Raw genomic sequence first — 69,144 nt, 5'->3', positions numbered from 1 at the left:
GGGCTCTCTCCTTTCCTTCACCAAGCACCTCTCTTCCAACATGTCCAGTGCCTCTGTGGGAGCTGGCACCAGCACATCTGCTAGCAAGACGAAGGCTGGATTGTACCATGCTTGCCTGCACAGGCTAGCTAAATATTGCTAGCAGCAGCGGGGAGGAGAAGGCAGCATGAACCTTATCAGCCATGGTCCTTATCAGCCATGGTCCTTATCGGCCGCCACAAGCCCCGGTCCCCGTGGGGCGCATGCTGCAGGTACTGGTGTGTGCCCAGCTCCACCCAGTTTCCTCCCCATCACTTGTGGCACATGGACAAGGTCACGCTAGCACAGATGTGTCAGCACAAGCCACCGTCAGACCTCTGTATCACTGCTTGGACACAGTCTGAGTGACGGACAGAGCCGACGATGAGCTGCAGGAATTCTCCATCCAGCTCCCTCTGTACTTCAAAGGGCAGATGGGGAACGTGGGCTCAGTGGAGCTGCTAGCACTCAGAGAACCCTCAGATCAGAGAGTTGTCTTCAGATGAGGTGTCCCAGTTCCAGGATTTTCAGGGACTCGCATGTCAGCGTGTCCCCTCATCGGGGACAAAAGACCCTGGGAAGTGTGTCTCCACGCTGAGAGAGATGTGGACAGAATCACTCCTGGTTTGGGTGTGTTCAGTTAAAGTGCAGATCACGGGTTTGGACCTTCCAAGGCTTTGACTGGAATCCGATTCCCTTCTGTATCTTACTAGATATGTGGTTTTTTCCCAGTGTATTTTAAGCACTCTCATTTATCCCTGGCAGATCAAAGCACATGCACACCAGGGAGTCATGCCTTGCTGGGATGGTGACCCTGGTGTCCACCCACCACGGCCATCCTGGCTGAGGAGCCCAGGCCATGCACTGACACACCAACCCCTTACCAGGGCCAGCAAAGGGGAACCTCCCTGCACCCCTGGGATGGCTCCCCACCACTGGCAGCGGGGATCAGCTGGTGGCACTGCCGAGGCAGCCAGCACCCTTCGTCCTGTCTGGCACCGAGAGCCTTGGCCATGCTGCGGCTGGGCTGGTGGGCAGCAGAAAGCTCTCTGGAGTCTACAGCCGTGCTTCAAGCTCTTCATGCAGGAATAATTCATTGCTGGGCAGGTTAGCCCACAATTTCAGAGAGTTCATGGGCTTCTTGTTGACATCAAGCTTGCACGGAGTAGGATTTTCAAGTAACCCTTACTGCAGCCACTGTGGCCAGTGATCCAGCCTCCATCACCTCCCAGCAGGCAGGGAAATACATCCCAGCATGAAACAACAAAAACTCTGCCTAAACATCCAGAGCAGAGGAGTAATGACTCCCCAGCACATGCACCAGCGAGCACTGACACTTGCACCAGGTCATGGACAAGGTGGGTAGTGGGCAAGGGGCGGATGGCAGAAGTCAGTCTCTTTCACTCAAAAGATGGGGAAGATTTGATACGGTCTCTGCACTGCAAGCATGTGTTCTTCTCTTTTTCTCTGGGCACAGATTATCCATAACAATGTTGTGCTGTTTGCCGCTTGTTTTCCACTTCAAAACCCTGCAGGATGGCCCAGCATGGGAAGGAGGCATTGGTGTGCTCCTCACCACTTTTGGCTCTTCTTTCTGAGCTTCTGCATCCCAAAACCATGGCCATGCCCATCTTCCAGCCCAACCCCCTCTCAGCTTCTTCAGCACAACGCAGCTCCACAGGGACGCTGTGACACCAACAAAACATGTCTGGCTGAGACCTCCAGCTGCACGGTTTCTCACAGGCTTTTACCTTCTTGGAACAACAAAATTTATCACTTGTGGCAGACTGGGTGTCTAAGTGAGTTCAGGGACTGCAGCTCCTTCTTGGAGCATCCGGCACAGGCTGACCCCAGGGAGCTCCTTTCTTTATATCACTTGGCAAATGTTTTTGGAGACGGAGTTCTTGATTTCCATTCCTTTATACCTCACATACGTGCTTGGCTCAGCCTTGGGGTAACAATCCAAAAAGCAGGAGGTTGCTTTTTGGACAGTCAAGTGCATGCAGGCCCCCAACACGCACATTTTGCTGTAATGAACAAGACAGAGGAGGAGCAGGTGATGCCTCGGTAAGTCTGGCACAAGACAGCAGTGATGGTATGTCTACGGGCTCTGCAATCCCTGCCTGGTGTGCCAGAGCAGGGGCTGCATGAGCTGTGTTTGCAGGGCAGCGTGGTCTTCCTTGAGTGAAGGCTAAGGAAATAAAGTAGAGAAGAGCATCCCAAGATTCTCATTTTCTGCTTTTCCAGCCTTTGTCCAGCTTTGAGCAAAATGGTTCTTGCAAACATCTGAGCCTCCGTGGTTGAACCTGAGAAATTTGATGTCTAGGCAGACAGAAATCTGGTGGCTTGGATCCAGCCGTCTGGACGTGGGAAAGCTTGGAAGTCCCACGAGAAAAGGGAGCTTTCTTGGCAAAGATTCACAATAAATCTTTACGGCAGAGTGGAGGGGTGAAAATACAAAGTGTCCATCAAGCTGCTCATGTTCTGTAGGCAGAAGCCAGGAAGCCCCAAGATGTGCAGGTACAGCAAGAGATTTTAAAAGTGAGCAAAAATATTTGAGGCTCCTTTCAGCTTCAATGCCATAAACAGGCAGATGTCGCAGAAATCCTGTGTAGTCCTGTCCTGCTCACCTGGAAGGGCAGGACCAGCTCTGATGCAGGGCTGGTCACTGGCAACCCTCTAAGCCCTCTGGTAGATGTGATCAGCGTGATAGTGCAGATGGAGAAATATGTATGGAAGGTGGTTTTCCCAGTGTCACTCAGGAGACAAAAAGCTTCAGGATTACACCCCCATCTCACCCGTTAGGTGCTCGCTCTGTTTCAGCACTGCTGGCCTCCCTGGGGAGCCCCAGGAGAGCTGAGCCACTGGTGTTGCTCAGCCTTGTGAAGAGATGTTAATACAGCCAGAGCCTGTATGGGCAAGCCTTTCCTGCCCAAAGCCCCTCCATCTCCTCCGGATACCCTGAAGAGCTCCTGTGCTATGTCTTTCCTGCTGCACCACCTTCCTGCCCTCACCAGAGTCTACTTTCAAAGCCAGACAGGCTTTGAGTGATCACCACCCACCTGAGCTGCATCCTCCTCCCTGCTGGCCATGCCCCAGACAGACCCTGGGGGCAAATAACACCTTCAGGAGACCCCATCCCAACATCCCGAGGAATGATAAATCACTGCAAACATTCCCCTCTTCCTTCAGAGCTGGGAAGGAAAAGCAGCATCTCTTTTAGCCCCATCATTATTTAATCTGAGCCAAACAAACAAACACCAGCAACATTTTTCTGCCGCAAAAACATTTTGCAGTTGGAGACAGTGAACCATGCACTGGTGGGGATGGTTGCAGGGTGTTTGCTGGTGCCACAGTGAGGGCCCAGGCACGTGAGCAGCAGGGCCACCCCTGAGAAGAGGAGCAATAGGAACAAGACCTCCCTGTGCAGCCCTGAGAAACCTGCCTGTGAAGCAGTGCCAGGTGCTCAGTTTCTATCGTAATTTTGGTCTTGGAAAAAAAGGGGGTGGACTGAATACACAGGGGCTACAGTCAAGCTGCGGCACACACCCGTCCAAGCAAGAAAATTACACAGTAAGGCTGCCAGGGTGTCCTGACTTCACTTTGCCAGGTCTGGGCTTTTGGGGCTGTGATCTGCTAGCCCCCGAATAGCAGCTGATCCAGCCCTTTGCCAGAGCTGCAGCATTCCCCAAATGTTACACAGGTAGCACTTACTGTGTCGGATGCCAAGGAAAGAAATGATCTCAGCTTTCCCCAGATGACGTCTTTCATGCAGGCTGGTTTTGCCCCATGGGATGGGGAACTCCCACCAGGACCCCTGGGTGGGACCGATGGGTTTCCCACCACTGAGCCTGAAAGGTGCCCATATGGAGAGCAGGCGATAAGCACAGTAAAAAAAACCCCCACCATCATCGTATTTCCAGAGCTGTTGTCCCCCACCATCACATATTTCCATGTGCATGGGCAGACCTGGGTGTGAGCTGCACCCGCATGGGCAAGCTGTGGGTGTGCAGTGGGGATGGGGGTGGTGGGCACAGCGCTGCTGCGGGGCAGGGGGTCCCAGTACCCAGCCTGGGTGCGGCTGGCAAGGAGGTCACAGCTGATGTTTGGCTCCCAGTTTTGGGTCTATCTCAGTCTCAGCTGACTCGTGGTGCGATGAGCCCCTCTTTCCATTGACCTGTTAGATTCTTCTCACGTTGGCAGAGTGCAGCAAGACCATCACACACCCGCAGCACTGGGCTAAAAATTAAATTGTTAGCAAACAGCAAATTAACTATCTTCCGAATTGTGCTGAGAGGACCTTCCGTGTTGTTTGTTAAGTGGATTTCTAAACTTAGCCCAGTTACTGTAAAAAATACCTTTGCGAGAAACTACCATCTGCAGCGCTCAACTTCAGAGACATTTATTTCTAGATCCGGTGGAAAAATTTCTCACCTTTCAAAGGCTCCAATTATATCTTGGTGCTGGCTGGAACCATTGGCCTCCACAGCTTCCTCGCAGGCAGGCGCGGGCTGCTGGTGGGGACCACAGCTCTGACGGTGCTGCCGGGGATGGGGGGAGAGGTGGGGGGGGGGGCTGACACCTACCTATTGACCAAGGAGAACATGTAGGATCCCATTAGCCTTGATGGACACCTTAGTTAATACCCCAAAACAAGTGGTTTTTACTTTGTGCCACAAAAGCATTGGTCCTGCTGCCTTTTCAGCCACGGTTGCTGTTAGTACTAAAGGCTCCCAGGATCAGGCTCCTGGCAGGACCTGGCCAGTTGCACCAGTAAAAGGAGCAAATCGCAGCTCGCAGCACTGGGGCAGTGCCCAGATGGCCTCTGGAGAGTGGGTCAGTAGCCAGGCTGTGGGCAAGGCTGCTCTGTGCCACCTCGCCGAGCCCAGCCTGGGTTGTTGGACCCACATGTGCAGGCTCCTGCCTGTGCCCCTGACTGCCGGCTCCCCACAGCATCACTATATATAAAATGGGAAAGGGTTTTTTTTCACCTTTATTTTTAGTTTTTCTCATGTCCTAGCAAATATGCAAGTGGAAATGGTGGGTTATGAGAGGACATTGCACCTGAAGTAGAGGCAAGCACTAGGCATCGTATGAAAGGCTCCAGGACCATGGGCTCTACTACAAAGAACGCAACCGCCTGTCCCTGTCAACGGACGAGCCTGCCTCTGGCACAGGAACAATCCCGTGGATGGATTTTACAGCAACATCTGTGGATTGAAAACAGTCCTACAAATCAGAGAGGTGTCCAATGTCTTTGAGATTGGAAAGAGCAGGAGGGAGTAGTGAAGCCTCTCACATTTGTTAATAGAAATGCTCTAAACCCCAGAGTTTGGGCTAGGCTTTAAAAGCCGCTGTGTCAGCATGCTGTTGCAGGCAGGCCATGGAGCCTTGAGTAGCTGAGATAAAGGATGGAGAAGACTTGGCCCTCTCCAACCCATCCTGCTGATCTCTCTGCTGCGGTCCCTGCTCCCATGGCTGCACATTCAGGGTCACACAAGTGGTGCCCCTGGCATCAGCTGTGTCCCACAGCTGGCTCGAGTGCTCCTCCCTCCCCTCCTCCCTGTAATCACAGCCCCGGCAGAGGTGAAATATTCTTCTGCGAGGGGCTGGTAGCATGCAGTCTCAGTTGTGCTGCTGCTGCCAGCTGGCCATGAACAGCAGAAACGCTGCCTGGGAGACACGATCGCCGCCCAAGTAGGTTAGGAGGCAGTCTCCGAGAGGAGGATTCGGCATGGGCCTGGGGGCAGGAAAAAATCTGGTAGAAATCAATAACTGAGCCCTTCATAAACAGTTCTGCAAGCTCTGGTGAATGCACATGGGCTATCTGGCTTCAGGTTTGCTCCAAAGGTTCCCGTAAAGCCCAGAGCACTGCAATTTGTGGCACAGCTTCCAGCTGTTGGAGGAGATGCAAGCCTCCAGCCAGAGGGTTTGCTCTGCTCTCCCACCCTCTGGCTGGTGTGTCTCCCGTGCTCCCACTGCCCAAATCCCCAGTGCGTGTAGCTATAGGTGCAATCTATACCACTACATGGTTTGTCTTGTGCCCAGTGCATCACCGAGCCCATCCTGTTAGTGCATGCAACAGGAGCAAGGGACCTCCCTGGTAGACCTGAAAACCAAATTAGCAAGACCCTCTCATTTACTGGTGATCTTAGGAGCCCATGCTCAATTTTGCCTCCTTACTGGTGTGACTGTAGTGCACTGGCATGGGCAAAGTACGTTCTTGGGTGTGGAGGTGGCCTGGTGGATGCAGCAAGAGAAAGTGAGGTGAACGAGCATTGCACCTTGGCTTTCTGCTCCGTCCCAGATTTTAACAGTGAACGACAGGAAAAGTTCAGGTGATCAAAATTCACAATTTTAACTACTTCTCATTAAAATTGTGAAATTTTCTTTGAGAAACTTGCCCTGTTCCTGCGATGTCTGAGATATCAGGGAGAAGGGGGTTGATACCTGTCAAACTTCTTTAATTTTGATGAAGAAAGGCTGAATTCTTTGGAAAAGCCCATCCTAATGTGGTGTCCCTGCGTTCTGGCCAAGAAGGGTACAGTTCTACTGGCAGCCAGGTATTCATTCCCCCATTCCTGCAGCCTGGGAAGTCACCTCTTCAGTGTTACATTGACTTTTCTGCACCTCTTCCTCCAAGGCTCAGCTTGGTTCAGAAAGGGATTCAACATTTACAAGGAGCTGGTCCTCATTAGCAAGAAGAAAGACTCTGAAGTCCTCAGACTTCAGGACTGATCTCAGCTGGGTTACAGCCCAATGGGGTGTTACACTCCAGGGAGATCACAAATAAATGTAGAGGAGTTCCGCCTGGGTTTTCCCATGTCACAAGATGCAGAGATTAAATCTTCTGACCTCTAAGTCAGAAGGAAGATCTCCTTTCATGATGCATGAAGAGGAACCAAGCTTTGGATGTGTTGGACCTCTACAGGGCTCTAGAAATGCAAAAAGCCACCAAAAGACCCATTTTCCTTCCCTGCCAAGGTGGGCACCAGGGTAGCTGGAGCTGGTGGTGGCGTTTGGGACAGGACTGGGGGAAATGAACAGCTTTCAGCAAAGCTGGAAAATGAGCCTTTCTGCCAGTTCATAAGAGGGGAATATTTTACTAGAGCAACAAAGTCTGTGCATTACCCAGGAAAATAATTTTGCTCTAACAGGGCTTTGGGTTTGTTTTATTTTACCCCAGTAAAGAGAAGGCTGCTGCTATGGAAAGTCACATCAACCTCCTCCAGGCATAGGGATGCTTAGAGACCACAGCAGATCCCGCCCTTCAGCAAAGGGCAAGCCTGCTCAGTCCTATTTGAGCTCATGTCACCATCTGCCACCTTGTTACATGGGTGATGGGTGACACCTGAAGCCAATAGATGGGAGAAACGTGACAGAGAATTCCTGCAAGCCCTGTTATGGCTTATTCTGGAGCGAGCTACTATGTCTGTTGGTCTTAAAAGCATCGGTAGGTGTCTCTGCCAAGAGAGTGCTGTGAACCTAGTGATTTATCTCTTTTTTTACCCCTGATGCTCATTAAACTGAGAATTTGCCGGTGCTGCTGCTGTATCCAGCTGAATGTGTGTGCTTCTTGGCTCCCAGCAAGGTCCTCGCTGCAGATACCGTGTCCTTTGGCAGCCGGGCCAGTCTGGGCTGCAGGATATTACGCCTGGCAGGGACACAAACCCCTTCCAGTTCCTGGAATTTGGATTGTCTCGTGGAGTGCTGATTAAGCAGTGCTTTCAATGTGCACCCAAGACAAAACCCTCGCCTTGTCTCCGCACAGAGGTTCGGTGGAGCTCAGCTGCTGCGTGGCAGCGGGAGCTGCAGTGGGTTTGCTCTCCCTGAGCCCCAAGGAAACAAAAACTCAAAAAAAAATCTTGAATGCAGAGTTTTACAGTTCATGGTGCTGGACGAGCATTTGCTGCTCAGGCCTCTGTCTTCTGTGAAATAATAAATCATTAAAAAACCTCTCCCCATAACACAGTCCCAGTGCCCTCCCTACCTTGGTGTGCACTTGGTGGCAGCTGCTCCTCCCAGTCTGCCCAGACCACGTCTCCACTCTGCCCAGTTAAGATTGCTGCTGCGTGTCCCCATCTGCCTTTCTAATCCACTGGGAATGAAATGGCCTTTACCAGCCGTTACTAATGAGAGATTTGATAGCTGGGGTTGAGTGGACGGAGGCAGCCCCAGTGTGTGCCGTCCCAGTGTGATATGAAGGGCTGTCCTGATGCCGGCTCCTGGAGCCGGCACTCATCTCTGCATATGTGAACATAAAATAGGGGTGTCGGTAGGATTGGCAAACTGGGGATGGTGCTTTGCCCGCCACCTGCGGAGAGGTGGCTGGTGTTTTGGGGTGGTTTGGTGCTAGGAAGGTGAAGCTGAGCTGGTTAGACCCCCTGCATTAGGTAGCCTGGAAAGCCAGTGGGCTCTGGGAGCCATCCTGACACCCCAGCGTGCCCAGCGCCGGCATCCATGGCACGGCACGGCTCAGCCCTCAGCAGCTTGCCCAGCCCTGCCGGTGCACCGGGTGCTGCTGCTCTTGGCACTGAGAGCTCCCTTCCTGCAGTGCCGCAGCAGGGCTGGGGATGCCTCAGCAGTGGTTTCCCTGTCTCCTCGCTGGCACAATCATCGTCCCACCAGCTGGGTGGGGAGTAGATGGAAATATCCCTCCGGCACATGTCTCCAGCCACTCCCTGGGACCCGCAGCATCTTGAGTTGCTTTATGAGAGAGCAGATGCCAGGAAAAACATACATGGGGGACTATTTCAGCAGTCTCACAGCAGGGTGAGGCTGTATTGCTATAGCACATCAGCTCAGCACCTGGGTGTTATTCCTGCTCCACACTTGGGTCTGCTCTTCCCTGAGCTCCTGGTCGGCTTCTGTTGCACTGTGGGTCTCTGGGGTGGCTGGGTGCAGCTGGCTGTGCTCTGGGATGTGCCATCAGTCCGAGCATGGGGCGGGAGTTGCGCGTCTGGGATCCTCAATTCTTGCCCCAGTCAAAGCAGTGAGGATGAGAAGCAGCGATGGGTTGCTGCTGTGGGACTGCCTTCTCCTCCCCACACTGTCCCGGCAGCCTCCCTGTCTTCCTGCCTGAGACCAGCTTTTCTCCGGGCAAACTCTGGTCTCAGCTCCATGTCTCTGTCTCCATGCCTCCCACCAGCTCAGGAGAGGGAGTTTGGGCTTGGTGCTCCCCTTCATGCAAGCAAAGAGCCAAATCCTGGCTCCAAACCTGCCTGTGCCCTGGTGAACCCAGGCCTGGCGAGTTGCAGGGAGAGCATCTTGCCTACCTGGGGCACCATGGCATGGAGGGATGATGGCAGCAAGCCCCACTGCTGCTCACATGTGGCCACTCAACACAGTGGCTCTGAACACAGTGGAAGGAACAGATGTGATGGGCATTGCAAGCAGCCCCTCCAGCCTGCCAGACTCACATTTTTGTGACCTGCAATGATTCAGCTTGCCCCAGGCTTCATGAGTGCTTGAGATGTTGTAGGGAAACACACTTGATGCTGCAGGATTGTCCATGGCTTTCAGAGTTCTGCAGCCATTTCCCCTCCCTGGGGACAGACACCTGGACAGCAGTCGGGCTGCCCAGCAGAGCACAGCCCACAGAGGAAGGACTGTTTTCCCCTGAGATGCCCCTGGTGGGCATCACCAGCCCAGGTCACTGGTGGGGACACGGGCAGAGCCCCCGCTGGCTGCAGCAAGCCCTAGTCCTTGGGGAACCCAGGGGCAGCAGTGCCCAGCCTGGCAAGTGGCTTCACTTCTAACGGAGAGAGCTGCTGGCCCAGCGACATGCGTGGTCACCAGGTGACGCGGTCACCCTCCCAGCCACCCCCAGAATGGGACATCTCCGCCATCTGCTCAGCTCGCACCAAAGCGGGGTGACCCCAGGTCTCCCGGTGAGTGCCAGCCCTGCCACTGCCTTGCCAGGGCAAAACCCCCTCTGCATCCCTCGCCGACCTGGATTCTCTTCCCTGCTATCCACAGCTCCCAGCAAGACCCCATCTGGGGGGTGAAGAACAGGGGAGAGACAACTCTGGGAACCTCTCCCCGTAGGTAGCTTGAAAAAAACCCCAGCCAGCAGCTGATGAGCAGCTCCTCTGCCCACTGGAGGAGCAATCCAGGCTCTGCTCACTTCCCCCCACCGGACTGTGCACGGCTCAGCATGCCTGTGTGCGCGCCTCTGCGCGCGGATGCATCCACCAGCCTATAAATCTCCTAGCAGGGCTCCTTCCAAACTTCAGGACATTCCCCGGGGGAAGAGTTAAGATGCAGCTTTTGCGTCAGATGCCGCAGCGGGCTGCCCGGCGGGGCTAGGCTAAACCTCTCCCCTGCATCTGCCCCAGCAGGTTGTTTGCAAAGGTCAATCCCACCAGCTGCCACCACCGCTGCCGGGCTCGGCTGCTCTTGGCTCAGTCCTCAAGGTACGTAGTCGGGGGAACATCCTCCCCACTGCTCCGGGGAAGGGCTGGCAGGGATGCTAGGAGGTGCATCGGCTGACAGATGAGGAGATATTCCAGCAACCTCCTTTTTTTTTTTAAATTATTCTGCTTTTGCGGTGGTTTATTTTTCTTTCCCTGAGAAAAAGACTTGTTAGAATTTCTTGCCGATGCTTTTAAAACTTGCTATGCATTTCTTTATCACTATGAGATTTCCATTTTTGCTGGGGATTTACTCAACACACCAAATGCCTGGGAAGTTACAGGGCAGGCGGCTGCGGTGAATATCTCAGCATGCTCCTAATTAGCCCCTGCCCGGCAGGTACGTGCGCTAAGTGAAAAAAGGGGGGGAGATTTTGTACTGATTTTATTTTGTTTTTAAAGAAACAACAAGAAAACCCATTCGCCAGTCATCTCCCTGCCAGTCCTGGGGAATTTGCTGTGATAAATGAGGTTATCAGATTAATTTTAAAAATCTTATTTTGTGAAGCGGTATTTGCATGGTATTTGCAAACCTGAGTGGTGCCTGTGTTGTTTTCTCTCCTAGATCCACACGCCGGCAGCAGGGACCGGCTGTCCACCTTGTCCTTGCTTAACTCTGTGGGGGAGCAGAAAGCTGCCGGCCGATCCTGCCGGCCGGGCTAGCATGACTGTGCTCCACTTGCACCTGTACCTCACTGCCTTGGGCTTCTGGATGACACAGCAGTCCAGCTCCTTCCTGCTGCCCAATGCCACCGAGCTCCTGTCCCCCCCCAGGGGCAGAGCTGCGGGCCTGCTGTGGGGCGTGGGGGTCCCCCGGAGCCGTCGGAAGCGATACCTCTCCCCCCATGACATGAGCGTGATTTTGGACTACCACAACCAAGTGCGAGCACAGGTGTCCCCCCCCGCTGCCAACATGGAGTATATGGTGAGTTGGCCTCCGGCGGGGTGTTTTTGGGTCCACAGCTCTTGGGTGCTGCAGTGGGGTTGAGGGGCTTGCCCATGAGGTGGGCACCTAACCTGGTAGGGACAGGGCACCCACGCATGGGGATGTCAGGGTGCTGCCCCAGATTCGTGGCTGAACATCTGTCCCGGGGTTGTTTTGCATACCTGGTGCAGGGCAGACCCATGCAGCCTCTGTGCAGGAGGGATGGATTCCCAATGGGGCAATGTTTCCACCCAGGGGCAGATTTAAGACCCCTGGTCCTATGTCTGCACCATCTGGGAACTTGCTGGCTGCGGGGTGGCAGGATCTGTCCAGCCGAGCTGCAGAGATAGCATTAGGGGAAGGGAGGTGGCTACAAGCGTGAAAAGTTCAGGTCCCAACCCAAAATCCGGGTGGGAGCTTTTCCCCTAACTGCGGCCGGAAGGGACGGCTCCAGGGTCCCAAGCTCCAGGGTCCCTTGGGAGCATGTCCAGGGATGCCAGCCCCTGGGAGAAGAAACATACAGGAGTGGGTCAAATTGGGGCTGTGCAGCTTCGCCAGGTCGGGCACCTCCTCTGGTCCAAGGCTACCCGGGGCAGAGCTTTCCCCAGGCTGTCTCCACCCCGCTTGGAGCTCCTAGCCTAGTTCTAAAGGGAGGAGAAATGGGGAGTCACCAAAAGAAGGCATTTCCAGCCAGCACAGAGTAGGACCCTCGGGGCAGGAGGTGCCACATGCTGCTCTGCTCACAGGGAGGAGACTGGAGCTCTGACGGAGCAGCTGGGTGGTCCCTGGGTGCCAGTTTGGGAGAGACAGGCGGCAGCTCAGCTTGCTGGGTACCAGAGCGGGTCAGACGTGCTCGGGAGCATCCTGTGCCGCTTCTTGCTCGGCCTAAATTCCTACCTTCCAAAATAACTCTTTTGGGCATCTCTCCAAAGCAGTTCAGGATGGGTGAGGAATCTTTAAATAATGCATGAGGGAACCAGCTGTCCTCACTGGTTGGTTAATCTGTGGCCAGGGCTGTGGTGGAGGGTTGGGGATGGCTGTGAGCTGTAGTGGCCGTGCAGGGTTGTGGGGTTTCACCCCTGGGCTCAGCTCCACCTTCTGCAGAAGCAGCTCATTCCCAGAGGGAATCACACACGCAGGGCTTGCACTGCTTCAGGGCATCCATGCTCTGCCTGGGCAGAGGGCACCCAAGGTGCCCAGGAGCTATGGTGGGCAACTGGAGTGGTTCAGCACTCCTGGACATGCTGCCATGCTTCCCCTGGATTTTTTCCAGCCTGATGTGTAAGCCATGATTTTTGGACACTCATGGGTTCTCGGAAACTCTCCCTGAGCCTAAGAGAGTGGGTTTCTCCTTTTCCCTCCTCTGGGCACCCAAAATCCCTCCCTGCCCTTTTCCTTTCCTCCTGGCCAGGTGTGGGATGAGCGGCTGGCCAGGGCAGCGGAGGCGTGGGCTGCGCGCTGCCTGTGGGACCACGGGCCCCCCCAGCTAATGAAATACATGGGGCAGAACCTCTCCATCCACTCGGGCAGGTGAGTGCCCCATGGGCGGAGTGGGCTCCCCGGGATTCCCCACACCCCACGATGCTGGAGGAGGAGGAGCAGCAGCAGGCCCTCGGTTGAGGAGCAGAGAGGTTCTGAGCTGGGGTTGCAGAGGACTGAGACGCAACCAAGAGGCACATCAAGCCCCCCCAGGGTGGAGGAGGAGGGTCCAACTCTTGCAGCAGGGTAAATGTGGGAAACCAGAGGTGCCCACTGCTCATTTGGGGACTATGGCATTAATCACCTCTCTGCCAGGCACACGGACCAGGGGAATGTGGATCCTGGATCTCCATCATGCAGCTGAGCACTCAGGTGCCTCCAGTGAGGGCCAGGTCTTCTGGCCTTGGGCACAAGTGGACTTGGCTCAAGGATGTCATTGCCCCCTTCTCCCTAGGAACACTTGGTCCCAACAGGCCCTGGCTCCAACCTGTTTCACTCCCCCATTCCCTCAGCTTGGAGCCTTCCTCCCCCTCCTCTCCTTCGCCCATGACCTCTGAGGTGAAGGAGGTCCACCTTACGCGCAACACCTTTTGCAGGTACCGCTCTGTTGTGGACATGGTGAAATCGTGGCACCAGGAGAAGCAGCACTACTCCTTCCCCCACCCTCGCGAGTGCAACCCCCGCTGCCCCTCCAAATGCAGCGGCTCTGTCTGCAGCCACTATACACAGGTGAGCACCACAGCCCCCCCTGCCCCGCAGCCCTCCGGGACCCGGCTGCAAACCGGGGGGCAGCTCACAGCACCCTGGGCTGCTGCAACACCCAGTGCAGCAAACAGCTCTTCTCGCAGGAGCAGCAGCAGCTGGGATCCGGGATCGAATCCTGGCAGCTGCCTGCTTCAAATCGGGCAGCAGGGCTGGCAGCAGGCAGCGTGCTTGCCGGAGGGCTGCAAGCAGCTATTGGGGATGCCCTCCCACCCTGGGCCCCCGCGGGAATCGGGCTGCTCACATGGAGGTCCCAGGAGCTCACAGCCCACTGGAGTGCAGCTGGGACCTTCTGGCCATTTGGCCTAGGAGGTTTTCATTTTTTTTTAAGCTTTTTTCCCTGCTTTGGCTGCCTTCTCTGTATTACCCCACTGGCACCTCAAAGGTGGTGAAGAGAAAAAAAAAAGCCCCTTTGTGCTTTTGCTGAGCATGAATCCACTCCTCTGTGATGGAGCAGCTTTATAGCACCCAGCCGTATCCAGCTCCCCGGCATCCCCTGGCACATCCACCAGCAGCCTGGCTGGCACAAGGTAGAAAACATCCCTCTGCTCCCCTGCTCAGTGGCAAAGCTGTGCCAACACCTAATTACCTCCTCTGCACGGCTCCAACCTTTACCTGAGCATCTGCATCCCCATGCAGCTCATCCATGGGGATACTTGGGCATGCTCCGTGTTGCAAATGGGCAAGATGATACATTTTTTAAGGAAGAAATTCAGCGTGGAGAGGCTTTAGGAGGAGCTTCTAGATCTGTTTCACCTCCCTGTGTGCAGGGTAAGCTGCCAGCAATGCTTCAGGGTGAGGGTAAATTGGAGAAGTGACCCAGACTCTGCGGCTTGTTGAAGTGAGCTTGGCAAGGCAGCCCCTTGCAGGGCAGCACAGGCTGCAGACAGAAGAGGGACAGCAAGAGATCACCCTCTGGTGACAAAGCGCTGCCCTTGATGGGCACAGCATCCAGCCCGAGAACTTCAGGCAGGCGAGATGTGATTCCCTGGTGGGATGCAGCCCTGTGCTGGGGTCCGGGGGTGACTGGCTGTGGGATGCCTGGGCAGGCGGTCGCCGACAGTGCCTGTTCTCTGTCCCGGTGCAGATGGTGTGGGCATCCTCCAGCCGTCTGGGCTGCGCCCTCGGTGCCTGCACCAACGTGCGGGTGTGGGGCAGCACGTGGCGGCATGCTGTCCTCCTCGTCTGCAACTACGCCATCAAGTAAGTGCGTGGAGGGAAGCCCCCCTGTGCCCTCCTCCCTCCTCGCTCCGCTGTGGGCAGCGAGGTGATGACACTCAGAGGTGATGCCCTTCTTTTTTTTTAGGGGCAACTGGCTGGGAGAAGCGCCATACAAGTTGGGGAGGCCGTGCTCAGCCTGCCCCCCCACCTACGGCGGGGGCTGCTCCAACAACATGTGCTTCACCGGACTAAAATCCAACCAAGTCAGCTGGTTCTAGGGCTGCAGCCCCACGAGGACCCCCCAGCAATGGGGACAGGGTGAACCAGAATTATTTATAACACCGACCCTCCCCAGCAGCCTGGCTGTCCAACCTGCTTCATCCCTAGTACCGTATAGGAAACTGCTTTTTTTAACACACCTTTCCAGCAGTGCTTGCGTTGTCCGGCTGCTTCCCACTTTGGGGGAAATAGGGATGCTTCAGATCCCTGTTACCTGAAATAGGGACAGTTCAGGGATGCACGGAGGGAGCGGGGCTGGCTGGCATGGTCCCCGCTCCGTGGGCTTGGGGGGCTTTCCCCACTGCCCACTGCCTGTGCTAAGGCAGAGGCTGGTGTAAGCGAGTACCAAGATGTTCCCCTCATGGTGAGTGGCTGGAGGAGAAGTGGGGAGCTCCAAGCGTGCCCCCGCTCCGCAGCAATCCCTCCTGCCACAGGGCCCCCTGCTCCGAGCCCCCCAATAAAGCAGCCTGGAGACCCCTGTGCTCGTGTTGGTCCTCCCTTACTCACAGCCCAGAGCCTTGGGGTAGCACCAAGCCGGTGCCTTTGCTCTGGTTTTGGGGGTAAACAGTGAAGGGGTGCAGAAGCCCTAAGCAGGGCCATGGGCCATGGCCGCAAGAGATGCCCGGGCGCTTTGCTCCATCGTGTGGGAGAAGCCAGCACTGCTGGGACACCAGGTGACGATGATGCTGGAGGGCCACGAGCTCCCTGTCCCACCCAGGCTGCACCATGCCACCCCACTGCCCTGCCTCACCCCCGGCACCACTGCACACCCCGTTATCCAGATCCCCTCCCTCTCTAGGACTTCTCAGCCCTCAACAAACTCAGAGGTCCCCAAATTCCCAGGCCTTGGGTCTGAGGCCCCTGCTGCAGTTTCCTGCATCGCAGCCCAGTGCATCCTTGCAGCCCCCTCCCCGCTCACCCCCACCCTGCTGCATGCTCCCTTGGGATGTGCTTTTCCATCCAGAGGAGCAGATGTCCCTAATTTTGTCCCCTTGGGGCTGCAGGGTTTCGATAGCCAGGGTGCTGGGGGTCCTGGGACTGGCAGGGACCTCTCAGTGCCTTCTCCAGCCTGGCCCCTTCCAGAGATGTATGGGAGATGCGGGAGGCCCTACACTGCAGTTCTAGCTCTGGATCCCCTATACATTTGGCATCATCTCAGCAACACTTCTTGCACATGGCCCTGCTTGCCTCAGTGCAGCCCCCTGTGAGCAGGGGCTGCTCCTGCCATGGAGCCACCGGCTCCACAGGGGGGTTGGGGACCACATCTGCGCCCTCTGCCACCATGAGGTCCCCGGGGCTCCTCCTGGGTGCTGCGGTCCAAGAGAGAGCACAGATGTCCACGAGCAGCTGCGGCACCTTGCAAGTCCCCCCGATTTGGGGAGCAGAGGGAGACGGAGAGGAGCTGCAAATGCCCTGCGCCCCAGCCCCGCGCGCAGGGTACCACCCTTCATCCCACCGCCACATCCCTGCTGCTCCCCATCCCCAAGTCACCCCTCTGGTTTTGCACCAAGGGGACAAAGTCCCAACCCACGGCTGGGGCGTTTTTCCCCTCGTACCTTGGCTGGGCTCTGCTCTGCCCATGCCAGTATGTGCCAGCCCCCAAGGCTCATCCCATGGCCCCTCGCCCACTGGCAGCGTTAGCCCCTTGCCTGCAGGCGGGCTCAGTCCTGGTTTTCTCATCACGGGTGGGCAACAGCACAAAAACCAGCAGCACCCAGGGCGCTGCGGAGCCGGATCCGGCCACCTCGTCCCCCCCACGGCCGGGGGTGAACCCCAGCCCAGCGGCTGCCCTGGCCTTGACACCAAATGGAAACGGGAGCCCCAAAAGAGTCCAGTAAAAGCCGTGTTTGAGTTTCTAGCTTGGCAGCAGTTACTATAGCTACAGCAACGGCACCTTGCAGATTGGTTTCCATAAGAGCTTGGTTACTATTTAACATCTCCACCCACATTAGCCCTGATTAAGCGAATCAATAAGATAACAGGAGAGGCAGGTTTCCTCGCCCTGCCTCTCTGTGCTCCCTCCTGCCTTCACCTAGTTCCTTAGTGAGAGACGTTTTTATTTATTTATTTAGATTTCTTTTTATTCCTCTACTTCCTCTGGTTTTCACCCCAAGTCCCCATAGCAGTAGCCGGCGAGACATGGTCAATGTAAGCACCCAGCTAAGCGCTAAGATGGAGGCTCCATATGGTGAGTACAGCGTTTCCATCGCCCGCGCTGCCGCCCCGGCGTCGCTCGCGGGAAGCAGGGCTGGGAGCGGGCAGCAGCCCCCGGCCCCACGTCCCGGCCCCGCCGCGCTGCCCGGCTCCCACTGGCTCAGGCACCTGCAAAGGCTGGAGATGGAGGCAGAAAGAGGGTCCCCGGTTGATTTTTTATATAATATAAATACATATATACGTATTTTCTCTCTTTCACTCTGCTTGGCTTGAAGAAGAAGGCACATGCCCGAGGGAGCAGAGCGGTCCGACCTGCTGGCGGAGGGGCTGCTGCAGGGTTCGCAGCAGAAGTGGAAGCAGTTTAGAAAGGAGATGACGTGCTGCCCTTAGGACACGCAGCCAGCCCCAATGCAAAGGCTGCGGGTGGCCCATGGCATGGCCGGGCTGTGTGAGCGGGCACAGCGGGCGCCCGCCGGTGCTGCTGCTCTTGCTGAGGGCCGGGACTGGGCTGGTGTTAATGCTGGGCAGGTTTCCCAGCAGGGACTATAGAACTCGGATGAACGGCAGCCTCCAGTCTCTGCGGGGCAGAGCATCGGGCAGCATGCCACTGCTCGGAGCGCCCCGGCCGCAGGGAGATGCCTGTGTTCCCTGCGTGGCACGGCGGGTACCAGCCTGGCGCAGCCCCGTGCCGCTGCTCTCTTTGGCTGTGCCAGATGCCAACTACCAACAAACACACATGGGCACCCAGGGGACGGGTCCCCCTGCCTGGGCTGTCATCAGCCCGATGTGACCCTCGAGATGGGTCCAGCTGTGCCCGTGCTGCAGCTTCCCTGAAAGGCAAGGAGCCGGGGCTGGTTCGGTCCTATGTGATCTGGGAACCCCTGTCCCTTGGGCATGGCCAGGGTGCAGAGCGAGGCTCCGGCAGACGAGGTCTCACAGTTACAAGGTTTTCCATCATGTCCTGTGGCTCTCCATCACACTCCATGGCTCTCCATCACTTCCTCATGGCTCTGCATCACTTCCCTTGGCTCTCCATCACACCCCATGGCTCTCCATCACATCCCCTGCGTCTCAATCACGCTACCTTGCCTCTCCTCCGTGTATTTATCACGTCCTGCTCCTCTTCTTTAAAACACCCCACCCATGAGCACACCCAGCCCCACCAGCCCATGCTCCAGCCGCTGCCTGTGCTGCAGTCAGGCCCCAGGAGGGCTTGTGGGGCTCCCAGGCCACCTCCCTACACTTTGCTCATGGCCCCGTTTTGGGTGGTGGCTTCTCCTGCTCCAGGCCTGCAGCCTCCTATGGGTGCCACCTCCAGCCCTAACCCACCCTTGTGCTGGGCATCCACGCTGCAGCGATGCCCGTGACTCCTTGCCCCAGCCCCCAGCACTTCAGTACTCTCCAGATCACTTTAATTTCGGCTCACATCGCCCATGGTGAGCCATGGCCAGATGCGGGGCTCATCAGCATTTCGGTGGGCCCATGGCCTATTGCAATGGAAACGTGTAGGAATTGCACAGGATCTGCAATAGTGTCACTGGACTGAGCTGGAACAGGAAGGTGTAGTCAAGCAGTTACCAAATGCTGAGTTTTAGCCCCTTTTTATCAGGTTGCTCATTTGTACCTCCCAGGCCTGCAGGAGCCAGGTCTCTGGAGAAGCTCCCTTCACCCATGCCTCTGAGCTGCAGCGGGACAGGGCCACGCAAAAGCTGGACTCAGAAAAATGCTGAGTTTTTGGTCTGTTCAGTGCAGGTTGTGGTTTTGCATCCAAATGTGCAAGGAGCCACGCAATGAAGGCTGCTTGTGAGCGTGTAAAACGAAGGCTTGGTGCCTCTGAGATGTACAGAGGGTCAGATCCTGGAGCGAGGGCACCTCTATGGGCTGGCCCAGCAGAAGCAGGTGCTGAGCATCCTCCAGGCTGAAGCCCCGCATGAGTCTTTGCTGCTGGTGGGGAGATGGCTCCTGACCTACCAAGCTCGCAGGGACTGACTTCTGCCTCACTTGCTGGAGAAGGGGAGGCTCAAGTGATGTTCCCATCAGCCTGGGAGACACAGCAGTGTGGGGTGGCTGGGTCTGGGTGTCCCCAAATCCAGGGTGCCTGTGTCCTGCTGTACCCCAGGTGCAAAGCCAGCCTCATTTCTGCAGCGAGCCACAGGCTTTGCCTGACAGATGCAATGCAAGGAGCTGAACAAGCTCTTTAACAACTTACGATTAAGTTATTCTGCCCACTTGCAGCTGGCTTTAACGCCAGCAGCCGCTTGCCAGCCCCGGCACATTGGTAACCTTAAACACAGGCAGACAAACCTTTCCGCCGTTAATTTTCTCCTGACTTTTTTTTTTTTTTTTAACCCTGATTTTCTCCTAATTTTTCAGCCTGAGGGTCCACAACCAAGCTGTGGGCTGAGCCGGGGCAGGCGCAGGCAGACCTGGGTGCCGCGGGGCGGCTGGGGAAGAAAGAACGGCTGCACATCCCACCTGCGGCTGCTCTCCCCATCTGCTCCCGTGGCCAAACAAAGGCGCGCTCCAGCCGGCACCCGCTGCCTGCCAGGCTGTCGTGGGGCCAGGCTGCCGAGCCTGGGGCCTTGCAAGGGGAAGAGTGAAAAATAATAAGAATAAAAAAGCGAGACAGGCCTCCCAGACCTAAGTGAGAGGAAGCTCTGAGTGTTGGCAGAAGGAGGGGAGTCCTCATAAATAAAACGGGTGAAAAAGTTATCCAAATAGAGGCAAGGAAGGGTTGGTGGGGAGGGGGGACCCGGCAGTGCCTGCCTTCCTCGGGAGCCCGCAGTGCCGCAGGGCTGAGGGTGGGCTGGGCTGGGTGGCAGGGTGGGCACAGCAGCCAGGATGCACCATGGGACAGACAGCAAAGTGGTGGCCAAACCCTTCCCAGGGTCACCGGCAGGTTTATTCCCTTGCAAATCAATGGGGGTGCTCCAGCCGTGCCCACCAGGGCTGCTCTCGCAGCTGCCGGCCCTTGGCAGGACAGGCCACCCCAGCTGGCATTGCACTGGCATTGCCGGGTCTCAGCCGGTGCATGCACACCAGGGTCCACCAGATGCGCCTTCAGCCCCGGAGGGGTCATGCAGTTATTTTCAGTTTCCTTTGACAGATGGAAAGATTTTCTGTTTTTTCAGTCGTGTCTCCCCCGTGTCCCCCCCCCCCCCAGTCCATCTCGGGGGCTTCAGAATTTCAGCATCCATTTGAAGCCAGGGATATATTCTAAGGGGGAAGCTGGGCACCGGCACCCAGCCTCAGGACAGTGAGCGGGTCTAGCCCACCCTTTGCAGCGGTGGCATTGGTAAGAGCAGAGAGTGGGGCATTCCCCTCTGCAGTTACTGCAACCCTCCCTACCCAACCCTGCCCCAAACTGCCACCAGCATTCCCCTAAACCATACCTTGGGGGCACTTATTTCCCTCCCATCAGTCCTTGTGTAAAGGACTTGGAGGATGCCTGGCCAGGTGGTGACAAAGGTGTCCCGTCCCCAGCACCCTGTGTGGGTCCCTGGGCAAGAAGGTAATGATGCCACAGCTCCCAGAGAGCCGTGGGGCTGGGGCCATGTTCAGCATCCTCACCAGCACCCACTGAGGATGAGCTGTCAGCTGGAAAGGGCTCCTCCGGGCACCCTGGTGCTAAATGCCCGGGGGAGGCTGCAAATGGGTGTACGAAAGGGTAGGGGATGGAGAGGGGGCGAGGGGACGGTGCTCTCCTGGCCAGTGAGGAGGCAACGAGCCCCCAGATCCAGCTTTATCCTCCCAATGAGACCTGGGCGCAATCCGGGCAATTGCCCTCAATCCCAGCAGAGGCAGCACCACTCCTTTGTATTTTGGGAGCAGCTCTTGGAGTCAGGGATCCCCAAGGCCGGTGGTTACAGCAGGGACTGGCGCATGATTGGGGCCAGCTCAGTAAAGCAGCTTTGGAAATTAGCTGAAAAATGTGAGACGTCAGAGCTGCTTAGGCGTTTTGGTCAGATGTGGTGAACAGTTTCAGCTGAAGAACATAAGAGGAGGCAGAAGTGAGCTTTTCCCTCTTGATTTCTCATGTCAGCTGCTATTTAATTCCTCTGTTTACTCCTTGTGCTCTGTGTCCATGGCCTGGAGGCCATCAAGGACTGGCGGGTGTTAGGACACCCGGCACAGCCCCCTTCCCTGTCCCCACTCCCGCCATCCCCGCCAGCTGTTGTGGTGGCCGTAACACTGGTTCTGGCAGGGTCAGCACTTACCAGAGCAAGAAATGGCTGAACAGGGTCTTGCCACACCGAGGAACAAGCACTGGTATTTAGATGGGATGTAAAAGAGATAATCACTGCTTTAGCTGCCTTAGCCCAATCCTGAGTGCTGTTTGCTGGTGCTTGGTGGAAGTTTCCCTTGGGGAAGAGCTGGGGATGCTCCCTGCATTGCAGGGGGCTGCAGGGATGCTGCTCGGTGTTGCGGGGGGCTGTGCTTGCCCGCAGGGCTGTGACTTCCACTGCACCAGGGCAGCTGCCTCACCCCGGCCGCTTATCGGGCCAGCAGCACGCCCTCGTCTTTGGCTTCGCTTGAAAAAATGATGGTATTTTTATAAGGGGGAGTGAGCACAGAGGGCTGCTATCAGCGGGCAATGAGCTTCAGCTCTGGGAGGTGACCAGCATGAGGCTGGGGAAGGTGTGAAGAGCGTCAGAGCTATCTTGAACTCCACAGGGTAGGTGTAGGTCTGCAAGTCAGATGTGCTCAGTTAGTCTTCTGCTGACATTTCTTAAATGGCATTAAAAAATGGTGTTTATTTAAAGGGAGTGCAAAGGGGTGGTGAGTGATGGTGGTCCCACAGACAGCAAGGTCTGGGTGATTTCCTTTTAAATACAGCAATATTTGCAGTGGGACCACAGCCAGCAGCAGAGGACGGGGCAGCGCATAGAGCAGAGCCAAGGGGTATGTCAGGCAGGGGGGATGCCTGCAAGTGTCTCTGCTGGTGGGCTAAGGGTTAGAACAGGGTAAAGACTGCAAAAAAATGTCCATGACTGTTTGTGTTCGGGCTCTTTCTCTGTTTGCTTTCCTCAAATATCAAGCAAACAAGGTTCCTGGCAGAAATGTTTGTGGAAACAGCAAATGTTGCAGAACTTTCACAGAAGGCAAATTTCAAGGTAGTGGCTCTATCGTGAAGCCAGGGCTGATGGCTCTGCTCACCTGCACTGGCAGAAGCACCACATTCCTACCAGGGCCTCTGAGCAAAGCCCGGTCCCAGAAGCAATTACTCCCAGGAACAGCTCCTGTCCAAGCTTCAGCCTGAGCATCAACAGAAGTTACCCAGAAAATCCCTTCAGGAAATACATGCCTCAAAAAATAATGGTGGGCTCTGGATGATGCACCAAAGGTGAGAGAGGAGCAGCTCCATGCAGAGCAAGTGGCTGTGGAAAGGCACCAGCAGTCGAGGAGCAGACGGATCCTGGCTCCAAAAGCTGAAGGGTTTGCAGGGCTGGACCAGACTTCCTATCCCAAAATGCTGCAGCCACTGGAGGGACCCCGGCTGCATCCCCATGGTACCAGGAGCCCGGTGCCAAGGGGCAGATGGGGACCATCACCGTGGGCTCAAGACCTTTCAGCCCCCAGCACCAAGGTGTCTCTGTGGGCTCAGCTGGTGCTGGCCTCTCCTGTTGGGAAGAGGACTGGAGGTGGAGAATGGGTGATACTGTGTGCCTCCTGCCATGGGTCACCACACGTAGGCCATCTCTTCTGCAATGATGCTCTGGGAGCCCTGACACCTTCTCCCTCCCTGGACATCCATGCTGGTTTGACACCCCGATTTTCATTGCAGCCCTACAGACCTCTGACTTTCCTCAGCCCGCCCCAGGCTGCCGAGGGCAGCACCTTCCCCACGGCTTTGCCCATCCACCCTGAAACTCATCCGTCAGGGTGGGTGGCTCAGCTCCTGCCACTGAGCGCAGGGCACCTGAACCCACCGGCGTGGGACCAGTGGGCACCTTTCACCTGCCTCTGCACCAGAAACCTGTCCCAGCCATGGGTGTGTGCAAGATTTTATAGGTGATAACCCCTGGGAAAGTGGGAAACGTAAGGAAGGCTGTACACTCAGCTTCCTGGCATGGCCCAACGCTCTGGTTAGGAGAGCCAATGTCAACAGATAGACCTGAAGGAAGGAGCAAACCAAATACATGGGCACTTCTTAGAACAAGAGCTGTAAAACCTGCACAAACCTGAACAAGTGCCACAACACTTTTATACGGTCAGAATCAATAGTCGAGCCCACTCAACGTGTTTGCTGACACATAAATGACAGCCACCGTGCCGCGTTTATGGCCCAGCGCCGTTCACAGAGGCTGCAGAGCTCGGCTCCTCCTGCCCCCCCTCAGCCACTTCTCTCCCCCTCTGCTTCCATGGGAGGCTCTTACTTTTGCCGCACGGTCCCCAAAGCCTTGATGACCCATGATAAGAAGCTGCTGCTGCTCCCCTCCAGTGTGCCAGCCTGCCCTGGTTTCCAGCTGGCTGAGCAAGTCCTGCATCCTACTCCATCATCAGGATGGCAGGGTTCACCCCGCTGCCCTGGTGAAAAGCAGCAGCTCAGCCTGGGAAGAGGATTCACTGATGCTAAGGTCACCCAAGGAAATTTGGCCATGGGCTGTGAGGCTGGGCAGGGTGTCAGGTTAATGGATAGGGCAACACCGCAGAGCTCAGCAGAAGGCATAAAATAACCACTCCATGGAAAAAAGCCCTGCCCATGCTGCAGGTCCCCATCCAGCAAGCTGTGTGGCCTCTTGCTTGCAGCCACCATGGCCTGTGAGCAGGAGCAGGTCCTGCCCCAGGGACAGGCAAGCTCAGCTAGGTCAAGGTGCCCTGGCAGGGAGGAGTGAAGGCACCGATGGGTGCCCAAGGGAACCAGCCCAAGCAGAGAGCTGGTCAAAGGCAGCACCGGGAAATGAAGGGTGGAATAAGGAGGCAGGAGGGGCAAGGGGACAAACAACCAGGCTTCAGATCCACAGCCCTGGCTGCTCCCCTGCCTGGAGTCTGCTGCCTTCAAGGACTAAATGATGGTGGACACCCTGGTGGAAGCAGAGCCTGCTGCTGCCCACAGCTCCATCCATGGGTGTCTGCCTGGGGACTGCCACTGTCCAGGAGAAATCTCTGTTGACCTGGGTGGTTTCCCCGTTACAGGTGTTAAAACTGGTGTGGAAACAGAGGGGTGAAGGGAGGTGTCACGGGGTTATGCACAGTTCAGACCTGGCCCTGCCCTTGATGCTGCTCCCTGCTGCACGCAGGCACGCTGGGCATCTGCCCCCGTCGCCAGTGTGCCCCTTCCCCGGGCACAGAGGCAAGGGTCATTCCCCACCCCTGATCCGTCAGGAGCCTTCTGGAAGATGCTGGCTGTCCAAATTAATTTGAATGCACCCCAGGCAGCCCCAGGTGGGAGCGGAGGCTCGCAGAGACGGGACGGGAATGGTTTAGGAACATTAGACTCACGCCTTCAAGATGGTGCTCAGGGGCTGACATCTCTGGAGGGCAGGAGAGAGCTCTCTCCTCCTTGGCGCAGTGAACTGAAAGGCAGGCTCTGCGGGAGGAAAGCCATCCGAGGAGGAAGGAAAGTGCAGGAAAACAGGTGTTTCAGATGGGCTTAGCCCTGCGTTGGTTCCTCCAGGTGTGGAGGCTGTCGAGGCCGTGCTTGCTCCCAGCCCTGGCTGGGGCCACGGCCAAGCAGCACAGGGCTGCATTGCAAGGATGGCCAGTTCTCCCCTTCAGTACTCAATCCATTGCTCAGTACCTGTGAAAACCCAGTGAAGTGCTACTCTAATCCCTCACCTAATTTTCCTCTTCCAGGCTAAACAGGGCCACGCATGCCAGCACACACTCGCTGCAGACGAGAAAAATCTCAGTGCTCAGCAGCCTCTGCGGTCCCCTTTGGACTGGGGCCAAATGAGTCAACACCAGTGTCACAGCAGCTTCATCTCCAGAAAAAAAAAAAAGACAGTGCAGCACTGAGGTGGCAGAGAGGGGTTTCTTGTAGTCTGGCAGTTGGAAAATCCCTTTTCTTCCTGCTGGGCTTGCCTTGGCCCAGCTGCAGTGCAAGGCACTAGCTGAAATCTCAAGCTGCCTGGGACATGGAGGCTCCTGGATTCCCCATCGACAGCACAAACGTGCACAATTGGTTAAGAAATCTCAGTCCTGAGAGTTTTCCAGTTTCCTCCAGAGAGGATAGGGAAAGGAGGGCACTGGCATAGAGCAGGCAGGCACCTGGAGAGCTGTGGGAGAGCTCCAGCAGTGATGCCCCCAGGGTGGTTTGAACCATTGGAGCTGCTCTCTGGGCTCTGCAGGACACAAAGCTCAGGGCTGCCCAAAGATGGGGAGCACCATGTGCGCAGCTCCCTGCCTGCTCCCTTGCTTCTCCCTTCCAGCCCTGCCTGCTGTGATGGCGGCCAGGAGGGGAGACAAAGGTTGTTTCCCAAGGATATGGCATTCTGGGTATTTATATAGAAACATTTTAAAGCAAAAGTGGCCAATCTCTCCCCAGAGGGGGAGTCAGACCTGCTCCTGCTGTTAAACACACCCAGGGACATTTTCTGGAGCAGCCGCTAGAGCTGCATGTGCGGTCAGGCACCCCCTGCCCTGCAGAAATGCAGCAGCAGGCCAGAGGCCAGGGTGAGGGCACCTCAGAAAGGTGGCCCAGAAAGCAGCGGGCATTGCTGCGGGCACCAACAGCGGGGCTCAAACCCAGAGCCACCTTATAATTCCCCTCCGGGTAGTGGCCAGAACCCTTTAAAACCTGCGGCTCTGCGGCACAAACTCCTGCTCCCCATCAAATCTCATTGTGACCAGCATTAAGGGATTAGCCAGTCCCTGCCGCCGCACCACAGCCAGCTCCCAGGCATGGCTCCTGCCCCACAGCCCATGGCGGGCTCGCCAGCTGGATGGCCCCGTCGGAGGGCGAGACTCCCCTAGCTCTGCTCGGAAAGCTGAGCGCCCCTGGAAGATGAATGGCAGCAGATACAACCTGCTCCAGGAAACACCAGGTACTCCCCATGCTCCCCCTGGCACTCGCAGCAGGGAGAGAAGTAGCTGCGTAGCCGGCGCTGCGGAGGTTATGTGAATGAAGGGCATCAGCAATCCCCAGGGTCTCCAGTGGGGTTTCGGAGCAGCCAAAATATACTCATCCCCCACATACATACTGCTGGTCCCCATCTGAGGGGAAACCCATGTCTCTGGTTTCTGTTTTGCCTTGCGCAGAACGCACATGCCAAGTTTGTGGGTGGCAATAGCTGATGTCCCCCAGCTCAGTTCTGGGGCTCTTGAGAGAGATACCCCAATGTGGGCAGCGTGGTGGAGTGGGTGCTGTGACTCCCGGGGGAAGAGGTGGTGGAGCCAGGCTGGCGTCCCACACATGCCCCAATGACTGCCCACACCATTTGGGAAGTGAATGCCCAGTTCCTAGTGTCTGGCATTACTGCCCTGTGCTGCAGCCTTGGCAGGCCCGGGGACAGATCCTGCCAGCTTGCAGCACGACCTCTGGTCCTGCCGTTTGCTGCCTGCTCCTTAGCCAAAGAGGTCTGCAGCGGGACTTACCCAGCCCTCACGATGAAAGCTTGAAAGCAACTGAGAGAAAAACAGTTTCAATGCAAACCTCACCGGCTGCATAGAGCTCTTACTAGAAAGGTTTTTTGGGTCCCCCTCCATGGCCCCCTCCAGCGCACGTCCCCCACCAGCCAGCTCTGTGCTCAGCCCCTCAGCCCCAGCACCCACGGGGACCTCGGCGTGGAGGCGAGGCTGCGAGGAGGCTGGCTGGGCTCAGGGTGCTGCGAGGGGGTCTGCAGGCACTCAGAAATGTTTGGTGCATCCTGAGCCCTGGACCGCTGTGCCTCGCAGACCCTCATCCACAAAACACCCCGACAGCCCCCGCTCAACCCCAGGGCACAGCAAAAATCCTGGGGGCTCCTCTTCCTTGAGCAATTCCCCCCCAAGCAGGGCTTGCACTCGTGATAGGGTTCGTGCCTCCTGGTGCAGCCTGCACCCCGAGCCACCACCCCGCAGGACGAGCTCCCCACGCCAGCGCTGCATGGGGACCCATGTGCTGGGAACTGCTCCAGCAAAGACCTGTGCTCTTTATCAGCTGGCGATTGATTTAGAAAAGTTCATGGCTTTGGCGTCCCATGGTACGTTTACTAGAAAACGTTCATTTCCTCAAATGATGTAGTTTATGGTCATAATATATTTTAATTTCTTTATGATACAAGCAGCCAATGGCACTGGGCCTTGCAGGAGTGTAAAGGGACAAATAATAGCGTTATCCTGTCTTGGAGACATAGGTCGAATACTCAGGGCTATTTAGCAGTGTGCCATGTTGTTTGTTAGCTAGGAGCCAGGCAGTTGGCACTGCAGTGTCCTGGGCATGGGTTTATGAGACTGTGGAGACGTGTGATCCCCTCCCCTTGCTGTCCCCCACGCAACAAACTTTGCATGTAGAATGCTCCAATGTGCCTGTACCTTGCTTTCTGCTGTGTTTTTTGTTTCTGCGGCAGTAGACAGGATGGCTGTGTTGCATAGGAGAGTGCCGTGGTGGCCACAGGCTGCAGGGGTTTGAAGCTGCTGTGGAGGCAGAGGTCCTGGGGACTGTTTTGCTCCCACTGGCGCTTGTCGTGCTCTGGCGATTGAGAACACTAGGGACAAGACAGGCTATTCAGGCACTCTGCACACCCTGTGGAGAAAAAGCACTTTGCGCTAACTTGTTTCCTTCTGACCCCAGAAACCAGAATGTCTCAAATTTTAACCTACCACCCCCCCCCTTTTTTTTTATTTATTTTTTTCCATGCCCAGCCTACCTTTCCCAGTTCAGACCTCACCAGGGCTCCCACCTATGACAGCCTTCCCCCTTCCTCGTGCTGCCTCCCATCAGACACACATGTGGTCCTTCCCTGAGATGCTCCCCCAAAGTTCAGCTGCCCAGCTGGGGCTGACTTTTCCAGCCAGCCCAGGGCAGGAGGAGGGCAGCTGGAGCAGCCCATGGCTGTTGGATTCAGGAAGATGCTTTTTGCCCTTGAGGAGCCCTTGACTTGCCCTCCTCTCGGGGCACGGGCTCAGACTGTCCTCCCATCACCCTCGCCCTGCTGCAGCTCTCCCTCCACACACCCAGCAGCTTTGCAGTCTTTTGCCTTAATTCTAGTGAGGTCCAGTCCCAAGAACCTCAGCAGCGACTGGAGGACACTTCCAGGCATGGTTTGGTGATGCACCCACCTTCACAAAAAAAGATAAAATAAATTTAAAAAAAAGTAAAACTTGCTTTGTAACCTTTGTTGATTTTGGCTGTTCTCCTCCTCCACCCATTGCTCCACCAGCTGGAACAATTCAGGGCTGTTTCATGTGTGTATAATGAATGTATAAAGTCAATGAAACCTAAAAGCCCTGCAAACAGCTGGCAGGGGTGAAGGGAGAGACTCCCTTGCCTGCCAGACTGCGAGCTCAGTAGGGATCTTTTTCCTGGGAAGCTGCAAGATTACTTCAGTTCCAAAGGGATCCAGCTTCTAAACAAGTTCTCTCCAGGTCCAGATGTGGGTTGCTGAGATCCCTGCCATAACTAAGCACATGAGCTGGCGAGGCATGGAAAGCAATAGGTGCTCGTTGCTGGCAGCAAACCCTCGCCAGTGCTGCTGCTTCCCTGTGGCTTCTGCTCCCCCATTTAAATGGGGCTTAAACTGCTGGATTCAAGCTGAGCATCTGCCAGCGTAAACAGTGAATTGGGAACAGCATGTGGCAAAGTCAGAGCTTTTCTGGATTTCCTCCCAAATAGGCAGGAGTGTGTTTTGCTGGAAAGTGTCTGGGTCTCCGTTGGGTTGGGGTTTGGATGGAGTGCAATGCATGCAGTGTAGGGGTTTAGGTGGGGCAAGTGGGATCAGCGGTGGGAGCTGTAGCTTGGGCCAAGTTGCAGCCTGTGGTGTAATGGAAGAAGATGAATCTAATAGTTCTTCCTCGCTTGGTCTTGGACTTATTGCGTGATTTTGCTTACAACACAGCAGCCAGACTTCCCGAGTAGTACCAGCTTGCGGGTCCCAGAGGACAGATGTTGCTTTTGAGGGCTGCAATGCAGGCAGAGTGATTGCAAATACACACCAGCAAATGCGCTGGCATTTTTGAGCACAGCTGCCCTTCTGAGAACAGCTCAAACTTACTGAACTTGCAAAACAACAGCTCCCGAGAGTGCTAATAATTACTTCCTCAAGTGTTCAGAGCCTTTGTTAGGCAGGATAATAAACTCCTTTCTGGTCCTGAGATGAAAGGCACGCACAGTGTTATCACTAGAGCACTATATGCTGAAATGGTCTGCCTGTCCCCCTGTTTGCAGTTCTTTTCCTACCGCTTTTGCATAGCAGCTATTTGGTTTAGTTCCAATAGTTACCTCCAGCTCCAACATCCATCCCAGCTTTGGCTGAAATGCACCTGTTGCTTTTGGAGAGAAGTTCAAGCAGAGTCTGCCACCTCCTTTGAAGTGTCTCTTCCCCAGGTCCAAAAACTGCCTCGATTCTCCATACGGTGATTTTATGGCCTGGGGGCCTGGACAATTCTGGTTGGTTTGGCCACTTTTTGATAACTATGGCATTGGTGAGAAATAGCCTGAGGTTGCAGTGAAGCTGCCTCTGTCACCCTTAGCTCTGCTGGGGAGCCCAGGGTGTCACCGCATGTCACAGGCTCACCAGTGACAGCATTTCTGGGGTCTGCTCAGGCATCGCCTGTCCTAAGCATCACCCCCAGCTCCAAACAGCATCTGTCCCAACCACAGTGACAGTTGCTTCAGTGCTGGGGAAAATAAATCACCAAGAGCAATTTATTGTTGAACAGGATGATAAAATGCCTGCGTCTTCCCCTGGGCACGGGTCTAACACAGGGCCGTGGTCACCTCCTGCCTCTCAGGGCTGGATCTTTCTGATCTACTCCCCTGGATGGAGGTGGTGGATCTTTGTGGTTCAACTCCACAAAGTGTTTTGCTGGGGCAGGGACATGCTGTGTGTGGCTGGCAAGGGGCAAACAGACCCTAAACAACTTCTGCTGAATCACTGGTTTTCCTGGAGACTTCTTGCAGCTGCTGGGGATATTCTGGGGACAGACATGGGAGCTGACCCCCATCTGTGTGTCTGTCTCATGATTGCTGGGAGTAGCGGCAAAGATCCACCATTTGAACCAGGGGTTTGTTTCAGCTGCACTGACCTGCAGCCCTCCAGTCCCTGCCAATTTCCTTGGAGCTGCTTATGAACACACTGACAACTCCGCTCCGAAGTCATGGCACGCTGAGGCAGAAGGCAGAGGGGTTTGACAGTGTGGCCTAAATATCCCTGTTTACAAAAAGTCTGACAAAACACAAGCCCTTGGCTTTATCTTTCCCATTTGGAAATAGCCACAAAGCAAATATACTTAAGGCATGAAGGGAGGGGGATTTATATTGACTTTAGAAAAAGCTATTCTTTAAAAACAGGAAAAAAGTTCATCCTCAAGCTGTGCAGACTGGCTGCTAGACCCAAAAGTCTTGTGCAGAGGCTTAAAGCCTGCCTGCTAATCTGTAGCAGTTCTGTGTGAGCAAGTCATGCAGTAAACTGCTCTCTGTTAATTTTTTAATGCAGAATAAACAGGTCAAGAAATGATTAGCATGAGAATAAGTTGAGCTTAATTGGGAGAATCAGAAAAGATGAGAGGGAAGAGGCAAATTGGAGTTATCAGTTAACCATACAGAGTGGCTTTGCCTTCACGAGCTCATGTTTCCTCTTGTTTTCCAACCCCTCTGAAGCTGCCTTTTTTTCCCCCTTCCCTAATTTAAATGATGAGCTAAAATTGCTGGTATAAGCACAATGGAAGCCCTTGTTTCTCCTTCTTGTTTTCTATCTGCAATGGCTGCCCAAATAAATTGCAGGTGATAAGGCTCCTACCTGGTTATTCCCGATGGTCCTTCCCATTCCGCGTGGAGAAAGGGAGCTGCTGATGTTAAGGTTGAAATGTGCAAAATCCGCTTTGTGTAAGTATGAGCACTCTGCTCTGGTGCAAAAGTTTCGGCGTGATCCTGGCAGATCCGGAGACTGAGCGGAGGCATCCATGGGCAAGGGGAAGAGCAGCCCTCGGGACTGCTTGGAGTGGAGTTTGGTCAGTGGTCGGAGATCTATATTCTCAGATAGGCAGGACTTTGTCCACAAACTGGAATTTGAAATTTCAAAGGGGAAAAAAAAAAGGCAGAAGGGACCTTTGCATATGTGGAGATGACTACGCTGGCGATGTTCCCCTGGGACTTTTGTTCTTTATCTTGTAACTCGGCTTCACGCTTCCCCAACAGCTCGCTTGACAAAACAGTGCTGGGCTGAGCAGGGGCTCTGACCGTGTTCAGGGCTTTCCTGCTCTGGAGAGGTTTCAGAGCTGAGCCCACCTCCGCTTCACTTGCATGCCAAGGAAAAGCTACTCCAGTCCCACAGCGGCCTTGGAGCTGTGAGTGACATGGCAGGAGTGATCTGGAGTCAAGGCTGCAAGGGGCAGCAGTGGCATCGCTGATGTAAGACGAGGTTGCTCCTGCTGGCTCTGGGCACCGGCATTTCTGTTGGGGATTTCTTGAGAGTGCAGAGCTGTAAGAGGGAAAAGCAATGAGCAGGAGAGCCCCAGGCTCCCAGCTGCAGCCTGACCACTGTCCATGCTCAGAAAGTCCACAGGTGACCCCAAACTAGGGGTTTTGGGCAATATGCTGGAGGGCAGGGCTGCTGTTCCACGGCAGGCTGGAGAAAGGGGCCAACAGGAACCACCCGAGTATAACCCACACAGAGGGCATCGAGGGGACGGGGCCAGGCTCCTCACAGCATGCATGGCAGGAGGAGGTGAATGGGCATAAAAATTGGAGTTTCAGACAGTGTCTAAGACCACAAGGACAGTCAAGCATCAGTTGCCTAGAGAGGTTGTGCAGTCTCCATCCTTGGAGGTGTTTAAGACCTGACAAAATAAAGCCCTGAGCAACCCATGCTGCTCTCACAGCTGGCCCTGCTTCCAGCAGGAGGTTGGAGTAGAGACCCCAAGGTCCCTTCCAACCTCAGTTATCCTTTGATCCTACAAAACCCTGTTCAACCCACTTGATGTGAAGAGCTAGCAAGCACAGTAGCTGATAGCATCCTTATCATAAATGCTGTATTAAATAGTCTATTCCTGATCCTCATTTACTGAGAAGCATGGATCTTATTTTCAGGGAATCCCCTTTTGCTTTGGATTAATGTGCCAGTCAGGGATATATAGATAAGGCAAAATTAGTCTCATGATGTGCTAGTGTGGGAAAGGATTTACTGCTCAACACATAAAAATGAAATAATTGCTTGGTGCAGAACACTTCATGCCCTGGAGCTGTCATGGTCTCCTTTGCAGCCACCTCCTGGTGTAGGAAACAGTGGGTGGAAGGCGCAGAAAATGGGGACAGGAGGAGAAAGGAGAGGGCCTGAAAGATGAACTTCCCTTGAGCATCTGGTCTGGGAAGAGCCTTTGCCTGTGAGTGGGGGTTTGCCAGCTTTGAGTTGTCTCTCTCTGGAATAAAAATGACAAAACATCTTCTGTAGGACAGAAGTGTTTGAATCAGCCCCACAACCAGCTAGCTGCTGACTTGAACATCTCCAACCTAAAACAGCTGCAGGGATCCTGTTAGCTAGTACAGGCCATGACTACTTTGGGAAGCTGTCTCAAAACCCACCGTGCATGGATGTTGGAGGGACACAAGGGCTCCCCAGGCAGAACACCCCCAGGGAGACATCTGTCTCCTGCAGCAGACCATGCCCAGGGAGCAGCCACCGATTTCCATCACGAGCCCACCTCTGGGGCAAAGGAAGTGCAGGGTGTCCTTGGCTGGTCTGGTCCTCTACCTCCACACTGAGCCAAGGGATTTGGGAGGGGACACCGATACTGAGAAAATGACAGTCAACACGACCCCAGGGCGGAAAGCACCATGTCCCATTGACAGTCCCAGCCTCGTGAGCCACCTAATGCTCTCCAAACTTCCCCACTCCTTATCTGCCGCTTTCCCGCACATGCTGCCTCTCCAGTGTCTATTCCTGGCCCTCTTAATCCTTCCTGCCCAGGGAGCAAATGGCCTTTGCAGCCTTCCTTGCTCAGCAGGCTATTTAAGCAAAAGGTTTGTTTTGCTGAGCAGAGCAAAATGGGCCATGCTTTTACGATATTTTACTAGACGCTGTGGCAAATCCTGCACATATTTGACCTAGTGTCTGTAGCATTTATCTAATCAAAGGGATCACCATGGCTCGGCCAGGACTGGGCTGGAGGTCCCTGGGATGAGGCCACGGAGGGGGCTACGCTCTGCTCTACCTTAGTATCCCCATCCCAGTGTCCACATAGTAAACCCAATTTTTGGCTCAGGACTGTTCCTGCTGAAGGGAAGAGCCACAGGCACGTGAGTGTGGAGAGCCTCTGGCCTCTCTCTTGGGAGCACAGACGTGATGACTGTTTTCCCTGCAGCAAAGGATCCTTTATCACCAGTCCCAAGTGAGAAAGCAGGGGCTCTCCCCTGTGCTCAGCTTCAGTCCTGCAGACCTGTAGCCTTAGAGTAGAAGAGCTGGTTGGAAGTGCTACATAGGTCATAGTTTTGGGGGGCAAGGACTGCTTGAACAGTCCCTTGTGCTCCTAAAATGTGAATAGCAAATCATCGCTAGCATCATTGCCCAAAAGCATGTGCTGCTGTGGAGCCAGAGACCTTGGTGTCACGTTGTGATAGTGATGCCACCATGGCCAGGGCAGCTCAGGGTGCCAGCGTAGCCAGGGCTGCATTGGGCTGCCTGGGAAGCACAAATACGAGCCAGTTGGGAGCCCGAATTGGCAGCGTGTGGACTCAGTCACCCGCTGCTGGTTGCGAAATCAGGGGGAATTTTTCACCACAGAACGAGCTGATACTGAACCATTAACTGCTGATTCTCCTGTGCCATTCAGCCAATGCCATTCAGCAATCAACTAAATTCCCACTCATTGATCTTGCTGTTACACTGAAAAGTCTCTGTCCTGTCTAAAGCGGAGGAGTGATGTGCCCAGGGTCAGCTGCGGAGGAGAGCACCCAGGCTAGGTAGGAGGAGAGCACAGGCAGCTCTGCCACTCGCTCCGGTCCCCCCTGCGCAGTACCAGCAGGGTCGGACCCCAGGTCTGGGTGAGGCGGCAGAACCCCCACCAGTGCTGGCAGCGGAGAGCTGGCAGCGGCTGCATTTGCAGAAGGAAAAAATCCCACTGCAGCGTAAAGCTCTGCTGCATTGTAAAATGCCTAATGACAATTTTAAGACGTGTCCATCAAAACCGAGGCCCAGGGGTGTCCAGCACAGGGTGGCTCCGGTGGTGGGACAGGAGCAGCCCCGGCAATGCCCAGGGCACCCATGCCACCCCTTGGCCCTGCTCTCCGTTTGGGCACAGCTGCAGGGTGGGATCTGTTTATAGGGCATCCGGCCCCTGTAAAACTCAGTTTATAGGGAAGTAAAAGGAGTCGTATGTTGTTACTTTGCATAGCAACGTGTAAATTGTCAGGCAGGCGCTGACCTCCTCTGACAGGGAGGGAGAAAAAGGAAAAGGTGTGGGAGGGATGGAGGGAGTGAGAGAAGGGAAAATCAGGGGGAGAAGGCAACCAACTGTGGAGAGGGGAAGGCAATGACTGAAGTGAAAAGCAACCTTGTTCTCCCAGCGGGGTTTTTTCCAGGTTTTCCACCCCATGTACAATTAAGACCAACGCCGGCAGCTCAGTATCAAGGTCAATAGCCCGGGAAGGTGTTCCCTGGGCGGCGAGTGCCTGCTCCTGCAGTCCTGCCTGCGCCTGGGAGCCGGGATTGGCAAAGCACCTCGAGACTCAATAACAGTCAACAAGAATCACTGCTGCTCCACCAAAAAAAAAAAAGCTTAGCAGCGATCCGCAGTGGGCGAGATGATTAAAGATTAACCCCCTGCCTCCTGCCTCCACCCCTCTGGGGAGTATAGGCCTTGAGGCTCAGCAAATCCTTTCAGAGAAATATTTGAAATAAAAGACAACAGATAGGGGACGCAGCGAAGGCAGAGGGAGGCAGAAGGGCCAATAGCCTCGGACAAGGGAATCGGTACAATCTGGCCCGTGTTTGCTGATGATAATGCGCCTTTCCAAAGCCCTAATAGACATGGAGATGGCAGATTATAGCGCAGTGCTAGACCCGGCGTATACCACTCTGGAGTTTGAGAACATGCAGGTGCTGGCTATGGGCAACGGTAAGTCCCCTCCATCTTCTCCCCTCCGCAGCGGTGGGACAAGCCAGGGACTGCAGGAGGACAAGTCCCCGGAGCAGCCGCTGAAATGCTCCTGGGGCGGGCTGGGGCATGGCGGGGGTGTCACCTGTGGGGCTCCCAGCAGCTCCCAGCGGGGTTTCTGCTTCCCATGGGGAGAAATTGAGGTGGCGGAACAATGCTGTGCTCAGTGCAGGTGGGATGGTGCCCTGCAGCCCAGACACCTTGGGGACGGGCACACGCCAGGAGCTGGGTACAATGAGAAGTCCCCACCAGACATTCAGCCCAGGGACCGGGACTGGGGCTGAACACAGGGGGGGGTCTCACCTTCCTCAGACTCCAGCCAAGAGAAAAGACCAGCCAAAAGTTTCCGAGTGAAATGCTGCTGGCGGCTCACCAGACAGACGACTGCCCCTGTGGCTCCAGAGCAGTGAGCCAGTCCCACCCAGCAGCAGCTGGAGCTAGGTTTTCCCAGAGCAGAAAGCCATTTAGCACCTGTCAAGGGCAGAAATCTCTGCAAAAAGCAATTCAGGCACTGCCCCCGCAGCTGCACTGAGGCCACAGCTCTTCCCCATGCTGGGGTGTGGGGTGGCATCCCCTTCCCTGCGAGTGCTGCAGGGCCAGGAGGCTCAGCCCCCGGGAAGAGGGGCAAGGGGATCCGGCAAGGATAGATGAGCATTCCCATCCCCTCAGGAGGGTAGGATCACACTTAACCCACCAGGATTTGCAACACTGGTCCACCCATTTGGCGACCAAGGAGTCCTGGTGATTAAATGCTCAGAGATAACAGGAGATTCCTCTCCAAGTCCCCCCTAAAGTCTCTCTAAATACGAAGTTAATGACTAAACGAAGCACACCACAGAAAATGACCCCCTGAGCCCTTTCCTCCTGCGTCACCGAGGCTGCCGGGGCACCCCTGTCCTGGGAGGGCTGTGCCAGTGGCACGGGCTCTTCCCTCACAGCCCGTGCAGGTCTTCTCTTCCCCGGGTTATGGCTCTGCTCCGTCAAAGATGTGACACTGCAGTGCCGAATTGGCTCTGCTGTGCAATAACCCCCTGCTGCCCTGGGTCTCAGCCCTTTCTCAGCTCCCGGGGGGCTAGTCCTACCCACCTAAGGGTCTCAGGGCCGAGAGCAGCCCCCTTCAGCTCTGCCGATGCCCACCTGGACCCTCCGTGACAATTCCAGGTCTTGCTACCTCTCCATGCCCCTCTCCCACCCAGCACGCAAAAGCTGCACGGGGGCTGCGATTTGCCCCCCCCCAGACCAAGTGCTTCACGGGGCAGAGGGACACAATAATATTATGTGATGAGATCATGTGGAATATGAAATACGCCCTAGGGGTGGATGAGTCACCTGGGTCAGGCAGCACCAACACCTCTCCTTCTCCTCCACCCAGCTCCAGACCAGGGGCAGGTCTTGCCTCCAGGGCTGCTTTGGCACTCCAGCAACTACCCGCACCTCTGCCCGCAAAACCTCCACCTCCTTTTGTGGCAGAGGACTGCAGGAGAGCTCAGCCCCTGCCCTGCACAGCTCTGCAGCTCCAGCCCAGATGTGGCTGCTCAGCAATGACCAAGTTTGCCACTATCACAAACCAAACAGATCCCGCGTTCAGACAGGCTTGGGGGCTTCTCGAGGTCCTAACACAAGTCTCAGCTGCGAGGTCTCAAACTTAAAGTCAGGGTTTTTCTTTCCTCCATTTACCTTAACTCCAAAACAATCCAATTAAACCCACTTCACTGCAGCAGCCAGAAGCCCACATTTCTAGCACTACAAAATAAACTTAATTGGAAAATTATCCATTAGGCAATAATTTCATTGTCGGTTGGCTATTAGACTAAGGTGTTGTAATTTCTTTGATAATGGTGCCAGTTTTTCCTGTTCTATATTCATCTGATTACAGCATGATATACTGCTAAAAAGAGATTTATCTGGGCTGTCACAGATACACAAGTAATGTGATTACAGGCAGATCAGCTCCTCCTCTCTTGTGTATGTCCTATGTGTAGCTGAAACTGGAAATCTAACTTTCCTTCCGGAATGACCTTCATCCAGCCAAGCCCTCAGGATGCGTGCGTTGGGAAGAAGGATGCTTTCGGAGGCAAGCTGCTCACAGGGACAAAAGACAGCCAGAATGGTCTTGGGAGGAGCTCAGGTCCTTGGGAGTGGAGAGGGGAGCTTAGCACAGGCAGTGCCGCACCCACGGAAATGCAGCTGTGCGACAGGCAGGCAGCAACACAGAGAGGCAGTAAACCATCTCAGAAAGAAATACAGGAGGGACACAAGAAATTAGAAAGACAGAAAGCAGGCAGGGAAATGAAAGGTGCTGCCAGAGCCAGGGAAGGAGCTGGCTCGAGATCCCCTATGCTAGCTCACTGCTGGAGCCACACCAGTTGCTCCTGCCAAGGGATGGCACAAGCAGGCTGCACAGCACCTGCTGCAATACCCCTTTCTCTGCAAAATAAATGCTAAAATTGTAGCCCTACCCCAGGCAGCATAGCCTCGGCCTCCCCCAACACCCATGCTCCAGCTGCTAAAGGGACCCCTCCTGGGATCAGCCTTTTTATAGCACCCAGCCCCCTTTCTGCTGGGTGCCAAGTGGGAGCAGCTGTGGCCCTCCTGGGGTGAGAGTTAACTGCATCCCTGCCAAAGCCAGAGACCAGGGACCAATGGACTCAAGTATTAAAATCCCAGCAGGTTTCTATGGCTTTGTAGATCCTGAGGATCATTTGCAACTGGGATTTCCACTGAGGCAGGGGAATGTGCCTGTGCTGATACAGAAAAATGTACATGGGAGGGGACAATTAGATCAACTGAATTAAGGGCTGATCCCTTCAGCCTTGAGGTTTGTTTGGCTTGCTGGAGGGGTTTTAGTGTAGGGTTTCAAGCCTTTCAGATGTCCTTTCCTACAGACGCTGCTGCAATTACCCATCCTCCCAAAGGAGCCCTGCAAGTGCCAGCCCCCCTCACTCTGTAAGGACTGTAAGACACATCAATCTCAGCTGTGGTGCTACCAGACTCTGGAAGATACGCAGCATACAGCCTCCTCCATGATATAGCATCACCCCTTCTTTCTGGGTTAGCTTGATCAGTCCTTCTTTGCATGGGTAGTGTTTGCCCACATGAGTTTTCCAGCTGAAGTAATTTGAGTTTGTTATGCACTTAAAGTCTTGTTCTCCTGAAGAACTGCTGTGCAGGCTGGAGCTCAGTGCCTCGCAGAGGGGGTCTCCGGCAAAAGGAGCTGGTCACCTCATTTCTCTGATAGTCTGCTCAGGACTGTCTTGAGCTTTTTTGGTGCTATAACACAAACACCTCTCTAATAAATCAGCTGCTCACCATGAGCTGTAATACCTCAGCTTTAACTCTGTACCAGTTTTTTCTCTGGCCACGCTACTGCAGCCCAAAGCATCTGCAAATCCCTGAGGAATTTTGGCTCTGCTTTGTGACTCCTGCAGATGGGTTTCCGCTTTGTCTGAAGGCATCGCTAGAGTCAGGCCTTTGAGAAGAGCTGTCTCAGCCTGGCACACAGGGAGCTTTTGCACACTCAAATTGCAATGACTTAAAACACTCGGAGTACCCATCACTCCTTACACACCTCTCTGACCAGCCCCTGCCGCGCAGTCTGGCTGCAGCTGCCTGGTTCCTCCAAAAATTAAGTCTCTCGCTGGAGACTGAGTTAGGAAATGTTGTCTGTCTGTCTCACTGTCTTCTTCCTGTATCCTTCCCCAAGCAGACACATCTCCATCAGAAACAGCCAACCTCAACACTTCCAACAGCATCGGGGTGAGCGCGCTGTGTGCCATCTGCGGGGACCGCGCCACAGGGAAGCATTACGGGGCTTCCAGCTGCGATGGCTGCAAAGGCTTCTTCAGGAGGAGTGTCCGGAAGAACCACATGTACTCCTGCAGGTAAGGACAGAGGGGACAGGTCGTGTGGCTGAGACAAAACAGTCCCTAGGAGCTGAACAGCAAAGCCCTCAAAGCGCAGCAGCATGGTGCTTCATTTTCTTCATTCTCCCTGCATCCTCCACCACCTTCCCTGACCTCACTCCCGGCCTCTGGGAAGGGTCAGAGACCACTCTCACTCTGGGATTGTCCTCCAGTGATCACTGGGGAAAGACCCTGGGAGCTATTGCCCCATTCTTTAGGGGCCATGCACATGCTCTTGCAAATGGATATGGCCAACCGTGGATGAGGCTAGCAAGCAAGGTGATGCCGGGGAGGAGAAGCCCTATTACAAGGGCTGAGCACCTTGCTATTCCCTGCTCTGAGTGCAGCGCAAACCCCACTCACTCCCTGGAGGCACTCCAATGGCCTCCCATCTCTCCTCCATCACGAGGTGGAAGTGTGTCTGCCACCTACCTAAAGTGCTGTCACTGCCTGTTACATGGTAAAAGAACATCTAAGGAGCAACAAGCTGGGCAGCGTAGCGTGCATGCCTCTGAGGACGAGGCACCCCTGTTGCTCCTGCAACTCATGCTCTGCACCTTGTTGGTGGTGGTAGCCCCACGGCTCTCCCGTGCCATCAGCGGCTGTGACCTGCCTGCTCCCTGCCCTGAGCAACCCACACGTAGAAAGTCGCAGGAGAAACCGAGGAATCCTCAGCTCACAGTGTCTAAATCACTTGGGCTTTTTGAGTGAGTTACTCCTGATGGCCTGACAGCCACTTGGAGAGCGTGAAGAGCAACATCACTCTAAAATCTGAGTGACAGAAAGAAGCCCCGGGATTATGAGTGCATGTGAAGCACATTATCACTTGCACCCCACGGTTATTTAAGCTGGCTGCCCAGGGAGCCCCCTCCTCACAGCTCCGGTGGAAAAGTCAAGGTGCCCAGTTCTTCAGAGACTAGGGCTTTTATATAAGTGCTACAGAAATGCTTAAAAAGCTGCTTTCAGGCATCCATTTGGGCAAATCTTAGCTTGGGGCTTTAAAAAGCATGGTAGAAACAAGCCTTTTCAAAAGCTACAAAACTCAGCATGGCTGGGAGCCCTTTCCCAGCTCTGTATGCCTTTGTCTTTACTTTGCAAACTTGGTCAATCCGCAATAAATTAGAGCAAATTTGCAAGTGAAATTCATGCTGCAAATGGCCACCAGCCTTGTGGTGTATGCAAGAGACACGCACATGGGAGATCAGCATTTGCCCTGCCATGTGCGATGGATTTGGTGATACAAGTGTGGAGGGACCTGGTTGCTTCCCAAGTCCTCTCTGAAGCACAGGTGGCTCCAGAGCTGTTCACACACCAGCGATGCTGTCCAGAGGTCAGAACCAACCTGCCTGGATCCCAGACACAGCCCCGGAGAGATGCAGGGACTTAAACCCACTTCTTAACCTTACTAGCTCAAGGACAACCTTCTACCCATTTTTTTTATTCAGGATAAACGCATTCTTCCTCCCTTCTAACTGGGATCTTACTTATAACAGAGGCTGGCAAGCTGGCTCTGACCCTCCTGGCTCACACTTTTAACTTCGCTGGCACTTGTTAGTCCATCACGAGCATCCTATGCCTCGTGGTTAGTGAGTAACACCAGCAGCCTGAGCTCCTGCATGCAACTCTAGCCCTTCCTTATTGAACATCCAGAGGTAGAGCAGAGGGCTGAGATGTTCAGTGCAAAGAAGAAACCTCAGGTTAAAGCAAGCGTGGAAATGGCACAGACTGTGGCTCCTTTCTCAGGGTGAGCCTCTGGGAACCTGCTCTGAGTGCATCTTGGAGCTCAGGGCTCTGTCTTGTCCTGCCTTCAGACTCAGTCTTGCTGCTCCTCTCATCTCTCTTTCTTCCCAGGTTTAACAGGCAGTGTGTGGTAGACAAAGACAAAAGAAACCAGTGCCGATACTGCAGGCTTAAGAAGTGCTTCCGAGCAGGAATGAAGAAGGAAGGTGGGTGGCGGCACGGCTTCCCCACACTCCCCCCAGCAGCAGTCACGCTGGCTCCATATATTTGTGGAAGCCCTCACAGCCCAAGGCCAGTCCCTGCCGTGTACATGCTTGCCCAGCCATCTTAGCCCCTCCACAGTGCTCTCCTGTGCACAGATCCAGACCCCCATCACAGGGGGGTTTAGGGAGAGTTTTGGCCTCCAGTCATGAGCCCTGCATGTGCCCAACCTGCCCGCTCCCACCCATGCGAAGTCCTTGCAAGCAGCCATTGTTCCAACAGTTGAGGGCAAGGCATGGGGGCCCTGTGTGCTCCCAAATTCAATTTCAGGGCCCCTTCTCAGGGCACCTCTCAAAATGCCAGCAAAGACAAGCCCACAGGAGTGCCGCAGGGCCATGCTTGTGTCTCAGAACTGCCCATGCTTGTACACACAAATCACACCCAGGCCTCTTCAGCTCACTCTTGCTCGCACTGACACACACATCACCTGTGCTCTCACAGAGCCGGGGCACCCGAGCAGTTTGGGAACACTTCTCAACATCAGTAAGAAGCAGAAACTTCAAAGAAGGCCTGGAAATTTGGAAACACTTTGGGAAAAACTGCTCTAAGTGCTGTTGACCCAGAGTCACCATCAAATCCATAGCTAGACAGGCGAGTCTGGCAAAGGCCTGTCATTTTGTGCTTTTTTTTCCTAATGTGCATATAGGTTCTTGCTGAGCCTCTGCAGAAAGCTGTTTTATCTGATACAGCAGCCGCAGCAGAAAGGACTTAGAGCAAGGTGGAGCATTTTGGCTATTTAATTCCATATGAAATGAGTAAAGATTTCCACCCCCCTGCATGGCCCAGGGTCCCCCCACCAACTTCCCTGCCTCTCTGCCTCTGCAGCCCTTCCAGGTCCCCGTGACTCAGACACAACAGGACAGGATTCACCCCTTGTTTAGCCCTGCGTGGTTCTCAGGAGTATTCACAGTGGCAAGGAAACCTGGGGCTGCTGTGGTCCTGCTGGTGGCCCTGCTGGTGGCCCTGCTGGTGGTCCTGTTGGTGGAGGGACAAACTGCCAGGGGCAAGCAGCCCAAGGAGCTGCCTGGCACCCTGCAGAGCTCACCCCATTGACTTCTGCAAAGGGACAACCAGGAGGCATTTGGCCCTGTTGTTCCCTGTAGAGAAATTAAACCCTGTGCTCCCCCCAGTTCACAACCCCTCGAGGAGAAACTTTGGAGAAAAGGGGTCCTTGAAGACAATGGGGAAGTACTAGTGGTTCCTGGGCAGCTTCCCCAGGAACACCAGCCTGCAGGAACACTTCTGAGTGGGAACATTTCTTCCCTGTTAAAGGGGATGAGGTATTGCAAGGAACTTGGCTTGACTTTACCTGAAGAACATAGGAATCCTCCTCTCCCTGGAGCGTCTGCTCATCCCATGCCCAGAGCTTTGCTGCTGTCTGTTAATATTCAATAGAAGTTACATTAGGTGCATGACCAGCTAATACTGAGCAAACATTTGGAAAACATCATGGCGTGACTGAACTCAGGGGCCTGCTACTGATAACAAGCAGCATAACCTTGAGAGCTCCTATTTACAGCCGCTGACTGCAGGGCTTTTCTTCTGGCCCAGCCTCATTATTGCTTTTTATCAGGCAAATTTATACATTGAGAACGTATCAATCCAGAGAGCCACCAGCCTAAGGCAGGGACTGTTCTGTTTCCCCTGCCATCATCAATACCTTATTTGAGCAGATGGCTTTGACTGGTGTGGCCATGGTGAGTTATGGCCAGCCCACGGCCTCGTGGCTGATAGAGAGGCAAATCCTCCCCCTCAGCACTACTGCTTCTGTTCTGGCTGCTGCCACCTCTAGACTCAAAGCCCAGGTCCTCAACACTAGACCAAGCAGGGAGACACACTGGGGCCAAACCTGACCTGGGACTCTCTTTACAATAAGGTATGAGAGAGCTCTGCTGCTCTGGAGAGATAAGGAGGAGCTGTTCCGCACTTCCTTCCTTGTTGTAGCTTAGATGGAATTTTTCCAGGTGCACCTATCTGGTGCGAGAGCTTCCCAGACGGAGCTCACAGAAGTCATGTGGACAGACAAAGAAGCCATGCAGATACTCCTCCATTTCACACATAAGCTTTGGGCTGCATGCGTGAGCATGGCCACTGTTTCAGACCCTGTATCTTGAAATTAAAAAACTTAAGAGCCAGATCCTTTGAAAGGAAACCTTCCCATTGAACTCTACAGGCTTTGAACCAGATGCCTGGGTTCTGTAATGATCCTGCCCCAGGAAAGCCTAATAAAGCAAATGTGAAAACAGAACCACCAGATGTAGTCAGCTCTCGTAGGCATCCCATCGCAAACCAGACGCAGCTGCACCTCCGCCTGCCAGGCAGGGAAGCTGGGAAACTGCAGCTAAGGAAGGGGAATGCCAAACGTCTGTGCTAGTTTTCAGTGTACAGTGTCACGAACAACCTGCAGCTCAGCTAAAATACTCTCTTGCAGCTGTACAAAATGAACGGGACCGAATCAGCACCCGGAGATCAAGTTACGAAGACAGCAGCTTGCCCTCCATCAGTGTCTTACTGCAGGCAGAAGTCCTGGCACAACAGGTACCTCTTCTTTCTTCTTTGGCAAAAACAAAAGCATCGGGCACTATCTGGCCAGTAGAGCCAGCCATTTAATAGCTTCAAATTACCACCTCTTTTTTAAGTAACTTATCTGCCAACTCAACACTGTTTTTTCAAAGGCATTTATTTGTTACCTGAAACCATCCCTTTAATGCTCTTTGGTCCAGAACCCAGTTGTAATTATATGCAATAATCTGTTCTGCTTTGATGGGACACATGAAGGCTGGAGAGCCTGCTGGAAGAAAATAGGGTAGAATCATTGAAATCTAAGGAGCTGCAGCTGCCTAAGCCAGCCGAGGGGGTGGCCTTGCACAAGCAGCTTTCCTTCCCCATCGGCTGTTAGGAACTTCAGATTCTGGCTTCCTGCACAGTTTCACAAGGAATCAGTTTCATACTTGTTTTGTGCAGATATTCTTTCCAGTGTTTGCTTGAAATTCCCCATTTCCACAAGCATAGTGCCAACACTTATTTCCTAGAGCATTCACCTGAAAAGATGATTGCAATTTAAAAATCTGGATATTGCAAACAGTGTACATCAGATCAGCACTCTCTGGGAGGACACAGGACATGATGGGAGCACACAGGCTGCAGGGAGGATTTGTCTGCAAGAAGAAGTGATGAGGATGGGGCTGTGCTGGAGGCAAGAGCTGCCACTCTTTATGGAAGGAGGGAAGAACAGAACTCCTTGTCTCAGGGAAAATGAAAAGGGGTTCAAGCTGGCAGTCTATGTTCTTCCTTGCTTCAAGGGTCACATTGCCCTGAAGGCTGCCCCGGGAGATGCTCTGGGACAGGACATGCTGTGCTCTGGGCTCCATGCTACGACTCAGGCTGTAAGCTCCACTTCCCCGAGGAGGGGATATGCCGGTAGGGCCAAGGGCCAATCCTGTACACAAGAAGCATATCCAATCTCATCCCATGCCTCACCTTGTCCTACACAGGCCCTAATATATTTATATACCCTATAAAAATAATACTGGTGCTGCTCCCAGAGGTGTGAGTTAATGGGGTCTCAAGTCACCAGATCCACAACGGAAGGACATTTCTGGGACTCTGAGTCCTGCAGCGGCATCGTATGTAAGTCTGAAGCAGGGTCTGCTGATAAAAACTACAACCATCGTCAAATCCAGGGGAGCTCCTGCTCTCCCACAGAGCACAGAGCGACTCATTAAACAAGGCAGGCTCCAGCATGGTAATTGGTAACTTTTATGTGCCTAGCTAATTAGAACAAGATACTGCTGAGGAGCTGCCTTCTCCAAGATCTCGGGTCACTCACTCAGAGGTCTTTATTTATTTGCTAAGCCTTCCGGGCTCTCTGATTAGGGTAATACATGGTGAGATTTTTACAATCTTATTTATTCAATAATAGCTCGAGAGCTGGAAAGCTTCCAGGTAATGCAACCTGAAAAAAAAAAAAAAGCAGATGGCATTTGAATTCCACTTCCTTGGGGAGGCTGGCAGGGTCCAAGCTGAAAATGCTGGCAGGAACAGGACAGGAAGAGCTGATGTTGTACAAGAGCAGAGAGGGCAGGCAGAGGGCAGTGATGGGGTTGAGTTAATTGCTTACAGAAGCATGAGGATAAAGTAGTGACTAAGGGCAAATTTTTAGATGAGCTGGGTGAGCAGCTATGCATGAGAACCGGGCAGGAGGTTGGGTGCCTGGTTTAGGGGGACATATTCTTTCCAGCTCTGTGTGACAGTACTTGCAGAGTTGTCAGGCTTGTCCTTCACAAATGAAATGGCCCCATTTGCCTCTGCAATCACAAATAATTTGCCACGCAAAAAATGCAACCTGTGTTGTGGGCATGTTTGCACATGCGAAGTTTTGCCAAAAGGGCCTAAAAGCTGGCGGGAGGTGGGAGGTGGTTGTCTTTAAAGTCTGTCTTTAGCATTTCAAATTGGGTAATGTCAAATATTAATGACCTGGCGCTCACAGAAAGCAATGTCAGACCTGCAAAGCTACCTTCAGAAGAGGCTTTTTGTGCTCATGCTGACTCAGACAGAAGGAGAAGTAGAGCCTGCGTGTCTCCTGTCAAAAGCAGACAAGGCAGGTCTGGCCAAGCACTGACTCTGGAGCAGCGTGGAAGGGGGAGCCGTTCTCTGCCCTTTGGTGGGACCAAGTAGCTTGTGCAGCAGCACTGGGTGGATGTGTCCTTGTTACTGGTGAGGCTGACTGCTACACGAGCCCCTCTGTTCCCTCCTGGATCTTGAGCGAGCACATTTGTTCAGTGCGAGGAAGACCTTGGCTTTAGAAATATTCTGCGCTTTCCAGTCTATTTAAGACATGACAGATTACCAAGATGATCCACAGACTCAGCTCTGAAGCATTTCATGTTCACAGATCCCCAAGTTGATCTCAATTTAATTGAGTTGTGCTGGGCCGTGTATTCTGGGGGCTGGATGTGCAACAGAAAAAAGTAATCATTGGTGCTGGAGTCTGTATCAAAACAACCTATGGGCTGGGGATTTTCCTGTCTGTTTCCTCTGTGGCACTGAAAGCTGAAGGATCTCTTTTCTCCTTCCAGATATCATCCCCAGTTCCTGTGATCAACGGAGACATCCGAGGGAAGAAGATTGCCAACATCTCCGACGTGTGCGAGTCCATGAAGCAGCAGCTGCTAGTGCTGGTGGAGTGGGCCAAGTACATCCCTGCCTTCTGCGAGCTGCCCCTGGATGACCAGGCAAGTCCCCCCTTCCACCCCACCTTGCTCCACCCTGGTGAAGGCAGCGGGGAGCCGAAGGAGAGACAGGCAGCTGAGACCTTCAAAGAAAATGTGCATTGTCAACTCTCTTATCCTGACTGCTGCAGCTGATTGGGAACGGCATCCATACAATGCCAGCACAGGCCATTTGCATGTGCAGCTAATCAGTCGATGAGCACAGTCATGATAACACTGAGCTCAAATTAGGTACACAATCAGGTGTGCATTTTGCATGGGTCTATCAGTCAATTATTTAATTAAAGTTTGTGCAGCACTTTGAAAACCTGAAGTGCTATACAAATACTTAGTGTAATCAGACTTAGTAGGACAGACTTCTAGCCTAAGGTCTGCTCAAGACTTAAAACCAAATCTGCCTGTCTATCTTTCTTTCTACTTCTTGCCTGGGGATATGTTTGTATCCATTCCCCTGGTGTTGAATCACTAAAACGAAATACTAGTTTTCTCCCAAGGCAATAAGAAAATCTCTCTTTAGAATTAAAAAGCAGAAATACATTTGCATTTGACACAAATTACTAAAATTATATTTGCTGATTCCATAACCAAGACAAGCACCGTGGCTTTGAAATCCTTTGTAAAACTATACCGCAGGATCTCAGGCAGCCTCAAAGAGATGCAAGGAGATGTCTCCTGTGTCTGTCTGAAGTCTGCAGCAGATGTTACAGACATGATGTGTGCCCCGCCTTGAACAGCACATGTGGATGGTGAGGAGGCTCCAGAGGGAAGGGATAGCACTTCTGGCAGGGTATAGAACTTCTGGCAGTGGCCCGTACAGGTCCTGTTCCAGGTAGGAAGGTATTTCCAGTCTTCCCAGTGTTCAGTCACAAAATCAGCATGGATCTTCTTCAGCTAGGATCAGTCTCCAGCCCTGTTGATATACAGATAATTTTTACATCATGAGGAGAAAGGATATCCAGAAAGTGAGAGCATCCAGCTGATCAAAACCCCTTAAATCCTAAAACTGAGATCTTCAGTAATAACCCAGCAGCACAAAGCCCTGGGAATTCAGCGCTGTTAACACAGAGCGTATTTCCCTCCTTACTATTGTGTGTAAGTGCTAAATCGTATAAATTGGCAAGAAATCTGTTAAACTCCTAAGGCAAATACAACTCAAAAATTATGAAAAAACAAAATGAACTCCAATGGCCAATGACATTTACACAGCAAACAGGCTGCAGCCCAGCGGAGGCTTGCGCAGCTCTGCAATAACCCATTGTATCCTTGTGCCATTTGGAACAGAGGCAGTAAACCTGGTTAATAACACTGCAAACTACGGCAATTTCCATGTGAGTTCATTTTACATTTGTGGGGCTGCAAAATTTCTCAAAGAAGAAGAAGCCTCATGATGACATTGTCTGAAGGCTGCCTTCCCACAGAGGCGAGGCTGCTCTCAGTAGGCTCCACAGGCTTGTCTCAACTGAAATAGGTCTTCTGTTGTGACCAGCCACCCCTCGTCATGAGCAGTTCCCAATCTGTCCCAAAGGGCTTGAGAGGAAAGACTGTGCTGCATCAAAATTAACCAATGAATGCCACCCATGCTTTTGAAGGACAGTACAAGAACAGAGGCAGCAGATACTCACGGGAGTGCAGGAGGAAGGACAGAAATGCCAGGGAGCAGGAATGAACAAAACTTCGTGCAAGCCAGCTGCCCAAGGGTCCTGAGAGCCAGTCAAGACATGTCTGGTGGGAACATTTAATGTTGGGAAACACTGTTACATTGTCATTAAAATATTGCCTGAGAATGAATAATCTCTGCCAACATTTTTAAAGGAAAGGTCATACCCAACCCCTCATTCTTCCTCTGCACCAAAATGTCAAAGTACTGGGTTTGATGGGGCAAAGCCATTTCATTTCAAATTTAAAGTTCTATTCTGTTGTGCTACAACTTTTATGTTTATCGTAGTTCACAGTGAGATGCTGTATCTCAGGTTGATCATTGCAAGAACAAATATCAAATGAGATGGTTTTGCCTTGTTGAAGTAATTTACTTTAACCCTGCTCAAACAAGCAAATTTTATGGAAACAAAACCAGTGAGCTTTCTCAGTCAGCTTTCAAACTGAGCTTTCTTGAATTTGCATTAGGCAGGAAATTTCTACGTGAGGGCTTTGCTCCCCCTTGGGACTCACAGTTTTTCCATCCTTTTCAAAGTTTCGTCAGATAGGAAAGCTCATTTTTTTGCAGCTCTGGTAATTACAAGCAGCTTGGCTAACACATCCACCCATGTTTGGATAGCGATAGAGAGGCTAGGTTTTGGCATACAGATAAAGGTTTCCAGGCATCCTGTGTCCAGTCTTTCTGCAAGGACCACCACTCTCTTTATTTTGCATAACTCTTTTTCACCCTCTGCAAAAAAAAATCCCTCTCTCAGACATCAGCATCTTTTCTAACCAGAGCTCTCTTCTATGGGTGACACACTTATCCCCACCCCTTTCTGGTGGGATAAGACTTCTCTTGGCTTTGTCAGATGCTGAGGGATAACACACTGGAAAAATGGACCATTCCCATCAGGACACACTTTTCAGAATCTCTCCATTAATGTTTAATGATTGTTTTCTCCAGCAGAGGCTCCTGGCTGGACATTAAGAAGCCTCTGTGTCAGGCTGTCCAATCGTTAACTTCTGTTTCTGCCTAAATCTCTGAAATTTTTAACTTAAGGAGGGCAAAAGATTCAGAACATTCTCAGCAGCCACTGGAGGGTGTAAAATGAAACACTTCAATCATTAACATCAGGGCAGAAAAACATCCCTTTGGCTTCCCTGGCCCAAATGCCCATTGCTGCCGAGGGAACAAATGGCCAGAGGATGACCCCATCAGCCGGGTGGACGTGGGTCCCCATAAGTGTGATTTCAGTGGGAGGTGGGCACGGCCCAGAGGGACAGCAACTGTCCCCAGCAGTGGATCGTACTTGTGCCCACTTCCCAGGCTGGAGCATGGTTCCTGGTTCTGCACTTGGGAGGAGTTGCCTTGTCTGCAGACAGCCTACTGTGAACATGTCGTGCTGCTGGTTTGAGGTCCTGGGACAGTCTAGCATGTTCTTGCTCATGACATGTGCCATGAATATGGGATGTTTCAGGTGCTGTCTACTAGTTCTGCTGGATTTATACCTGTTTATGCACAGGAGTAAACCACTTTTTGACCTCTTTTTCTGACTGACTGGACAGGGGCTCTCACTCCCCACCCTTGAGTGCAGTACAGGAATGCTGGGCTTTCCCTCTTGCTTATGTGAAACCACAGCTTTGTCTCTGCATCACCCAGATAACTTTTCCCTGCCCTTGCAGGTAGCACTGCTGCGAGCACATGCAGGGGAACATCTGTTACTGGGAGCTGCCAAGAGGTCCATGGTGTTCAAGGATGTCTTGCTGCTAGGTAAAGAGTGCACTTCTGCTCCCGGCCCATCAGCTTCTGTGAAGCTTCCCTGCCAGGGTGAAGGAGAGGGTAGTTCAGTGTTTGCAGGCATCATTTTTGCAGGGTGGTGGCTTGAGCTTTTCTGTATTTTAGCAAGCCTAGCACAACCTCTGGGTGCAGCTAGGCCTGGCTGACATTCACATCAAGGCCATGACATGTGGCAAAGTTGGGGGACTATCAACATTCACATTGCCCGCCCCTCCTGGTTTGTGTAAGCAGGCTGTGGTGTGATTGAGAAAAAGGCTCTTGCTCCTCAGTCAGCTTTTCCTCGCTTGAGTGACTCCTGTGTAAGGAGAGGCTGCTCTGGCAACACAGATCAGCATTTCTGGCGGGCTGAGCCAGGGAAGGGGCTGAAGGAGGAACTTCTTAAGTCCTCCACCCTCAAAATTATCTCAGCATTGGTTACTTGGGTTTTGAGCTCCTTGCCGCCCTTGATAAGTGTTGGGCAATGACAAGGCGATGGTCTCTGTGCTGCTTGTCCAAAGGAAACGACCACATCATCCCACGGAACTGCCCCGAACTGGTAGAGGTGAACCGCGTAGCCATCCGCATCCTGGACGAGCTGGTCCTCCCCTTCCAGGAGTTGCAGATAGATGATAATGAATATGCCTGCTTGAAAGCCATCATCTTCTTCGACCCAGGTATGCTCCAGCTTGGTGAGGGTTACCATCAGAGGGGACTAGTCTGGGTTATGCCAACTAATACTGGTCCTGAGTTGTGGAAATGCTGCCTGGTCTCCTCTCTGGGCCAAACTGTTCCTAGAGGGAGGGGAGAAGTCAGCCTAAGAAGAGAAAAAACATCCATTACAGCAGAGGATAGAGAATCAGAGACAGCTCACCTCAGCCTGCGCCCAGACTTGATGTTATTACTGAGGACAGCTCCTAGGGAAGCAGCCTGCATAGTTTGTTTTGCGGGTTTTTTCAGATGCCAAAGGACTCAGCGACCCCTCAAAGATCAAGCGGATGCGATACCAGGTGCAGGTCAGCCTGGAGGACTACATCAATGACCGGCAATACGACTCACGGGGCCGCTTCGGGGAGCTGCTGCTGCTGCTGCCTGTGCTGCAGAGCATCACCTGGCAGATGATAGAGCAGATCCAGTTTGTCAAGCTCTTCGGCATGGCAAAGATTGACAACCTGTTGCAGGAGATGCTGCTGGGAGGTGAGTACTTGAGGGTCCTACAAGAGGCCTCTTAGTGTTCCCTGATCACTGTCCCCTTGAGAACCTCCATAGCCATTGTTTCCTACCTGAAAAAAGGTGGAGACAGCCTGTATGCAGGTCAGCCCTTGCCTCACACAAAATTATCTCCCCCTATCATTGGCAGTGGTAACAAAGGGTCCCCCATTTCTACTCACCTAAAGAGATGCATTAGCTGTGCATCTCTTTACAGAGAGGCATCCCCAGCCCTCTGCATGCAGACGAGCATTGCTGTGCAACCCCCAAACTCCCATCAGCCAGCCATTTCACTAATCCTTCTCTGTGTCAGAAGGGCGTCATCAAAACAAAAGGGTCTGAAAGCTCAGATTTTCTAGTGGGAGCATCCAATGGGACAAAACAAAATGAAAAGTTGCCACTGTGCTATTCTTTAGATGGAGCTGTGACTCAGGAAGAGAGGAATACGATCCTGTATAAGCAGAAATGCAGGCAGAAGGCAGGGGTTAGTAAGCCCAAGGCATCCATGGAGGAAAATGGGAAGGGTGTGCTCCAATCACATATGCACAAGCTGATCACGCACAAAGCCTTGGACATTTTGGTGCAGTGGGTCTGCCCATCTGAACTGTCTCCTGCTACTGTGACAACTAATGTATTATGCACATTTTCAGGCTCATCAAGTGAAACACCGCATGCTCACCACCCCCTGCACCCTCATCTGATCCAGGAGAACCTGGGAACAAATGTCATTGTGGCCAACACAATGCCTCCTCAGATGCACAACGGGCAGATGTGTGAGTATCACCAGAGAGACAGAGAGCTCCCAGGAGAAACCGAGAGCTTTCCAATGTGCCTGTGGAGGTAATTCCTACAACACAAGGAAAATTTCCATGCGAGACAAAGTCTCTGATAATGAGTGTGTGAGAAATTCCTATGCAGAAAGGAGAGAAAGACAAACAGAGAAGTGGGTTAGATTAGATTAGGCTAGACTAACTGATTCAACAAAATGTTCCCTGGCAGACTGTAACTTTTATATAGCCCTTAAGGGGCTGAGTGATCCCATCCAGTGCACACTGAAATCAATGGAAAGGCTTTCTTTCCCTTGAATGGTTCAGACACACTTCACTTTGCCCTCTGCAAAAACACAGGGGAATCTGGTCCATCACCCAGGGCCACCACATGGGGCCACTACTTAGGAATTTGGGCTGAGATGACAGCTGACCAAAAAAGTGACCAGTACAGGTCCAAATGCCAGCAGCTCTCCTCATTCAATGTTCATTACTGTGGTTCTTCCAGGGCATCTAATTGTGCCTGAGCTATGGTTTTGCTACAGAGCCTCTGCCTTGCTTACACCTGAACTTCGCACAACTGAGGCTAGGTCCCAGTGCTATCCGGTCCATGAGGCTCTCTTCTAATTTTGTTTCTCTCTCTGTAGCTACTCCAGAAACTCCACAGCCATCTCCACCTGCAGGCTCAGGACCAGAGCAATACAAGCTGCTGCCCGGAGCCATTGCAACCGTGGCAAAACAGCCCACCTCCATCCCTCAACCCGCCATCACGAAACAGGAGGTCATCTAGCAATCTGCAGACCAGATGGCCTCATTTAGAAGACCGTGTGGGACAAAAGCCTGAACTGACTCTGTCACTGTGAAAAGAGAAGCCATCCAGAGGTCAATGGGTGCAAACACACGGACTTGCTTATTGGACTAGTCCACCACCACCAAAAGCTGTCTTCCTGCAGCTACGGACAGCGTGTGCCACGGGCAGCCCTGAGTCCCAGAACTAAAGTTGAAGCCTTACTGAAACCCTCAGTCTTTGTTAGAAGGGCCAGATTTCTGCCTCCCTCTGTGGGGAGGTTGCAGTGACTGGCTGGGGACAGTGCACCTGGCTGTTCCCCCATTGCCACCTCTCAGCATTGGTTCAGCACACGCCAGTCCCTGTGAACAAGCAATTCCCTGTGCTATGTGAATGGAGGGTTTCCCTCCTGCAGCCATGCCAGCTCCCCAGACAGTCCCCAGTCCAGCCAAACTTGATGGAGATGGAAGCTCCCCCAGGAGCATCACAGCATCACAGAAGGTGAAGCACACGGGTTTTTCCCAGGCAGCACTGGCAGAACCACTCCTCAGCCTTGGCTAGTCCCAGGTCTTTGCATGGTGTCACCTTCCAGCACACTAACTCCCCCCGCTGGGTCTAACAAATCTTTTCAGCTAATACCGGGGCAAAGTCTGGCCCACGAGGATTCTCCGCTATTTGGATCCTTCTGCCTTTTGAGGGGTTTTGTTATTTCCGTGCCATGACCACCCTCCCACCACAAGGCTCAAAGAGGCAACCACTGCCAAATCCTTCCCTTACACCACTTACTGCCTCCTTGCTACCTGGACTGGGAAGTTGGGGGACCACCGGATTCAGGAGATTTCAGCTAATGGGACGAGGTCATCCCCATACAGGCTGGCGGTGGGCAGCACTGCCCAAAATATCAGTGGCCCCACTATTGCCTCTCAGCTGCCAGAAGACAACCACTTGATGCCTATTTGGAAGGAAGCGGGGGTAAGGACATACAAAGGGGAGAGACCTGTGAGGGTGAGAAGAGCCCGAGCTTCACAGGTTGGACCAAGGTCTTGGGCTGCCTAAGTGATGACCTAGGATCTCAGTTCAGACCCAGTTTTAATGCTAAAATATGCCATATAATCTACTTGTCTAGTCCAATGCCACTCCTTCAGCTTAGAGTGGTTGATAACAGATTTATAGGTCTTCATAACATGATAAGAATTCATTATGGCTCCTTCAGACCTCAGAGGGTCTGAGGGCAGTAACCTCAAAACCACAATGCTTTGAGTCCTGCAGAGAAGAACAACAGAGGTCAAGGAAAGACCCTGTCTCACCCAAGCCCCTTGGGTCTGCCCCAGCCTTGAGGCTACACCCGCCTGCCCTGCTCCCTCCCTGCCACAGTCCCCGTTTCTCTGTGCCTGCCTGTGCCAAAACCCTGCAGATCTGACCTTTGGTTTAGAGCTGAAACCAGGAAAGGAGCCTCCCGCTCCCAGCACATGCCTGTCTGGGTGCCAGCAGGGCTGGAGCTCGCAGAGCCCTGCACAAATTCAGGCTTAGAATAATTTTTGGCAGCACAAGGCAATAGCAGCTCTAACTAACCATAGACTACGTGGGGCGCTGGCCTCTCAGGAAGATGAAGCTGGTGGAACCATGGCTGCCGAGAAGTCCCTGGCAGGGACGAATCCGAGCCAGCCTAGCCAGAGGAGCTGCAGGTCTGTCCCTTGATTTCCAATGCAAAAATGAAACACCTCGCCTTGTGCTGATGGTGTCAGAAGTATTGTATCATCTCTCAATGCTGGTGGCATCGTACTAAGTAATTTATTGCAATGATGAACCCAATCATTTTCTGTAAATTATTTTGTAAATCATATTGATTATTTATAATCGGGAGATTAAATGCAAAAAACCCATAATAACCAGGCTGTCTTTTCCAACTGCAGCAACCTTTTTTCCTGTATGTAGACATACTCTGTGGGGAATCCTTTCTGGTCCATTTGCACCAAGCATTCCTCGATATTGTACATTAATTTTTGCTGGTTACTGCCTTCCAATGGAAACAGAGGAATATTTCTTCACTAGAGTTTGTATTCATGAAAAAAAAGAAGAAATAAATGCAAAAATATTTTCTAACTTTTCCCAGACAGATGGATTTCTTTCTTCTGGGAAGATTTATTTTAAATCAAGGGGCTCACCTCCCTGTTGGTCTGAGCACAAAGCATATGTGTGTTGGGGAAAAAGCCCAAACAAGTGTTTGATGCTGTCGCCAGCTGTCACTATTTCCTGGCAAGCCTAATGTTAGCTGGTGTCTGTCCTGAAGCCATGTGTGCTGGAATCATAAGATTGAATGACAATCCTAATTTTCATTAAAAGAAAAACAAACATGAAGAGTAAATATTTGCTTTCATGATTCCAGGGAGCTTAAAGACTTGAAATAACCACACTCCGAAAGCCAAGCAAAGGAAGCCAAAATATGTTATTAGCATTTCAAACATGTTCATTTTTAAGTCCTTCCTGTATTTCAAAGGTAATTTCTGAGCACTTTGGGGTGATGATTCTGCTTTGGTTCTCATATAGCCAACGTATTGCTGGCAGCAGGTACAGCCAAAGGCAGACTGAGCCTACAGGGCACAATAAGATGATAAAGTGAAAGTCAATTTGTCACTGGTTGTAAAGGTGAAGAAATACACTGACAATTAGAGAAGGCTCTTAATGGCCTGCTCTTCCGATCACAGGAGCCTGCTCTCAGCTGTAGCATGCCCAGGAAGATAATGGGAAGATGGGAGAGAGGTCTAGATGGCTGTAAAGATTAGGTATCTGGGGAGGAACAACATCCAGCATTTTTAGCTCTGATCTGCAGGAGATGCCCCTCATGTTCCCCCATCTCCGGCCATGGGAAATGAGGTAGGCAGTCTCATCCCAGGTATGAGAGATGAGAAGCAGCCTGATTTTCCATCCCACTTGCATATCTAGTGGCCTCCCAGTGACAGTCACGCTAGTGAAAACTGTCAGCACGTATGAGATGCAAGGATGAGATTCAGACTGTGAGAACCATGTGGAGACAGCACTTAAAGCCTGCCTCCAGTCTGCAGCCAAGGACCCAGGAGAGTAGGACAGACCTGAAATAACATGTCCTCAATACCTGTGCACCCGTGATGACCCAAAGCCCCAACACCATCGCTGAATCCTTGAACAAGGTCAGAAAAGGTAGTCACAGGACCCATGTTATCTCAGATAACGACTGAGTGGTTAGTCCAGTCAAGAGAAGGAAAAGGAGTTAGTTTCTTCTCTTTAAACTGGAATAAAAACCAGGACTCCTCTAATTGTCACAGGAACCATGTGACCCATGGTTGGTTTCACCTGGGTATATGCCCTAAAAACTCCATATATGTAATATCGAATCTTTGAAGCAATAAATTCTCCTGGATTCCTTCCCACGAACTGCTCTATCAAGGTTGCCCTTTACCTGGTTAATCTTAAATCAGTGCAGTACCTACAGGAGGTTTCTTATTGCTGGATTCAGCTTACTTGGGAAAAAACCCACAAACTGCCCCAGAGACAGCCTTGTCCTTAAGTCGCGTTCTTGATCCCAACCCTCACCTCTTTTGTCACTCCAGCCTGGAATCACCCTGGGATACTGGTCTTGCCACTCATGGGCTGCGTTTTATCCTGCTGGGCTCCCTGGAGCCCACAGGCAATGACCCATGTCACAGGAGGTGGCTGCCATAGAGACAGCTAGTATTGGCCTTTAAGACACAACTTCTTTACGTTGTTTTTGGACATGAGAGCTTTTTACTGACCTTGTCTGTGCTTGCAACCTAGACTATGGATGATTTCCTGGAGAGCAGTATCTCCAGCTGTGAAATCTTCTCACAATGTCCAACCAAAGATCTGTGAAAGTGGTATTTTTAGGTCCTCTGGCCACTATGAAATGCATTCTTTTCATATTCCTTACATAACCTTCATCTGAAATAACCAACAGGCTTTGGAGCCTTTTCCACAGCTTTCATATCTCAGTGGAAGAAAAAAAAAAAAGGCAAACGAGTTTTATGGCCTGCATATCATCTCTGACAAAAGTAACTACTGCTGCTATTAAACTTGCAAGTGCACACACAGGCACAGATAGTGATGAACAAGAGGCAGCAGGGACGGCTCAGCAACGTGGCACTGCTGAGCCAGGCAATTCTGTGTGCCAGGCTGGCCAGTCCCTCAAGGCTGGGTGCAAATACCACCAACCAATTTGGGAATTCAGGCCACACACTGTACAATCCCTTTCCACTCAGAGAGGTTGTAAAAGGAAGGGTAAGGTGTGGGTATGTTTAAAATCCCTCTCCCCATTCCTAATTGAGGTGTGACCCTGATAATCATAAACACACCTAGCACCTGAAAAATTGCCAGCCAGGCCAATAAAAATGGCAATATAGTGTCAGCTTCGTTAGGTGTAGAATAAGCAGGAAAGCTTGGCACAAACAAGACTGCAGTCATGTCGTTCAGTTCAGTGTCCTGTGTAAGAGACAAGAGGCTGCTGGGGTCAACAGTGCTCCCAGTTCAAGCCCAGGGGGAGAAGAGTTCTGAGTTTAACCTGGGTCTTGGGAAGGAAGGTCGTTTGGGAGCTGTATTTCCAAGGCTTACTCTGGCTTTAGACCTGGAGTGATGGCAGGCTTGCCTGGTCATGGCTACTTCATCAGCTTTCAGAGGCCTGAGGCCACCCCTAACTTGGGAGATCAGTTGCAGAAGAAGGTACGGATTACACAAACCACAGGGCTCTGCAGCCATGCTCCATTTCAGTCCCTCGCATCTGGCAGCTCTGCCAGGCTGGGACCTGCAGTCCCTTGTGACCCCACGCACACATGAAGACCAGGGAGTCCTTCTGAGCCTGGGGGATCCCACACCAGATGACTCTGGTCTCGGGAGCTGTTGTGATTCCCTGCATCCTCCTAGAAACTACTATGGGTGCCATAAACAGTGCAAGAGCTGCCTGAGGCACATGCCTGGATAGACACCCACAGCAGAAAACATTGTGATTTGGACAGGAATTGCTCACTGCAGCTGCCAACCCAGGTGTTAGCACTGGCTGGAACATGACAAATTCCCCCTCACTGACCAGGAAAATCATTACAATAAAGTAACTCAATAATACACTTCTCTGTTCCTCTCCAGGATGCTCCAAAACTTTACTGTGCCTTAAAAACACCCATTAATTGATCCTGCCAATAGGTTAGTATTACCATTAACCACCGACTTGGAGCACACTGGTTCATCCATATCCTAGGATCCACTCAGAGCTGATTTGCAGAGGATACAAAGCCTTAAAGGTCCACCTAAATAGACATGGAGGTCCCCAGCTCATGCACCAGCTAAGATGGCAAGCAACTGACAAAAAAAACTTGAGGCAGAAGCAGCCAAGAGAAACCTTAGTGCCAGACTCAGAATCCCTGACTCTGGACTATAGCACTTCTGGCACAGATAAAGGACAACCATGGGGGTCCTCAATTCTGGGTGGTTTTTAGCCCTCTCTTAAAATTACCTTAAAGTGTGGAAGTGGAGCAGCATCCTCTCACCTGGGAGAGCACACTGGAGAACTGCTGTGCTGCATGCCCATAGAGGAGGCAGTGGAGACAGCTCCAGCATCGCAGGCTCTTACTTTTCCATTGAAAACCTACTATTTCCAGGCTCCTCACAGCCCATCATGCAGCTGCATTCCTTCACCCCAAGGCTGTGCAAGTGCCTGAGATATTACATAGGCGTTACTCCAACATCCAACCCTGCTTCACTCCTTCCCACTGATATAAGGGCTTGTGATGGAGACCACGCTGAAAGCCCCAAGAGTTAAAGCATCCAGTCCAACCCAGGGAGCAGCAGTGCTTCCCTCATTCTGTCCCGGGAAATTATCCTATACCATTTACCAACTCCTGCAGGAGCAAACCGGAGTGTTTCTAACTGCTCTAACATGCTCAGCAGCACTGCAGCCATTGCCATGAAGGGCCTGGCAAGGAGCACAGGTCCCTGAGCAGCACCTTCACAGCCCCCTGTGAGGGCTAATCCTGCCAGGGACCCATCCTATCACAGAATCAGCTGCTTTCCTTCCAGTGTGCAAGGGCACCATGAAATGCAATGAAGGACTGGGAAAACACTGTCTTGTTTCAGAGTAAATTGGGGGTTGGACTAGATGACCTTTAAAGGTCCCTTCCAACCCAAACTATTCTATAATTCTATGAAATTAAACTACGGAAATCCCGTAATATTGAAAACATTCAGAGGTCCTGCCAAGCACATTCCTTGCCAAGCTTTTGCAAAAACATTGCTGCTCTTGAAGCTAGTAAAGCCAAGAAGAGAAGTCTTTTCTCAAAGCCTGGGCTGGGTACGGCTGCATGTCTGTGTCACACCACATGCTTGGCTTCCTGGTGGTCTAACTGCACGTTAGCATGACTTTACATGCCTGGGTGGGGGGTGCCTGCCTGTGCACAGCTGCTTCGGCAGCAGATGCTACAGATTTGTGTGCATTTGCATATTAGTGCCTGTTTCCATAGCTTTGCATGTGGGCCTGGCCTGCCACAATGTGTGTGGGGAGCACATGTGCAGAGCAGGGGCAGTGCTCTGCAGCACGGTGTCTGCTTCTCACAACTGAGGTTGTCATCTGTGAGATCCCCTCCTCACACCATGACATGCAGGGTGAGAGCAGGCATGGAAGCCTGTCCTGGAGGATGTACACTTCCAGGCTTTGAGACCATGAATATTTATGGTAATTTAGGGCATATCTTCTTAGTCACTTCACCCTTTGAGAGCAGAGGAATAGCTGTTGGATTGTATCACAGCCAAGCACTCTATGGGTGAGGCTCCATGTCCGGAGCAGGTTTACACCAGCCCGGTGTGGCCTGGCCTGGGACGATTAGTAGGGGCTGCCATTTCTCTACAGCCCTTTCCATTCTGCTGGACAGGTGCAATAGAAGAAGCTCAGGCTTGAGATACAACACAGCCCCACGCACCGGCAGACCTCACCCAGAATTACAGGACTAGTGGCTCTCTGTTCTGATCCTGAGCTGCCCAAAAGTGTTCTGTAATTTGTGGGGACCAGAGGTCCCGCCTGCACCCCAAGTACCAGAGACCCTCTTGGCCTGAACTGCATATAGATTATCTTTATTACAGGACTGTTATGTTTGCACAGTTCAGAGATTTAATATCAGTTTAAAGCCTTCTCTGTGAGCAATGCTGTTTGAAGTCATGCTGGTTTCAGCTTCAGCTTGCCAAGACTGTAAAATGTTTATTACTAATGGTAGAAAAGCTTAAAGAAGCCAAGATAACTTTCCCAGGCTGGCTACTAAGACTGTTCGGTTAAGTAAATGAGTGAAGAGTATTACATGGACTTCATTAAATATCAACCAACACCAACAGCCATTCATTTATAACACAATGGCAGGGTGTGGGAGCACCCAGGAGCAGAGCTCCTGTATGAATTGCATGTGATAGGAGACATGAACATGAGAAAGGCTGGATTCCCCATGGGGCTTCCAGTGTGGCTCCCAAGGTCAGGCAACACAACTCCTGACTGAAGCTCCTGCAAATACTGTAGATTTGGAGCTGATGAAGTGGCAGAGTTTGTGCGGTTCATCTCCTCTCTGCTGGGGATGGTTGCATGCATGCGGTGCAGTATGTCCTTCTCCCTCCTGCATCTGTGGGTAAGGACAAAACTCTTCAGCTAGGGGACAACTGTCAGTGCCTGGATGTTTGTTTTCAGTTTTTAGCTTTTACTTCCTTATAGACAGGTTCTGCCTTTAGTGGTTTCTAGTCACAGGGTTCCAACACCAGGTAGAGTAAATTACAGAAACTCTTGCTACCGTTCCTGTAATTTCATGTGCCAGTACTTTAAAACTCCCCCTACAACTTGGCTTGGTGCTTGAACCCCTCACTTGCACACACCACCCACTGCTCAACTTGAGTTCAACATTCCCCACATAAGGAAAACTGAGGTAAGATAGTTACTTCATTTGGAGACCATCCCCAAACTATATTTCACCTCCAATCCTTCTGCACTATGCAGTATTCTCACTTCTACTTTCCTTCTTTATTCTCTCTTACCTGCCTAAGGCTCTTGCTCTTATTTTAATATCCTTTTTCATATCACTCTCAGTGTGATTGCTACTGATTCTCACTTGTTTCCTGCCCTTGTTCCCCAAAGCAGAGCTTCCTTCACACGCCACTCCTTTCAAACATCCCCGCTTATTCCTAACATCCTGTTGCAGCAGCTATTAACCAGGCAGGTCTGAAACTGCCATCTCCCTGCTAAATTTTCCTTGCTTGAGGTGTGCAAATTCCAACCAGATTTTGCAACCTGTAGCATAAATTCCTGTTTGCAGCTCCAGTATTTCCCAGCTGTTTGGTGTTTTGAAGCCTTTTCTCAGATCAGCCCTGCCTCTCTGCTAATTTCAGCAATCAGCTGGATCAGGTGCATCCAGGAACCTCCTTCATCCCTTCAGCTGTGAGGCCACAGACCCACGTCCCCAACACACCCCTTCTCTCTCTCTCCAAACTGTCTGCAGCTGCCACCTTCAGGCTCTTACCTCTGCCCAGGGACTCCAGGTCCCACCTGACTGCTTCTCTCATGCTTGTCCTTCAGATCTGTGTGCCCAGGAGTGATACAAATGGAAATGGGAGCAATGTGAGGTCTCTCGTCCTCCTGAGGCCACTTCCAACCTCATTTATCCCATGATCTACTGGAAAGGGCATGGAGCAACATCACAAATAGGTCTAATTCACACAGATCCAAGCTGGTCCCAGCTTAGGGCTTCAGTTTACCAGGTTGCATACAGCTCTGAGCTGGCTGGGCCCAAAGCAGGGCTGGACTGGAACATCAGCATGGGGTTGAATCAGTGTACTCCCCTTCTCTGAAATGTCTCTCTGCAGGTAAACACCTGTGGCACACTCAATTTGTTTCCATGCTGGTGTATGTCTTGCCAGGCACAGTGTCGCTGAAACATTTTCCACTTTGGAAGGATGAAACCTTGGAAGATAAATCAGAGCTGAATCTCAGATGCTGCAGAAGGGCCTTGTTTCCCACTGTGGGCTCCTGGGATTCCTGCTCTTTGTCCAACTATGTTTGACTCCCTCTCCTGGCTGAAAACCCGGGTTACAGCCAGGAGAAAAGAACAGAACCCACTGAGCTCACAGGGACCCTCTAGCTTGGGGACAGTCCCTAGCAGGATGCTGAGCCCGTTCTGCAATCTAATTCTGCATCCATTGATCAGTGGGGTTAAAGAGGTGTCATTTTCCCCTCCTCCCCAGCACTCCCTGTTGAATGCAGCAAGCCTGGGATGACCATCTTCTTTATTTTTATTACACATTCCATGCAGAGAGGTCAGGCATCACCATCTGAACACCTGTGAGTATGGCTTTCTGTCCTCTCAAAAACCAAACTTAAACAAAAGAAAGAAAAAAACCCCACCCAAATTCTGCCTTTATTAGCATTTAGTCCCTCTGTTGGCATTTAAATCCAGGCTACAGCCAGCACATCTCTTGGGTCCCGCTCCCATCCCACCACAGGAGCCAGCTGCGCTTGCCTGGACCCTTGAGGTTCCCCTAGCTCTGACCACATTAATTCCGCAACTGCTCTGGCTTTCAGCTCACTGGGGAGCTCTGGCTGGCAAGGAGAGGCTCTGGGGCCCACACATGGTGTTGTGAGCCCATTCCTGGCTGCCTTTCCCCTCTGTTCAGTCTGTGAGGTTGCCGCTGTCTTCAGAGATACCGGCTTGGCCACAGATGGGGGAGGAAAGCCCAGCTCTGGCAAGGAGAGTCCCTGAGGACACGTCAGGTCACCGTGCCAGCGCTCCTGCTCTCAAAGGTCAGCTCCAGGCAGGCTTTGTATATATATAAAATATATATATATATTTATGCCTTTGTTGCTCACGGCTGGAGGCAATGAAATGTCGCTATGAAAGAGGATGAGGTGGGATTACAGGGCAGAGGCAGCCCCCACGAAGCGGCCGCGGGGTTCCCACACACTGTCCTGGGCAGGTACCAGAGACGGGGGAACACCCGCATTTTGGGCCTGAGCCGGAACCACACCCGTACCGCGCGGCGCTGCCCAGCGGGGGGGTGTGTGCGTGCTCCTACGGGGGTGAGGACCCGGCGGGAGCCGCTACCGCCGGAGAGAACCGAAGCCCGGCACCCCGAGGTACGCCGCGGCCCTGACGGCCTGGAGGCCAACGCGTCTGCGCGGCGGGTGCGCCATTTCCGGGCGGCCGCTGTACTTCCGGGGCGCCGCTGCCTGGAGACGGCGGTGCTGCGCGGGAGCGCTCCGGTACGGCGGCGGGGCTGGGCCCGGGGCGGAGGTTTGGGGTCGGCGGAGGGCTGCGAGGTGGTGCTGGGGCTGAGGGGGGCTTGGGGGGGTAATGCCGGAGCTGAGGGGAGGGTTGCGGGGGAGGGTAATGCCGGAGCTGAGGGGCTGTGGGGCCCTTCTTGCCCCTATGCCCACCTCAGTGCCAGAAGCACTGGCAGGGCACTGGGGCTCCTGCGGTGCCCACAGGCAGACGCTCGGGCCGTCAGGGCAGGAGCCAAGGGTTTGGGTCCCGCACAGCCCAGGCTATAATGCGGTGAAGCATGTCCCTGTGAGCGATCTCGGCGCCCCCGGGACCTTCCCCGAGGAGCCTGGGGAAGGTGTGGTAGAAGTAGGCGATTCAGGTGTCTGTCACTGCGGGAAGAGGCTGGTTATGTGGGACAGGTATTATTCTCACGGGTGATTCCTGTGTGATACCCAAGAGTGGTATAGTGTGCTATGAGGGACTCTGAATAGGGGTAGCTCAGAAAAAAAAGGCATGTTTTTCCTTTCCAGTCCTAGGTCAAGCTATAGGAAGTACACCAGGCTTGTAATCTTATGATTTTTCACTCGCTTCTATCCACTTGCTACTGGATTTGGAAATTAAGCTCCCAGTTCAGAACTATGGGCAGCACACTGAAAACTAGATTAAGCCTACCTTAATACCCGTGCAATGCTGGCATAAGGGTCTGTAATTTTCTCACCTGCTCATCCAGTCTTGTGAACTGCAGCTGTTTCTTATATTCCTGGATGCTGCTCCTCCTGAATTGCTCAAAACATTCATGTGGGCAGACGTGCTGATCAATGCGCATATTTGCCAGAGAAGTTAATGAAAACTCCCGGTTGTCTGGACTCAGGTAGGAGAGGCTCTCAGAAGAGGGTGTAACTTGACCAAATATGAGAATCCTGCCTAAATGGGATGTGTTTACTTTCTTTAGTTTCCAGTTGGACATAGGAAATAAATGTTAAGGCAAAGTAAATTTTGTGTTTTGCAAAGAAGCTGTATAACTTTGTATTTTAATTTCTTTTTTTTTTTTTTTTTTAATTTGGTTAGGTTTCATCCAAGGTAGTTTTCTATCCACTGTGCAGGATAAAGAGATTACAGAAACCCGCACTTTTTAATCCTAGGAAAAGAATTAAAAAGCCTGAACTCTGCTTCTAGCTGTAGTGCTAGTTTTTGGAAAGGGGAGTCTCCTCAGCTGGGAAACAGAGGGATACAGGACATAATAAATATGAAAATAACAAATATGCTTGTTAGTCTGTGGGATTGTTTATCATGTGTAGCGCTTGGTTTTTGACAGATTCCTGCTACATTATGTCAGGAGACAGCGACTGCACCAGGACAAGTCCGTCAGCGGGGTCTCCATCAGACAACGAGTTCTTGCCAGATCGGCCAAAGTATGTTTGCTCACTGTCTCCTGATCTCATTACCAAAGCCCGGGAAGAGCTCCAGGAGAAACCTGAATGGAGGCTCCGTGATGTGCAGGCACTCCGAGATATGGTGTGCAAAGACTATCCCTCCCTGGGGACCTGCCTGGACGATGCTTTTTTGCTAAGATTCCTCAGAGCCAGGAAATTTGATTATGATCGAGCGCTTCAGCTTCTGGTGAACTACCACACCTGTAGGAGGAGCTGGCCTGAGGTCTTCAATAACTTGAAGCCGTCCGCAATAAAGCCTGTCCTAGAGTCTGGTTTTGTCACTGTGCTGCCTCGTCTGGACCCAGAGGGACGCCATGTCGTCTGCATCCGCCCAGGTACTAAAATGCATGAATATCTTTGTTCTCCATCTTTGAGGTGTGTCTGGGCCAAAAATCTGTTTCCTGCTTTCCTGTGAACAGTGGTTACTCACACAGTATGTGGATTCTCTTTGAAATTTGAAAAGCTAGCTTGTGAAGGGACACGTTTGTTGTTAGCCAACATTATACCAGTTCCTTTTCCTGTGTCAGCAATAACTGCAGTTATGTCAAAATGAAAATGCAACGAGGTGGGTTGATGAAATGTTAGGTGATTCAAGAAAAATTAATTAATATGTAGTAACGCAAATTGAAACAGGGCTGCTGGCCTACGGTTAGAAGCCTGCAATTTGTTTTGACAATAAGTGGAGAGAGGAGCCTATGGCTTTGACTCCCATGTAAACAATCAGAGCCTTCCATGTGCATTTGGTGCTGCCAGGCTTGCTGTAAATTTGTCTTCATTTGTTCTCCTCTTTTCCATTTACCTGCTTTCTTTCTGAGCTGAAACTGCTTCTAATAAGCTGTGCTGGGTGGAGAACGGGGTTCTTAAAACCATTGCCTTTACTCCCTGAAGTAAACATGAATTGCCATTTATGTCTTGCTTAAGAAAGGCTGCTCTTAACTAGGACTGTGGCTATTAAAGGCTAACTTCTAAGAGTCCAGGAAAATGGAAAATCAGTTTTTGGAATGTGTATTGTTAGCTTATATTTACTCTCCGACTTACCATCCATGTCTTGTAACCTCAGACAGATGGACACCCAGTAATTATCCGATTACTGAGAACATTCGTGCCATATACTTAACGTTAGAAAAACTCATTCAGTCCGAAGAGACCCAGGTGAATGGAATTGTAATCCTGGCAGACTACAAAGGAGTCAGCTTATCTAAGGCGTCTCATTTTGGTCCTTTTGTAGCCAAAAAAGTGATTGGAATTCTTCAGGTAAGACCTGAACTGGTGGGAAAATAAGCTTGTGCATTGTAAATGACTGCTTCTGTGTCTAGAGTTCTTTACTATGTCACCAGAAACTTAAGCACCTTGGCTTTTACTAGCAGAGTTAAAACATGTCTCTGCCCAACCAGTTTCTCACACCCTTGCCAACTTAGCTCACTTGCCCTTTTTTTGACTTTTGCATCCCTAAGACTAAATTTGCATTAGAAATGCAAACTTTGAGTTAGAACAGGAGAAAAAAGTAGTTCTGCTAGGTAGTGGTAAGAAAGAGAGAGAGCAATGAATTACAGTTAGAGAGAAGACACCTTTTTGCCTGCATGCTGAAGAATGGCTTGTTATTTAAATGGTTCCTGTCGGCCAAGACACTGGGCAAGTGCAAGTTCAAGTACTGCTGCAAAAATTTTGCAGAGAGGACTTTGAATGGGTGTGATTTGAGGAGGATTTCCATCTGCCACCTGAAGGAAGAGAAGCTTCTTCAGCATAGGGGGCAGCAAAAGAAGAGAGTAATAAAAAGGATCTCCGACTAGGTGTTTGGAAGGAAAATGTTGGAGAGCAAGTTAGAGCAAGGGTGTAAGCACAAGTGGAGTTGTACAAAATAGGAAGGTGAAAGGAGTGAGGAGTAACCTGGCCAAAGTGGCAGGAAGGCCTAATGATTTTACTTGATGTTCTACCATACTATCTGGAGGAGTGAGATGAGGAAAACTTCTCTTGAGTGGGTTCATTCCCTAATTACTTTTATTCTGGCCTGAGCTAGTTATGTTCTTTGTTGTATCTGGGGGGGGAGGGGAATAAGGAAGGATAGGGGGAATCAGGTAAACTTATGGAGATGAGACTAGTGAGTTTATGAATGCCTATGTAAGAACTTGCTCCTTTAAATTATGATCTAAATGAGTCATTTAACTGTCTGCACCCTTACTTAATTTGCACAAATAGTGATGGGTGTCCTGCTGTTGTTAGTGGAAGCTATTCACAAAAGCTGAACTTGGTGAAGGATGTAAAGGTATGGGTGGTATATAAACATGTTGCATCAACCTTGCTGAGCTGCATCTCTTGTAAAGATGAGCTAATTCACTGACCTTCGTAAGCAGAAAAATAGTCCTGTATTGCATGTTATCTGCTTTTTACTCCAAGCATTAACTGCTTGCTCTGTCAATGTACAGCTGGTTACAAGGGAAAGAAACTTGACTGTGGCACATAAGACCTTAATTGATGATCACGAGCTTTTGCCTTGGAAAAATGTTTCTGCCAATAAACTTCTCCAGCAGAAATCTCATAACTAACTGTTGTTTTAAACTGTCTTGTATAGGAGACACTGTGTGTGTTCTGTTGGCAGAGCAGCCTGTTTATCTTTTGTAGTTAGTGTGACAGAATAGTTGGAACAGCAGAAAAATAGTGATATTAGATTTCTTCCTTGTATAAAAACACATTTTGGAGTATCTTGGGCACCAAATCTTGTAGTTGGACACACCGCTAGAACCAGCCTGCTCTGGCTCTGAGCATGGTACACTCCTCAGAAGCTAGGGTCATCACTTTGTAACTGCATCCTTATCATGGTTGGGAACACCCAAAGGACAGTGATTACCTAACTGTCTTTGTCAGGGGAGATGAAGAACAACATAAAAAATTAAGATTTACTGACAGCAATACATTTCTCAATGCAAGGTTTTCTTGTCTCTTGACTTTATGCCCGTGGTTCTCATCCTAAGACTACTCCCTATTACAATGTGCATTTCTGTTGCCATATTGGTACCTCAGATGAAAGTTTGGGAGCCAGTGGGTTGTGCTGGCAGTCAGTCTCAGGAGATTTTAAAAAGGGGAAGGTGGCAAATGTGTTTTTTAAACTGCATTATAAAAATCTTCTTTACTCTTCAGGATGGATTCCCCATTCGAATAAAAGCTGTTAACATAATAAATGAGCCTCGTATATTTAAAGGCATTTTTGCAATCATCAAGCCTTTTCTGAAGGAGAAGATAGCAAACCGGGTAAGATTTGTGTCATTTTAACATAAACGTTTATAAGTTCCTTGCTTGGCCGCTGCAAGAAAAAATCGTTGAAAAATCTCACAGCTAGAAAAATGTTGGTGCTGTTTACTTGATCTAACTTGTCCTTTCTGCTTTAATGTTTAAAAATATGCCTGTTGGGAAAATTCTTCACAAGAGAAAAGTTTTGAGGAATTTAATATTGGTATAACATTAATATGGAACTTTAGTACCTATGCTATGTATTCAGGGCACTAATTCCATCCCTGGGGTTGGATTATCTTGGCAAGTAACACTTTGTTTATGAGGTGGTGTCACAGGAAATCTGTGTTGCCACTTCCTTGCTCTTCACCCTTATGCAAGCATCCTGCATGGCATGAGTATCCTCTCCATAGAACTGGATGTAGCTGCAAAGGATGATGATTTTTTTTCCACAAGGATAAGTACTTCTAATCCCATGAACAAACTTGGGGATGAGTTGAGTTTGGAACCTTTGCACAGACTAGCAAATGTCAAGTCTCTTTTGCTGGGATTTAGGCTGCACTAGACTTGGATCATCTCAAGGCTTCTCTCTAGTGTGTCTGACTGCACCTGTCCAATGTTGTATGCTGCCACTTGCCCATAAAGACATCACTTCTAAAATTTGCTCTATAGCTCAAAATAAGCTTGTTAGCTGACTGTTTCAGTAATTTGCTGTAAAGTTTGATGTGCACTGTTCAAGCTATCTTTTGCTTGCTTTCTTCAGTTTTTTCTTCATGGCTGTGATCTGAATTCCCTTCATCAAAACATTCCTCCAGTGATCCTTCCTGAAGAGTATGGTGGTACTTCAGGGAAGCTGGACATCTCTGCATGGAATGAGCTGCTGCTAGCCTCTGAAGAAGACTTCCTGCATGATTTCTCACAGCTGGTTCTCCCATGTGACAGCTCTCCCCATGACATGCTAGTGAGCGGGGATCCTGATGAAAAGCAATGTGATGATTCTCTGCGAGGCATGAAACCTCAACTCTATTACTGTTATTAACAAACCAGTGAAGGGAAGTTTTCCAGCACAGTTAAGATCTGTTCTGGTAGGTGATGTTGTGAACTCTGCCTTACTCCTAAACCTGCAGTTTAGGAACAGACCGCTGAGGCACTTTATACTGTAGAACCAAAGGAAGCTGAAGAGGGCACAATGGGGGCAGGGCAGAGTTCGGTGAGGATAAAGGCAAAGAGCACAAGTTATGTAGAATACTTGAGGCTCATCAACCTCTGTGTGAATAATGCAAACTGGCCTAGTCTTTCTAATGATAAAGAAAAAAAAATACTGCAGGATGGTAAGCTTGATGGCTTCTTATCCCCTACCCACACAGGTGAAAAGTGACGACAATTATTTACTAGCTTTTTGACCATCTGTTTCCTTCCCCTTCTGCAAACACCAGTAATCCAAGACAAGAAAACTGCTGTTGAACCCTGCAAAATATAGTTCTGTCAGTG

At 52.0% G+C, this 69,144-nt stretch overlaps 3 protein-coding genes across 14 annotated transcripts in view; all 3 read left to right on the top strand.

Annotated features, from left to right (window-relative positions):
- Window positions 1-11,094: 11,094 nt before the first annotated feature.
- On the top strand, window positions 11,095-15,035 carry R3HDML (R3H domain containing like). The gene is made up of 5 exons (XM_049817397.1): window positions 11,095-11,355; window positions 12,767-12,885; window positions 13,431-13,563; window positions 14,684-14,799; window positions 14,903-15,035. Exons 1-5 carry the CDS (start codon window positions 11,095-11,097, stop codon window positions 15,033-15,035), a joined length of 762 nt encoding a protein of 253 aa, XP_049673354.1.
- Window positions 15,036-17,050: 2,015 nt separating this feature from the next.
- HNF4A (hepatocyte nuclear factor 4 alpha) lies at window positions 17,051-55,156 on the top strand. 4 transcript variants are annotated; one of them, XM_049817365.1, is made up of 10 exons: window positions 17,051-17,224; window positions 39,128-39,302; window positions 41,175-41,269; window positions 43,756-43,862; window positions 46,403-46,558; window positions 49,877-49,964; window positions 50,489-50,644; window positions 50,928-51,164; window positions 51,827-51,949; window positions 52,591-55,156. In XM_049817365.1, exons 1-10 carry the CDS (start codon window positions 17,176-17,178, stop codon window positions 52,731-52,733), a joined length of 1,329 nt encoding a protein of 442 aa, XP_049673322.1. In that variant the 5' UTR covers window positions 17,051-17,175; the 3' UTR covers window positions 52,734-55,156. The 4 variants fall into 4 exon arrangements, with proteins under 4 accessions (XP_049673322.1, XP_049673323.1, XP_049673321.1 ...); XM_049817366.1 differs by lacking the exon at window positions 17,051-17,224 and adding an exon at window positions 26,035-26,177 and having other exon boundaries at window positions 39,125-39,302; XM_049817364.1 differs by lacking the exon at window positions 17,051-17,224 and adding an exon at window positions 35,170-35,382.
- A 7,785-nt stretch (window positions 55,157-62,941) lies between these two features.
- TTPAL (alpha tocopherol transfer protein like) overlaps window positions 62,942-69,144 on the top strand; it is a 9,285-nt gene continuing 3,082 nt past the window's right edge. For 4 of the 9 annotated variants that reach the window (XR_007508154.1, XR_007508152.1, XM_049817379.1 and 1 more), the window contains exons 1-6: window positions 62,972-62,994; window positions 63,741-63,866; window positions 64,311-64,763; window positions 65,489-65,682; window positions 67,564-67,674; window positions 68,417-68,738. Coding sequence is in view for 4 of the 9 variants with exons in the window: in XM_049817379.1 (XP_049673336.1) it covers window positions 63,839-63,866; window positions 64,311-64,763; window positions 65,489-65,682; window positions 67,564-67,674; window positions 68,417-68,692 (1,062 nt within the window). In the remaining 5 variants the exon portion in view is untranslated. Of the gene's footprint in view, window positions 62,995-63,740; window positions 63,867-64,310; window positions 64,764-65,488; window positions 65,683-67,563; window positions 67,675-68,416 lie in introns of all 9 variants that reach the window. The other 5 variants (XR_007508153.1, XR_007508151.1, XR_007508150.1 and 2 more) reach the window with 2 other exon arrangements.

This window comes from Accipiter gentilis, chromosome 14, assembly GCF_929443795.1.
Source record: "Accipiter gentilis chromosome 14, bAccGen1.1, whole genome shotgun sequence".
Taxonomy (NCBI): Eukaryota; Metazoa; Chordata; class Aves; order Accipitriformes; family Accipitridae; genus Astur; species Astur gentilis.
Note: the sequence above shows the minus strand (reverse complement) of the source record. Positions and strands in the feature narration are given on the sequence as shown.

What these genes read in the sequence shown, in the direction of transcription:
- HNF4A (XM_049817363.1), top strand. Translation starts at nt 35,262, where the DNA reads ATGATAATGCGCCTTTCCAAAGCCCTAATAGACATGGAGATGGCAGAT. An exon ending in AGCTGCCCCTGGATGACCAG is followed by an intron (nt 46,559 to 49,876) that starts GCAAGTCCCCCC and finishes CTGCCCTTGCAG; the next exon opens with GTAGCACTGCTGCGAGCACA. An exon ending in CAAGGATGTCTTGCTGCTAG is followed by an intron (nt 49,965 to 50,488) that starts GTAAAGAGTGCA and finishes GCTTGTCCAAAG; the next exon opens with GAAACGACCACATCATCCCA.
- R3HDML (XM_049817397.1), top strand. Translation starts at nt 11,095, where the DNA reads ATGACTGTGCTCCACTTGCACCTGTACCTCACTGCCTTGGGCTTCTGG. An exon ending in CTGCCAACATGGAGTATATG is followed by an intron (nt 11,356 to 12,766) that starts GTGAGTTGGCCT and finishes CCTCCTGGCCAG; the next exon opens with GTGTGGGATGAGCGGCTGGC. An exon ending in CTCTCCATCCACTCGGGCAG is followed by an intron (nt 12,886 to 13,430) that starts GTGAGTGCCCCA and finishes CACCTTTTGCAG; the next exon opens with GTACCGCTCTGTTGTGGACA.